Consider the following 65,000-nt stretch of genomic DNA (forward strand, 5'->3'; position numbering starts at 1 on the left):
TTTCTTTGGAGTGTGGGCAGTACAAATTACAGTTTCTCTGTCCCCACACCACAGCCAGGCAGGAGCCACAAACCACACGCACGCACGCACGCAGGCACACACGCACGCACACTGCAGACCTTTACATGCAAATCACCTGGCGTGGGCGGGTTGTCTCGTGCTGTTTGGCAGACTTGTCGATGTGCTCGACTGAGGGGAGCTGCAGACAAACAGGGCAACCGAGATATGGGTGGAGGAGGAGGAGGAGGAGGAGGAGGAGGAGGAAGAGGAGGAGGAGGAGGAGGAGGAAGGCGACTAGTATTAGCAGAGAGGAAGTACGAGATGAAATCTGGCAGTCAAGAAAAGCCCCCTTGAATAAACATAAAGAAATAAAAAAAACAATGAATGAAATAAGTAATGAAATAATGAAATAAATAAATGCAAAATAGACCAACAGGATGTGAGTTGATGGAGGAAAAGACAAGGTGATGGCAAGTCTCTTTCTCTCTCTCTCTCTCTCTCTCTCTCTCTCTCTCTCTCTCTCTCTCTCTCTCTCTCATATTCTCTCTCAGGCCCCTCAGCACCTGCCAATTAGGGGCCCGGGCTAATGACAGGTTAGCAGCATCCATGCGGGAGGCTGAGGGGGCTTGCTGAAAATGAGAGGGCTCCTTTTTGGCGGGGGGTGGGGGGTTGTGTGGGGGTGAGTGAGTGAACAAGTAGTATAGGAGGAGGCGAAGGAGAAGAAGAAAGAAGGGAGAGTTTTGTTGTTTGTTCCTGTCCTGGCAGAGCCATTTCGTCCCACTCACTCAGTGCTGCTGCTACCGCCCCCCCGCCAAAGTCAGCCCCCCCCACCCCCAACACCAGTTCCATCCCATATGGCCATTCCAGGTGTGCTGGAGGCGAGGGAGGGGCACTTCTCCTGGAGGTGGTGGTGGTGGTGTGTGTGTGTGTGTGTGTGTGTGTGTGTGTGTGTGTGTGTGTGTGTGTGTGTGGAGATGGATGGCTGCGGGATGAGAGGTGGGCCGAGAGAGGAAGGACAGTGGGGAAAGTTTTCTCCCGTCACCTCGTATAAACTTCACAGAGCTTTGGCCCTAAGTAATGGGACCTCGGCGTACCACCCCTCACCCCCCCTTCCCCCCAAGCTCTCTCTGCTTTCTGCCTTTACAGATCGCCATGCTCCGATCGACAGCGCTCGCCTGAGACAGCAGACACGCACTAACAGACAGAGTGGGAGAGAACGAGAGAAAGAAAGGACCAAATGAAGTGAGAGAGACGGAAGTGGGAGAAAGCGTGCGAGAAAGTAAAGGCAAGACAGACAGCCGCAGAGAGAGAGAGAGAGAGAGAGAGAGAGAGAGAGAGAGAGAGAGAGAGAGAGAGAGAGAGAGAGAGAGAGAGAGAGAGAGAGAGAAAGAAAGAAAGAGAAAAAAAAAGAATGAAAGGGGAGAGACACAGAGAACTGTGGAGGAGGAAGCAGAGCACAGTCAAAAGTGAACTCCTAGGCTTTTAATCATTAGATAAACTTCAAAGGAAGCAGACTAGTTACCCTACACATAATTCTCCCATTCACTGCCGCCATGTGCAAGGGGAAGGACAAGAAACAAGAAAAAACAAGGAACAGGGACAGGACCACTGCACGAAAATATTACAGGAGCGAGGGAGAGGAAGAGACGAGAGAGAGAGAGAGAGAGAGAGAGAGAGAGAGAGAGAGAGAGAGAGAGAGAGAGAGAGAGAGAGAGAGAGAGAGAGAGAGAGAGAGAGAGAGAGAGAGGGGGGGGGGGGACAAGAATAAAGAGTTTGTGTGTGTATTTGTGTGAGTGAGTGAAAGAGAGAGGAGGGGGGCAAGAGTAAGTAGAATGAGAGAGAGAGAGAGAGAGAGAGAGAGAGAGGTGAGGAGGAGGAGGAGGAGGCTGGCCTCTCTGATCTTTGCTTCATGACGGTTTTACTGGAATCAGAGTCCGGGGCCAGGATGGCTCTTTATTTAATGAACTCACGGAGCTCGCTGGCTCTCTGGCTTTGATGTCCACTCTGCCACACCGGGGAACACGCCTCCACGGCTCCTTGCTCTCTCTCTTTCTCTCTCACTCACTCCCTCCCTCTCTCCTCATCTCTTTCTCATGTCCTCCTCTCCTGCTCCTTCTTTGTCTTCATCCTCCTCTCTCTTACTTTCTCCCGCTCCTCTCTTTTCCCTCCTCTCATACTGTCCTCCTTCCTCTTTTGCCCCCTCTCCTCTCCTCTCCTCTCTTCTTCTCTCTCTCGCCTGCTTCAGGGCCAGAAGGGAGGAGTGAAGTGGCGGCAGACATATTGTCTCTCAGGATGAGGCCACACATTAGCCACCAGACATGTTCTTCATTTTAAAAAAAGTCATATTAAATTATATACGGTATAATAGACATAAACTAGCACCATGTACTCATGTTGGAAATGAAGTACAGCAGTAATGATAATACAGGGTAGGATTGAAAAGTTTACTACAACTACCAAAAATATTAAAATATTTATTAAACCATCTACACAATATAGTGCTGGTGTAGTGGGGCATTTACAACCTAACAAAAACACTGAATTACTGAATTCCGTCAAATAGGTTAGTTAGGTTTGAAATTTGTTTGTTTCATCTGTGTGTCTACTGTGTTAACTAGGGGAGTAACTTTATAGATACCCAGGGGGAAAATAAGGAATATGTTTACCATTATGTTTACCTCTATTTTTTATCATTATATAAAAAAAGATTTAAAAAATTCACAGGAAGGCAGAAATGTCCCCAATCTACGAGAAAGAACGATATTTGTGACATTGTGAAGTCGCAAATTTGTGAGAATTTTATCTTGCATGGGCGTTTGTGTGTAATATCTGTGTGCGTTTCAGGATGACAGTGCTGATGTGATGAAAAAGTTATCAAGTAAGTATTGTCTACTTCACAAAAAAGCTGTTTTCAGTTAGTTATGTCAGGCTGCACTGCTCCTCCCTCAGCTGGAGTCCCCGGTGTATGCTCTGAATGTCTGAAAAATGAGACTTTCATGCACGCTTCTAATTTACAAACGCTATTCCCAGCCAGTCATTTGCATCTCTCCTGTGTATGGTTAGACTAACGTAGCTAATTTTCCTACACATCATACCAAGATACAGTATATCATTTATGCAAAATGGTGAAAACGCATAATTTCTCTTCATGTCCGGAAGATTTTCCCTGCATTTCAATTTTCTATATCAGTCAGATTTTACTTAGTACTCAGGGCAGATTCAAATGTAGTAAAGTAAACTACTTTGGCCATTATGTCCTCGAGTATAAGTACTCATATTAAAAACTACTTGAAAAATTACAAAGTACTCATGAAAAGTACTCAATTAAAGTACTTTGAGTAAATGTAATTAGTTTACACCTCTGGTATCTGCGATAGTACTGTTTGAGTGATGCCTGCAGTTAGACAGAGAAAGCCATAAGCCAAACACAAATGTTTCCTTTAATGGCTCAATTTGAATGGTAAATGGCAGATCTCTGACATTTTGCAACAATGTCACAAATATCTAAATTTGTTTCTCATACATTTCTGACTTTTGTTGTAGCAAATTTGCGGATTAACGTCAAACATTTCTGAGTTTTTCTTGTGGATTTCTGCCGCCTTACTCATCATATCGACCTAATGAAAACACTTAAATGCTAACATAAAAAACTAGGCATACAAGTAATTAGAAAATACAATTGTTTTATTTTAAATGTTAATGTTACAGAAAAAAAGTTTTACAGCTTTTTCATATAAGTAGCAAAATCAAGAAAAAAGCAAGCCACACACACACACACACACACACACACACACACACACACACACACACACACACACACACACACGCGCGCGCACGCACGCGCGCACGCACGCACGCACGCACGCACGCACGCACGCACAAGCACACCCACGCACAAGCACGGACACACACATGCGCACACACAAAAGAACCAAATAAATCATCCAAAAAAACATAATTCTTATGTACAAAAGGAAACAATCACACGTGTGAACAACAATCATACAAGTCCACACTATTCTATTTTTGTTAAGATCCGGAGTGAATGGTCTTGTGTAAGAAGACAGTCTCTTCAGCCCCTCTCTCTCAGGTAAACAAACATGCGAGTTAGCAGAGAGAGACAGACAAAAAGACAGAGGCAGACAAGCCAAAAATGAAGGGAAAAGCAAAAAAAAAAAAAAAAGTTTAAAAAAAGAACCTCCTGACACACATTTTCCACTTTGCCCAAACTGCTTTCCTTAGAAAAAAAATGTTGGGATGGACGTCGTGTTTGTAAACAATCTGAGATGCACAGTTTTATGCCTGAATTACAGTTGGGACAGACACACAAACACACACACACACACGGGACACATAAATGGCCCTGCTGGGAAAGACTGTTGATAGCAGTCTCCGTCAGACCCCATCACTTCCGTTTTTAACCCACCCCAACCCCCCCATCATACCCTCCACCCCACTCTGTGTTGAAGCTCAAGTCCCCAGGGGAAACACTCACTGATTCCTATTAGTAAATAATCTGTCTCCAGCCGCCCCCACCCCCCCACACACCCTATTCCTTTGACGTCTGCACCCCCCACCCCCACCCCCTCCGTCTCATCTGGCCCTCCTTGCATCCGTGTCCACTAAACACAAACAAATGTTTGTCCCACAACCAGCAACTCCACTCCAGCTGCTGCAAAGACGCCCGGTGCAATGGAACCGGAAATGCATCGTTACACGACTCTTTTCTTTAACGCGAAGAAAGAGAAGAGGAAAGACAGAGAGAGAGAGAGAGGGAGAGAGCGAGACACAGAAAGAAGGAAAGAAAAAGGAAGAGGTGATATCTCAAGCTGCTTTACCGTGGCTGAGAGAGTGATGGATGCTGTTTGTGTGTGTGCGACCTCTTGCCCCTAAACCGCCACGTCTGTCTTGGGATGGAGTGGAGTTTTTAAAAGGAGGAGCTGGGGCTGTTTCACTGATGGAGATGAATCAGCCAACCATAAAAATGAAAGAAAACAAAACAAAAACAAAAAACAAAACAAAAACAGAGCAGACGTTCAGAAGTTAAGAGCAGTGGTGAGGATGGGGTCTGAATGGTGTAGGGGGAGGAGAGAGGGTTGGGGATGGCATCTCTACATAGAGTAAACAAATGGAAATAAGAGCGGGAGGGGGTGGGAGGGGTGTGGGTGTGGGTGTGTGTGTGTGTGCATGCATGTTCAAAATTATGAATGTGTGCGTGTGTGTGTGTGTGTGTGTGTGTGTGTGTGTGTGTGTGTGTGCGTGTGCGTGTGCGTGTGCGTGTGCGTGTGCGTGTGTGTGTGTGCATGTGCGTAAAGTTAGTTGGGGATGTGACCTGCGTGTTCACCTCTGGAGAAGGGGTTCTTACTGGGGCAGCAGTCACTGGGCAAATATACAGGTGTCACAAGCAGCTCTGCACATCACTAGCCCCCCATCCCCCCCGCTACCCAGCTCTACAAGGTCAGTGGGTCAGCACTTGTGCGTAGCGCAGCCTGGTTTGGCTCAAGCCCAGCTAGTGTGAGCTGGGTGGGGTGGATCGGAGGAGGGCGGTTAACAGTGTTAAAAGTGTTCCTGTCCTCACCCAAGTTCTTGAGAAACGGCTGGGTGGCTGACCACTTTCTGGAAATGATCATCGGCAAGAACAAAAAACCCGGATTAAAACATGCGTTAGGAAGAATTAGAGGAATGCGGCAGCAACACACGACAAAGACTACACGCACTAACGAAGAAGGAGAGGAATGGAGTATGGACACATGACAAATACTACACTAACGAAGAAGGAATAAGCCCCCACCCCCGCCGCCGCCCAGCCAGAGTGGGCCAGCGGACAAGCAGACGACAGCTTTACTCCTCGGAGTGTCATCATTCCCGCACGCCAGGAATAAAACTTCATTCCCAGAAAAGCCTTCGATGCACCCAAATAACCCCCACCCCCCCAAACACCCCTTGCTCCAGTCGCCACGCCCCTCCCGTCGAAGGACCTCCTGACTCACACGCCGAGGCACAGGAAGTCATGTGTGGCATGTGGAGATGGTCGTGACATCATCTGCCCAGCTCAAGGGCTCCTAAAAATAAAACAAGAAAGGAAAAGGAAGGGGGGAAAAAACTATCAAAAAAGAGAAAAAATCCCCTCGATTCTAATTTTCAGGGAATCTGTGTTTGTGTGTCTGTCCGCGCGCAAAACATGAGAGGCGCCGACGCAGACGCGGACAAATTCCATTCTGTCTTTTCACACCTCTCTGGACCCCCCTCCCGACACCACCACTGCACACAGATATACACAACACCAGCACTGGCAGCAGCCCCCCAAGACCCTCTTACCCCCACTGAGGCAGGACTATGAGTGATGTCTCTGATCCACCAACCCCCCCTCAGGACTTGGCAACCATCGTGGCAGTTTAGCGGTCGCGTTTAACGACAAACAGGATTCCGGCGGATAATTAAGAGCGATCCGAGAGGGAAGATCTGAGGCGAGCGCGGAGTAAATTACGCACAAATTAGAGAGCGAGGACTTAGAAGAACAGAGAAGAGAGAAGAAGAGAGGAGAGAGAGAATGCGAACGAATGAGAGAGGGAGACGGGAACAGAAAAGAGAGTGTGAGTGAGCGTGCTGGAGTGGCAGATTAGTGAGATAACTTCTCTTTGCTGTGGGCAAGAGAGAGAAAGAGAAGGAGAGCAAAAAAAAAGCAAAAGAAGGGAAAAAAAGAAGACAAGTGTGACCGCTCTCTTGCAGCTGAGAGAAAAGCTTTGTGTTACTCTCTGTTGGTCTTTATCTGTAAGTGAAGTGAGAGAGAGAGCGAGCCAGTGTGTTTGTGTCAGTGAAAGGGAGAGAGAGAGAGAGAGAGAGAGAGAGAGAGAGAGAGAGAGAGAGAGAGAGAGAGAGAGAGAGAGAGAGAGAGAGAGAGAGAGAGAGAGAGAGAAATGGAGACACTAAGGCAACAATATAGGGGAATCCCATTCATTTCAGGCTGTCTGTGCATCTTGTCAGGAGTGAGACTGGGACGAAGAAAATAAAAAAAGGGGCGGGGGTGAGAGAGAGGTTAGGCAGCACAACAGAACTGCAAGCAGTTTGGTAAATTGTTTTTTTTTTTTCTTCTAAAAAGTCTTTCCACAATTCTACCGCTTTTCCAAGCCTGTCCCTTTAAACTGAGCTGACCCCAGAGAAGAGGAGAAGAGGGAAGGAGGGAGGACAGGAGGAAAAGAGAGGGAAATGAGATAATAGGAGAAGAGGGAAGGAGAGGAGGAGAGGAGGAAAAGAGGAGAGTGGAGGAGAAAAAAGTGACCTGCATACAGCTGCAGGGAGCTGGTGACTTATTGTCATGGAACAACCTTGGTCTCTTCTGCCAACATGAAGACCAGAGTCTGTGTGTGTGTGTGTCCTCGCTCTGGTTGGACAGAGAAGGCAAAGTGTGGGGACGCGTATGATGGGAAGACATGATACCGCAAAGTGACAGATGGGAGACCAAGAGGGACCGTGGAAGAGAGTGAGAAAGAGAAAGAGAGCGAGTCAAGCTGCTCTGAGATGAAAAACAAGTGAGCGGGTGATCCTCACTCCAAGTTCTCATTCGTGCTGACGTCTCCCCCTCGTCGCTGTGCATACTGGCGATTGTGTTTGTGGCCCTCTGTCTCTCATCTCTCTCAGAGAGAGACCATACCGCAGAAACATCGCCATGGTCAAGAGGCGATGAGGCAGTACGCACACACACACACACACACACACACACACACACACACACACACACACACACACACACACACACACACACACACACACACACACACACACACACACACACACACACACACACACACACACACACACACACACACACGCACACACACACACACACACACACACACACACACACACACACACAGTCACTCTCTATCTTTCTCTTTCTCTCTCTCCCTCTTTTCTTTCTTCCCGCCCTTCTCTGTGTCTCTGCTATCCATCTCCTCTTTTGCTCCGCGTGTCCCGGGTCTCTCTCCTCCCTCGCTCCTCTTGTGTCCCGGGTCTCAGTCGCTGGGCGTGGGGAGGATGCTGATGTGGAGGAAGTTGTCCGGGTGGCTCAGGTGCTCGCTCAGCCACTGCACCGGCGTCTCCAGCATGGGCTCAATGCCATGGATCACCACCTGGTACCGCTTTGGCTCATCTGGGGAGGGGGAAGAAGAAGGAGAAGGAGGGAGGAGATGGAGAGAGAGAGAGAGAGAGAGAGAGAGAGAGAGAGAGAGAGAGAGAGAGAGAGAGAGAGAGAGAGAGAGAGAGAGAGAGAGAGAGAGAGAGAGAGAGAGAGAGAGAGAGAGAGAGAGAGAGAGAGAGAGAGAGAGAGAGAGAGAGAGAGAGAGAATATATTTTTAAAACACACACACACACACACACACAGGGAGGCAGAGGGGCATACACACACAGACACAGACACAGACACAGACACAGAAACACACACACACACGCACACAGAGCTGGAAGAGGGAAGATCAATATGTAAAAATCACAGAGGTTAAAAAAAGACACAAGTCAGTCAACAAAAGGAAAATGCACAGAGACAAAGTCATGAGAGAAAGGCTGCATAATAAAGGTATAAAACTGAGCGAGAAAGAGGGAGAGACAGACACAGGGAATTTAAGGAGAGAGGGCGAGCTGGAGAAAGACAGATAGAGATGAAGGAAGCACAGACACTCCACGAGCGAGTAGGCAGACGAGTGGTGAAAACAAAGCGAGGGCACTTCAGTAGAGCGCTGGGTCGGCTGCTGCTGAATCGGGTCCTATCTGCTGTGGAGAGGGCAATGTCTGGGGGCGGGTGTAATTGGCGACAGTGTGGGGGTCAGCTGGACCCCTCACCCCTGCCTGACCAGGGTTCAGTGACCATATCCACACACGCGCGCACGCACGCACACATACACACACGCACGCACAGACGCACAGACAGACAGACATACAGACACATCCATCACACCAAGCAGCCCTCGTTGCCGGGGCAGCTAAGGGTGCAGAGGTCAAAGTGTCATAGACATAGACAAATTGACCCGTCTCTTTTTCTGCTGTGCATGCATAGGTCTGAGACAATATGTGCGTGGGAAATGCATTGCACATAATGTCTTGTAATATGTGTGTACTGGAGTGTACTGCTTCTCTGGTATGCTCTCAGCGTCCTCCGGCCATAACACGCGTACATACATTTTACATATGAAGCTCATGAGTAAAGTCAGTGTTTCCTGTAACCAGTTTGTCACACCACTCCCTTCTTGAACTGAATCCGAGCTAATATCTCTAGTAAGGAGGAGGGGGCCAAGAGGAGGTGAGAGGAGATGGGGCCTGTCAAGACACATGCCGGGGGCTTGAGCGGGAAAGGTCATGGCCTTCCGGGGTGCTTGTGACGTCTTCAACGGTGATAATGCACACAGTGACCCCCCCCCCCCTTTGTTAATGTAAACACCCACCTTGTGAATAGTGTGCAGATCTTCATTTCAGAATAAATAAAATGCAATAAAATAATAGAAAGGTTGGCCACCCCCTCAGAACCTGACTCTCCCTCAGGTTTGCCACCCACTCAAAAGCCAAACGTTTGCGTAACAAGTCATTGCATACAGCTCCTTAAAAAAAAACCTTTAAAAAAAAAACCCGCACAACTGCACAAACGCAAAGCGAAACTACAGAAATGGAATTGGTCAATAACTGCCTTAGGGCTCTCTGCGCCCCTCCTTGTCATACAGTGTGGATGATCTCACCATTTTTGTTTTTGCATGAGGATGATCACCACTGGCTTTCAATCTCAGTGTGGGAGGTGTGTGTAGCTGGGAAAGGCAGGGCCTGGGGTGGCAAAAGTTGTGCCGAAGATTGCAACGATCATCAGGCATGTGAACCTTTGACCCCCAAAGGCCGGGTTGAAGCAACATAAGAACAAAGACAATATGCACATCCGTCTCAATTGGGTACTGTCCTGTATGGGCATACATTGTGAACTGGAGGAAGAAAAAAGCATGATGATGATGATGATGATGGTCATATTGAAATGAACTTTCAGCTTCGTAATTCTACCAATAAACAAAGTAACAAATTGGGTACTGGAAACCGATAGCAAAGTAAACCGAAACACAAATAAACAAGTTTTGGGCAGATCATCTGATCAAGGACATGCTGCCCGAAACGTGACATTAAAAAAGGGAAACAGTAGCCTGGTGTTGCAGACTCATGCCAGATTGTCAGATTGATGCAACATGCCATGACCAGGCAAGGCTTCTCTCCGCTCTCTGACCCCCCCTCTGCTTCCTCCACTCTACCGTGACCCCTCTTTCAACCCGACACACCCCCAAACCCTCTGCTTACAACACAGCTTAGGTGTGATCGGATATATGCACGAGGCAAAAAGAGGGTGGAGTCCACTGTGAAGACTACTAGATGAGTAATCGCCAACGGACGTTTCAAACCACCCTGCACAACATGGCAGAGAGAGAGAGAGAGAGAGAGAGAGAGAGAGAGAGAGAGAGAGAGAGAGAGAGGGGCGATGAGAGTGTGAGAATGAAAGAAGGAGTCGGAGATAGGAAATAAGCGAGAGAAGGAGATGGTGTATGTATAGATGAAAAGCAGCAACTCGAAAAGCGTGTGCAAATCTCCACCACGTCATAACGGGATGACCGTTAGAACGGTGGGCTGTGCCGATACATCTCGATAGGTTATGTGAGCACACATAACCACACATGAGCACACATAACCATGACATTTTTTCTGCACGTGTGTGTGCGAGTGTGTGTGCGAGTGTGTGTGTGTGTGTGTGTGTGTGTGTGCGAGTGTGTGTGCGAGTGTGTGTGTGTGTGTGTGTGTACAATTTGCTCAGTTTCGGCCATCATAGGTAGCATGCAGGAAGTTCTTTTTTTCCCATCACCAGCCAAAATGGCTTGCAGATGTCAATCTTATTAGCCAAACACACACTCACTAATGGGTCAAGTGTGGCTAGTAATTTGGTCTTCTCTACTAACAAAACTAATTTAGAGCCCTGCATGCAAATATGAATATGAAGGCATTTTGTTTACCCTTGACTATTGATAGATTTACTAACAACATTACTGATATAAAAAGTGTGTAAGTCATTAAGACCTGTAATCCTGTCAATAACCTCTTTCAAAATATTTGTATCTTGCAAGTTGCAACTAGATCCAAATAAAAGCAATGATATGTTAGTGTGTGTGAGTGTGAGTGTGAGTGTGAGTGTTTTTGTGTGTGTGTGTGTGTGTGTGTGTGTGTGTGTGTGTGTGTGTGTGTGTGTGTGTGTGTGTGTGTGTGTGTGTGTGTGTGTGTGTGTGTGTATACCAGAAAGAAATGCATGCAAAAAAGTGTTGACGCAGCTGGAAGTGTGGCAGCCCTTTTCTAGGGAACTTTGGCCAACAAGTCCAGACATGCATGGACAAACAACACAGCAGACGCCACTGGCCAATAGTATTGCACAGCAGACGCCACTGGCCAATAGTATTGCACAGCAGACACCACTGGCCAATAGTATTGCACAGCAGAGCAGACACCACTGGCCCATAGTATTTTGAAAGAATGGGAGGGGGAGGGATGAGGACACGTATGGGGTACCTAAGAGTGCGTTGCAATATGCGACCTTGCCTCCTCCACTTGCTTCTCTCTTCATACCAGGAACTAATATGTCATGATGACATCACTGACAACAGCATTATATTTCAATATCTTGCAAAAGCTCAATTGTAGAGTCTTTTTCTCATTTGCAATTGAGATGGTGAATGAAAAACAGTCCCTCAAAAGTTGTTGTGGCTAGACTGACAGCTTCTCCACAGAGGAGGGGCCAGGAGGCGGGACGAGGAGACAAGCGCAAGTGGAGGAGGCAAGGTCGCATATTGCAACGCACTCTAAGTCTCCACCCCTTCCTGTCGGCTCAAGGGGCATGGAAGGTGGTCTTACCTAAACGACGCCAATCCAAATCTTTAACATTCTCTACCATCATACTGTATGTGGAATCCAGAACACGTGTCAAAACGGAACCAGGATTTCACTTTACTCGCCCATTGACTATAATTCAACAATTTAGTGAGTGAAGGCCCCATGGACTGGAAGTAAAAGGGCATGACTTAGGTGCCCCATTCCTTGAACCCTCATCGCACTTTTCCTCTGTTCCTCAAAAACACACAAACAGAGAGAGAGTGAGAGAGAGAGAGAGAGAGAGAGAGAGAGAGAGAGAGAGAGAGAGAGAGAGAGAGAGAGAGAGAGAGAGAGAGAGAGAGAAAGAGAGAGATAGATGAAGGGAGGGAGAGAGAGTGAGGGCGTGGGGTGGGTGCCTCTCCTCTCACTCTCACTATGAGAAGCAAGGGGGAATTCACCTTCTCGCACAAAAACATGAACACACACGGCCGTATCATACAGCTTATCACACCGCCCTACTGTACTTTTACAACAAACACCCACGAGACCGCCTACGCTGGCAGCATATTGAATGTACCACATCTGCTACACAAAACTCACACGCACGCACGAACGCGCACACACACGCAAACCAAGAAACTCACACTTTCACATCATGCAGACATTCCGAGAAACTGCAATACTCTGATTACCAGGCTAATAAGCCACCCACCTAGACGCACAAGGGGTGTCGGTCTCAATAGCCTGTCAGATGCTGAAACAGAAGCCCGCGGCATTTCAGAGACTGCTTTACGATGGGGGTTTGTACTGTAGCTAGAGACTGCTGAGATGTGTGTGATATATTTCGTTTTCGGACACAACTCAACCAGCCACCTCCTTGTGTGTGTGTGTGTGTGTGTGTGTGTGTGTGTGTGCGCGCGTGTCTGTGTGTGCGGGATTCTCAGTCTCCCAGGTCACATTATCCAAAAGGTTTTCGCTGTAAGCGACTGACATTTTGTTGCTCCTCCATCAGTTCTGGTTGAAGTATGTGGTGTGTCCGTATGTGTATGCGTGTGTCTGTCTGTGTGCATGTGTGCTTCTTGTGTGTGTGCGTGTGTGTGTGTGTGTGTGTGTGTGTGTGTGTGTGTGTGTGTGTGTGTGTGTGTGTGTGTGTGTGTAAAAAGCTGTGGTAGAATTGGTTAATGGCCATCGTGAGTGGGAGCAGACTGAGCTGTCTACCTACCTTGTATGGTGGTTTCAGCAGACTGTGCTTGCAGACTGCGGGGGCTGTTGTGGTTTGTGACGAGCCCAAACAAGCCCAAGTAGTGCTGGTTACCAACACTGTCGACCGGTACTGGTCTCTTCTATTCAAACCAATACCTCCTGCCATGGCACAAGGGCCATCATGCATGTGCTATGACTTTAAGCATTGAGAATGCATTTAGTTAATTTTTCATGTCTGCTGGTTCACTGTTTATTCATAGTCTATAACCATTATTTAGAGAATCACTTCAGGTGAGTGTGTGTGTCTGTATGAAGTGTGTGTGTGTGTGTGTGTGTGTGTGTGTGTGTGTGTGTGTGTGTGTGTGTGTGTGTGTGTGTGTGTGTGTGTGTGTGTGTGTGTGTGTGTGTGTGTGTGTGTGTGTGTACCTTTCCACAGGAGTAAGAATTATGTGGAGAGACCACCAGTGATTGCGAAAGAGAGAGACCACTGGTGACTGAGACAGAGGCCACCGGTGATGCGTTGCCAAGGGTGATGCGTTGCCAAGACCTCAGGAAATGCAGGTGCTCCCAGATGGGAAATGGGTTTGCAAAGAGAGAGAGAAAAAAATATAACAACAACGAAGAAAAAATCTACAACATCAACAGGAAACTGATTGAGTGGAAAAATCCATTCGCCACACCACTCGGCGGCCTAAAGGCCTAGGGCTTGCTATTCTTCGGAAGTTTCCAGAGCGGGATGCCACAGCCTCCAGGCCGCAAGTCGACCGCCGTCCGCATATAAAACGCTTAAAAAACTGTGGATGACCACACCGTTGGAGAGGGGCCAACGCAAACACTTATTACGCCGAGATGCGAGGCAGACAATAAGGTCATTGTGTGCTTTTTCGCCGGAGCTGTTGTCCGGTTGTGCACGGCACACATCCACACATTCAAAACGCTTTGACAGAGTTACACGCTCATTCATATTCTCACATTCGGTGCTACTGAGTTTCCATGGAAGGATGAAGACGTCAAATCACACGATTAATACACACAGATGCACGCACGCACACGCACACAAAAGAAAGAATATTCAATGGCTGCACTTAGAGAATTAAATAAAATGTCAGGAAATAAAATGCCACATGCCAATGGTAGTAATCGGCATGAAGACCGAGGCAATTACTTGGCTGCTGCCGATCAGTTTCTCCCAAACACGGCTACAGCTCCTCTCTTTTCCTGTCTGATGTGAATCAACCCTTGTTAAGGAACAACATGCAGGTAGAGAGAGGGAGAGAGAGAGGGGGCTGCTGGCCTGCAGAAAAGCAGGATGTGTTTTTTGGCGCACTCACTTTTTGCGGTTCCAGCTTATTTCTCGCTGCAAGTACACGCAACACAGCGCGATGCTGCCGTTTAGGCTTTTTTTTTGGGATGGGGGGTGATGTGGTGTAATGTAACTTAATGTAATTTGATGTGGGGTGGGGGTGGCTGTGTCCGCGTTCTCTGACAGGCACGGTGTGTGTGTGTGTGTGTGTATGTATGTGTGATGGGCACGGAGGCTGCTGAGGCCCTTGTGGTTTGAGCGCTGCGCTGCGCTGCTTAGCGGGGCTGGGCACCGAGCCTTTCCAGCTCAAGCGTGGCCAACCCATATTTATCCCCACCGCAAGACAATGTTTCTCCAACAGTCTGAGTCCAATTACACTGCCTGAGAGAGGGGCCAGGAGCCGGGCCGCGATCCCGAGCCGGAGCCGAGCCAGAGCCGCGGGGCCGCCCAGGAGGTATGGCAGACTCCCCAAATTCACGCAGGATCGCAGCCATCACAGCCTGTCAACACGGCAGGCGGATGATTAAGTGGCTAGAGAACTGAAATATACATACAGGCAGATACTGTAAATTAGTAGCCTGTCTGGCTGCCCACACACACACAATTATACAAGACTGATGAAGCTTAAATGATCTCCGTAGGTGTGTGCGCTGCAACTACTGCAAATTTGTAAATGGCTGATCCAGAGCTGAGATGATTTTTTTTTTTGGCAAAATGTGAACACTGGTTCGCTTTCCATCCTTACATGACAAATAAATCTCTTTAAATCCATGACAAATAAGTCCCGTCAGAGGTTATTAGATATTTCTCAGATATCCAGACCAAAAAACAAAACGTATTCACCAGTCATTTGACACTAGTTTCTTCTTATCATGCTTTTGCGCGTATTGTGCCTGAGGTCCACCAGCCAGCATACAGTCTAGCCACTTTCATATTACAGAATATAGCTGATGCCAATCTCCATCCTTGTTCAACTTCATCATTAAAGTCATTCACTACCTACCCCCACCCCTACACTACTTCACTAGTGGTGCTCAACCTTCTTTTGAATAAACGCCCCGTCTGCCAATGCCCACCTAAGTATAAAAAAGACAAAATATAGACTAAGCTCCCAATTTGCCACTGAGCACCCACCTCACAGCTGTCTCCCTCTCAACTCCCCCAAAAGGTCTTCCTAATACCACATGGGGGCTGTAGAGTCCCCGGTGAGAGACACTACACAATTTCAGTGCGTCTCACAGCCCTTTGACTGAGCTCTGGTCCTGATACCAAGAGTGGCGTGAGCGTGGGCGACCGTGCCCAAAGCCCTCTCAACCACTTGTTGCGTGGGCTGTGAGTGACCAACAGACAGACATTCTTTTTTTTCAAAGGTGGGGATTTTTCTGTGTGCGCCGTTTATTTGAAATAATACCACCGCAAATGTTTGTTTCTTCCTCTGCCCCTCTCTCGTTCTTCGTCTTGATAAATATAAAACATCTGACTGCCTCGGAATCATCACCAGGGGAATTTGCTTCGGCTTGGCCTCAGAGCAAGACAACACAAAACACACATCTCGGGAGATGGTTGCAGTCGTTCTTGTGGGCGAAGGGGTTCGTTTCAGCCACTCTTGATGGCGCATGCACGCACGCACACACACACACACGCACACGCACACGCACACACACACACACCGAATGACTGAATGGATATCTGAATGCTGATCGGATTTGAACTTCAGTCTTGGACGAGGCTCCTCGCGAGAGTGAAAGCGAAGAGAGAATGGGACATTCTGAGGCTTTTTTTGCTTTTGATGCCTGGCAGTAGGGCTGCTGACACAAAGCAGGGCCCTGTACAAGTCAAGCCCCCCTTCTCTCTGGGCCTGGGACAACAGATCCGTTTGTCCCCCGTCCCTGTCGGCACGCCTGCCTGGCAGTCTAATTGACATAAGATGTTGTTGACGACTGTTCTACTGCGGAGGACGAAGATGGTACAGAATTCTTGGTTACACATCTCGTCTTGCAGCGGGAATCCCCCTGTGTGAGACAGCACATCTTGCTATCATTTACAAAAATATTCTCTCCTTCTCTCTCTCTCTCTCTCTCTCTCTCTCTCTCTCTCTCTCTCTCTCTCTCTCTCTCTCTCTCTCTCTCTCTCTCTCTCTCTCTCTCTCTCTCTATCTCTCTCGTCACAGTGGACAGAAGCCATTATATTCAGGGGGAAATACAGTGAACTTTCGAACTGCATGACTGTTAATCAAACACAGCAACACCCACGTTAACACCCACTCACACACAGACAAACGCACACAGGCACACAAACAAATGCCTAAACCACGATTTCTCACTTAAGAGACACATCATATCCACACACATTTCGGGCATCACCAATACCCATGAGGAACAAAATTTCCCTTGGCATTTTTTTTTCATGTTTTTGCCTTTGTTTAAGCGGGACCATGGAGACGGAAGGACACAGGGGGAAAAAAAAAGAACGCTTTCATCCGCTCAGTCACAACATGGTTCTCGAGACTGCTGGTGTCTGAATAGGCCATACTATAGGACAGAGGGGGCGCCCACGTGCATTATAATCCAAACACAGATATACACCCTTTTTCTTTCCATCGCCCCTCATCTCCTCTCCCCCAGCCAGGGAAGGGGAAGTGAACACAACAAAATAAGCTTCAGAGACAATGGCCCACTTTCACCTTTATCACGCGACACGACACGCTCTTGTGGAGCCCTTACTCATTGAGGATGGAGGGGATGTGTGTGTGTATGTGTGTGCTCTCACTCATTGAGGATGGAGTGTGTGTGTGTGTGTGTGTGTGTGTGTGTGTGTGTGTGTGCCCTCACCCATTGCGACTGGAGAAGGAGAGTGAGGGTGAGGGGGGATTGTCTACGGGTCTTTCATGGCATCAAACTGTACCCCCCCCACACCCCATATGATGGTGTCTCCACTGTGGGTTCTCTGTCCCACTGTTTCCATTGTCTCCTTATCTACTTCCTCCCTGGAGGGGAGGGGAGGGCAGATGCTAGCCTCTGTTTGGGCTGCACCTCTCCTCCATTCCTCCACCACCAACACCAGCACCACCAACCCCGTGTTTGTCTTTCATTCTCTCTCCGTCTTTCACTCTCTTACTCTCTCTGTTTCTCTCTCTCTCCGTCTCCCTCTCTCCCCGTCTCCCTCTTTCACTCTCTTACTCTCTCTCTGCCACTTCCCCTCTTTGCTTCTCTCTATCCCTCCCTCTCTCCCTCTCTCTCTCTCTCTCTCTCTCTCTCTCTCTCTCTCTCTCTCTCTATCTGTCTATCTCTCTCTCTCTCTCTCTCTGAGGTTTCTCATCTCGGCACTTGCTCTTTTGCTCTGATCTCGGATGATTGTGCGGGAATGAGCACCCCTCCAAAAAAAAAAAGGAAAAAAGGAGAAAAAAAAACATACAATGGCATTTGCTCACTTTGAAGAAATTGGTTGGTGGTTTTCCAGCTTCCTGTATCAGCACTCCCACCCCCCATCATGCACCCACCAAAAGTAGTTCTCAAGTCCATGTGGGACAAGAAGGTGATCTACACACTGAGACTCTGTTTAACATTCCCAACTACACCACTTGTACGGTTTTGTAGTACAGTATTTGTGTAACTGGGAAGGTCAGGTTAGGTTTCTTTATTAGTTTCCAGATGGATTTCTCTCTGAGACAGGGAGGTTGCAGCACCATAAAACATAAAAGAGGACAACACCAACAAACAAAACAGACAACAGTAAAATGTATGGTACAGCCTCAGAAACATTGGATGCCCTAACTAACCTACTACCTGGAACCTACTAGATTACATTAATTCCATAAATGTGCTTGGTTGGTGTGCTTAGGAGAGCTGATGACTATTCATAGTTTACCTCCTTTTCCAGTATCTTGGTCAGCTGCCTGTGTTGTATTTAAAATAATACTGTACAGCAGTGGTTCTTAACCTGGGGTGCGGGCACCCTCCGGGGGTGCGCCAGAGATTTCAAGGGGTGCGTGGATTTTCTTTTGCAACCAAAATTCAGGTAAGGCCGGGGGTGCATTAAAGGAAAAAAGGTTAAGAACCGCTGATGTACAGCTTTGTACATAAACGTGCCTTGACTTGACTGTGCCACCCACCTTCATGGTGTACAGCTGACGGACACATCTCCCTCAGCAGGTCTCCCAGGGTGTGGGGCACACCTTCTGCTGAAACCGGCCGGAAGAGCTTCTGGATGAATGGCCGTTCATTCAAAGCCTACCATAGAAAGGGAAAGAATAATAATTTAAAAAGTTAAGTGTATACATTATACAGTATATGCATTAAATTGTAATCACATGTATATTAAATATCCATTACAATATGTATTAATTATTACGGTATTTAGAAAGGTATTATAATAAAGTCTAATTACTAACTTTTACATTTGGCTTCAATGAATTTCCATTTATTCAAGAATTCATCATGCATCGTATTGCATTGTTTTCAATGCCACAAGTAAGATTCAATCTTTTATGGTCATTGTACAGCTAAACCGAGTGTATTCGAGAATGGATTCAGTCTTAAATAAAAGGCCGATAATGCAAAGCAACTTCAGTTACTATAGTAACCAGAAACTCATTGTTCAATAGGAGAGCGATGAAATTTAAGTCTCGCAGATTTCAGTGCCACATGCAACCGGTGCATTGAGAGCAAGCAGAGAGAGCCAGAAATGTCCCAATTTAATTGTGTACCAGATATCTCTTGCACTATTCTGTTTCTAGCATGACACCTGCTATTATTTGTTGCTATACTGTATCTCTGGGCTCGGCCTGGCCACTTGTACGTGTCTGTGGCTATAGGCTATGCTTTGTTGGGAGATTCCACAAGCCAAGAACTGCCAGCCTCTCAGCTATAAAGAGCTGCTATGTGCACTCGAGACAACAGGAAAAGAAATATGGCTTGGATTCACTACTATTCTACGCACTGCACTCAGGCAGCCATGTGCACAGGACTACACACTGGCTTAAAGTGCTCAACAGCATAGCACACAGTGACACTAGTATGTGAAAAGAAAAGGTATGTGTAATGCTTGATGTTATTATGACTTTACTGCTATATCAAGTAATTAACTGCGGTCCGTTCCTGATAGGAGGTTGAATCAAACAATCAAAAATCGCAATGTTTTATTAATGACAGAGGATGTGTACACTTCTTCGGGACTTCACAGCTCACACAGACCAGCAACAGACAAAACCTTTTTAATGGGACAATTCAAATTAAAAAAGTCAAAGTCATGAAAAGGCCAGGTGAGCACAGCTACAGTACGTTTTCTGATAGCCCATGTTGCTCTGTGGTCTGTGTATAGATTACACCCAGAAATACAAGAATACCCTTTGTGGTACACTACAAAATGCCAACTACACTGCAGAATGACGTAATAGCTCAAGAAAGATTTTAGCAGACTGGGGTGAAGATTTGAATGGGCCATGGGATTCAGAGTTGTGACAACCGTGGTACAAGAAGTCGGTTGGTGACATGACTCAAGTAATTCTAGGTATTGAATGATGAAATGAATGAATGAAAAAATGAACTACATTTACCTTAACTGCACTTTCTGTGTTCGACGCTCATTTCCTGGAACTATTTTGGAACTATATCAATGACAATCTGTGTTTCAAAGGCTCTATGAACCGCCATCTTTGTGTAAAATGGAACACGGGTCTGGTTGTAGCGAAATCACATGGGTAGAAAATGAGGGCAGCGTATGGGAAATGCCATGCATTGTGTAACTGATAAGCAATGTAGATAGTAAGTCTGAACATATGAATGGGATCCCTGCACATATTGGCAAGGCCTTTATGTTCTTACAATGAAAGAAAACAAACAAAAAACCTAAAAAAGCAAATAGTTGGAGGGGCTTTCTCCGGTGATACAAAGTTAGTTCTCAAACAATGTCCAAATCTGCTCTGAGAGAAAACCTTCATTACACACAACCATCAATTACCACTTCTGAAGACAAGGTAACAATTAGAAAATTCATAATTGAACAAGGGCAATCTTAAATTTCAACGCACAGACATACCCCACCACCCCCTGAGCCTATGCACAGAAACTTGATGAACTGCAATGAAACGCAATAGTGTTCCATGTCACCACACATATGAAAAAAAAATGCAGTCAGACGATGAAGGTAAAGAGGTAAAGCCTGGGTCCAGAGCTAAAGAGGTCAACCGCTCTGCCATCCAGATCTGTTAATCTGAGTAGATCGGAGATCGGGGGAGAGAGAGGGGAGAGGGACAGAGAAAGAGAGAGAGAGAGGTGTTTGGGCTTGGTCCTGCTCCAGGTGTCTTTGTCAGTGTCAGGGCTCCACACATGCCACACACGCGCGCGCCCTGGCCTGGCGCTGCTGTCACTGAAGCTGTCTGCGCTGACAAACGGTAGAGCGGCAGACAATAGGCGTCCTGGCCAGGAGCCGTGAAAAGGAAACCGCGGGCCGCTCGGCTCGAGTGTTGCCGCTGCGTAACCAACACCGGGCCTGGGTCATGGGCAACGGGAGCGCTCAACAGCCCCTGCCCGCCTGGACCACGATCCGGTTTCCAGAAACTGTGACTCACTGCCAGGAAGCTTCACTTCGGCCTACGTCCCTCCCTCTCCTCCTCCTCCTCCTTCCCCCCTTCGGGATTTAACGCCGAGCTCCGGGGAGCAGGGAGAGAGTGTGAGAAGTGACAGCTATGTCGTTGCATTTTTAAAATGGACGGCGATTAATTATTGAGCGCGGCATCAAACAAAAGGCCCCATTAATACAGATGAGAGGCACAATGCACCGGGGCGCCGACACTTTTCTTTTCAGCTGGCCACCTGACACCCGGCCTGGCAGCACACCACATGCTGACGGCCCAAGAGATCATCCACCAGCCTTTCCCTGAACTCAAGTGATGCGGACAGAGAGAGAGAGAGAGAGAGAGAGAGAGGGAGAGGGAGAGAGAGAGAGAGAGAGAGAAAGAAAGAGATGCGGACAGAGATCAAGTAGAAGAGAGATCAAGTGGAAGAGAGAGAGAGACAGAGAGAGAGAGAGAGAGAGAGAGAGAGAGAGAGAGAGAGAGAGAGAGAGAGAGAGAGAGAGAGAGAGAGAGAGAGAGAGAGAGAGAGAGAGCAAGGAAAGGAGAAAGAGAGAAAATGACTGTACAGAATAAAGAGCTCAAGGCGGTACCAAGTCGATAATTGGCAGTCAATTCATTCCATGTAATTTATGTCAATAAGCTAGTTAGTTAAGGGGGATAAATGTCAATCAAAGTGAGTTTCCACTCATTGTATGAGTGTTTCCACAAATACGATACCCAGTCTCTGCACGAGCAATGAGCATCACGGCAACAGTTTTTATGCATCTTCAACAGAGACTCAATTTGTCTCGTCGCGTTTGACACTTCATTAGGAGTTCCTTTTGGGCAAGTGCTTTACAATCAGAAAGGGTAAGACGATAGGAAAACAAAACAGGGATCATCTTCCACATTTCTCATCTTTCGCTATATTCTTTGGGAGTCCCATGGCAGGTGCAAGCTACATGATTATTTGCAAATCTTACAAATATTCTTTGTCACTTCTTCAAAACACACTTGTACAAGTCCTTCGTTTTCAACCAGAAATAAGACATACTTTCCAATGTTAAGAGCCATGCCTTTTTGTTGCAATGTTGAGCAATGTAAGTACTGCAACATTCTGTGGTTAACATACTAAGTCAAGGTAATTGTTGGGTATCATTCACACGTGGGTCTGTGGCTTTTCAATCCCATCTATGACATTTTTTTTAAACAAAAAAGCAACTGAAGGACCATACACTATACTCACTATGTAAAACACACAGAATACAGTAGGTGTGTGTGTGTGTGTGTGTGTGTGTGTGTGTGTGTGTGTGTGTGTGTGTGTGTGTGTGTGTGTGTGTGTGTGTGTGTGTGTGTGTGTGTGTGTGCGTGTGTGTGTGGTAACTATTCCTAGATATTTCAACTGTACAAATGCTACAAGCTCATTTGGCAACAGGTGCCACAAAATTATGTAACTTTATCTTAAAGTGGAGAACACACAAAATTTAAAATGGAGGGAAGCGCAAATCTCGTGACTTAAACCTCATTTCGCCTGTAATGGAGCCGTTGCAGAAGGGTAATATAAAACTTGTTTCTGGGGCTGGTAAAGGAGATGTTGGCCGCACGGCTATGATTACCTGCAGCAGAGCAGTCCGATCACGGCCAATGCCGATGATATCCCGTACCCACTCTCACTCGTGTCTTATTGCTTAAGTATTGATGAATGTATTATGCCACCCTTACACAATATCCCTTCTTTTGCAGTAGCAGCAGGGAATTATACCTCGTGATTTCTAGGATTACCCCCAAGGTCAAGTCAACAGGTGCACTTGGCAATAAAGCAGTTCTCAGGACAGGTCTTCGTTAAATGTCTCTCGTTCTTAAAACATTCCACAATCACCTTACACGGAAATGTATCTACTGATCTCCAAACATGTACACGACTTAACATTGCTAATGTATCCTTGGCCGTGGCTAAGGCACCACACTGTTAAGCCGGGGACCTAGGTTCGATTCCAGCCTGAGGTCATTTTCTGACTCTTTAACAATTTCCTGTCCATCTCTTCCGCTGTTATATAATAATAAAGGCAAGAAGCCCAAAAAATATGTTAAAAAAATGCTAATGGTGTGCATGCTAATGATGCAACTCCTTGGAATGCTACAATAGTGGATCACATTTGCTCTTTTAGGAAAAATATATCCTGACCCATTGTCATGACAAAGATTTTGAAATGGTATGTATGTAAATGCACTGTTCTGAAATGAATAAAACTCAGCACTTTGCATCATCCCGAACAGCACTCATCTCTGAGCTCATTTACTTGACTGTCTCAAAATGAATAACACAGTGGATGCTCAAGGCAAACCATTGCAGTCTTCCTGTTACTCCTGCTGTGCTGTACTTCAGAAATGTGACTGCATTCAAGATCAATCTGTTCATTATTCACAAGCAGGAAAGTTCAGTTCAGTTTCTTCTTCCCCATCTGATTAGCTGTACCAAACACCATCTTGTCTTGTCTTGGTCTTTATGATGCACAACTATAATGGCCAACAGTACATTTACAATTACACAGCGGCCCTACCGTGACGCTAACGGTAGGGCACTTGTCTACTACGCGGCCGACCTCGGTTCGATTCCGACCCAGGCCCTTTGCTGACCCTTCCCCGTCTCTAAAGGCTTGAAAAGCTTGAAAGGCTTGAAAAGCCCCAAAAATATTTAATTAAAAAAACAATTACACAGCAATCAGATTGCATTTTGAAAAGCCCTGCTTGCTATCTCCACATTGTCAACAATATGTGTGTCTTCATATTTGACTTTATGAGACAGAGTTCATTATGCCTTCGGTTGTTTGGAATGTATCAGATGTGTTCTTGTCAATCAAAGCTTTAGCCAAACCTGCAATAAGAGAGATTGCAATCTCTGATGAAGAAATGTGACTTGTTAGACTTAACAAAACATTACGACACAACATAAGATACCCCCTGTACTTTACTTCATACGCTGTCTGCAGGATGTCAGCGAAGAAATTGAGAAATGGTCTGAAAAAATTCCATGTTTTAACCAAGACTTCCTGAGTACTTGGTGCTCAAATGCTGTATAGCAGAGGAGCAGGTCTCACTGAACTATTTGTCAAAACCACAAAGAAAACACTGTGGCTGTGGTAAATATGAAACAATTCGAACAAAATTTGAATTGTCAATGCATTGCTGACATCATCAACTATATCTGATGGTCTGTCATTCATAATAACGTCAGCATGCGGTGGTATGATAGCTTGAGGGCTCCCTTTCCTGAATCCACATGAGTAAATAAGGGAGACATCTTGGTGATGTGGTTTCCGATTAAGCTTCAATCATAGGAAAACACCTCCTTTCAGAACTTGGCTTTGCCTTTTTTGGGAAATAACTGTAATTTAAGGACATTGACCTGTGATTTTTTTCTAACGTATAAGTCAGTAAGTTAGAATGAATTCGATAGCGTTATTTCAGTTAAAAACATATTCCTGACCAGCAGAGGTAAATAATCACAATAAAACGCAAGCAATGCCAACTCTAACGGACAGCTTTGCAGTCAGACATGCTAAAACACCACCTTGATAATGGTTATAAAGCTTATACTTTGTTCTTTGTGGCAGTAACATGTTATTCACTGATAAGTAATCATACTTTGGGTGGCACAATGCGATAATAAACATGAGTCACTGGGGATTGATGATGTTGGTTGTGGCGTTATTTGCCTTTTACGCTTTGTTTTTCAGTATCCCATTTTTACACAAGAACTTTGTATCTGTATCTGTATGTGCTTTAAATATTACTGGGACTGATTTGTTTGTGTGTGTGTGTGTGTGTGTGTGTGTGTGCGTGTGTGCGTGTGTGTGTGTGTGTGTGTGTGTGTGTGTGTGTGTGTGTGTGTGTGTGTGTGTGTGTGTGTGTGTGTGTGCGTGTGTGTGTGCGTGTGTGAACTTTTTGCAGGATGTCGCAACAGCCAAATTCTGAAAACGAAACACAATACGTAATATACTTATAAATTTAACAGTCTGTTAAATTCTGAGGAAGAAGAAAGGGCATCCTAAAGCTGCCATCTGTACATTTTAATGTTGACACACAAAAAGGCCTTCATTTTTGGGATTTTGGGATATCAGAACACCTTAAGTTGAAAACCACTAAATTTGCTGTAATTAAATGCACACAATTCCCAATTCCCCGCTCTTGGTGATGGTGCTTAATAGCAGCAAATAGATAGCATGACGCGTTATCTGGGACCTGCATTACATGTACAGTACGCTATCATTCTGCAAATCGCTCCTACCATTTCTGACTGTCATCTCTGGTGAACTTCAAAGTCACTATTCAGTGAAACATCCTTTGATGTTTGAATGAATGTCCCACAAACTTTTCTGTGACAAAAGCTTAGTAGACTTAGTTTAGAAAAATAAACTGAAGTAAGTGCGTTTTTCCCAGATGAGATGGTTTTACAATTACCATACTTTGAATTTTGGTTGTTAAGTTGACTTATATCCTGATTTTCTTTTGCCAGCAATTTAGTTGCTGTAAAATATACTGGTCTATGTCTAAAAAAAAAATCATGGTAATACAAAAAAGAAAATATGAATTCAAAAGGTCTGGAACACTAGTGGAAACATTTTCAGGTTCATTCACAATTGTATATTAAAACTCATTCTCAAACACTTGTTTAATGCTGTATTATTAAATGTTAAAAATCTGGTTAATGAACTCTCACTAAAACGGTTATTCACACTTTCAAATGTATGCTCTGTGTACACTTGCACAGTTCATCTTAAACTTGCGCAGCTACGTAATCTCAACAACACTGATTAACCAAAACTGCTGCAACACCTAATTGGAAAGTGAAAAAGAGATGGAGGTAGCTGGAGCCAAGTCATATCTGATGACACTGCGTGCGTGCGTAATCTAGAAAGCCATCTTCATTTGTCTGCCAGTGCCAGCACCAAAACCTGAGAAGAACTATCCACCTAGTCATCTGTAGTTCTCATGGCACCCTCTGCTGGTAGAAGCTATATTTGCAAGCCCAAATAGTCTCACAGGCCCCAGTAGAGGCTTTGTCACTCCTCTTTAAAAAATACATAATATTCTATATCTGGGGTTTACAAAGAAATGTGTAGCTTTTTTAGAGGTCCAGAGCCTACCTTGACCTTAAGAATTCAATAGCAGGACTACTTAATTGGTTTTACCTGAACTGTCAAATTTCCACCAATTTCACATGGTCATACTGCGGCAACAGATAACACCTTATGGTGCTCCCTGAACCTTTTGCAATTTAGGCGAACTTGTGGCGTACCTGGTATATTCTAAAGGGGATGTAACGGAATCCTCCCTCCTCTGTCGGATATTCCATAAGCTTTCGATTCATTGCCCAGAACTGGTCGAATTTATCTGTAGAGAGAGAAAAGACAAAGAAAAGGTGATGGTGAAATAAGAAACAAAGCAGAGACACTCAAACAATTCATTTTTCACACTTCAAAAACATGTAACCATTAAATTTAAAAGTAACTGTGAAATCCTAATTTGCAATGGAATCTCAAACTGTAGCGAAAGGGAGGTCTAGGTGGGGCCTGTACACCGCTGAGATGGCAGGGTTTCCCAAAGTGGGGTGCGAGCACCCCTGGGGGTGCGCGAGCTGAATAGAGCAATGGTGGATAATATGTGTGTTTTTCACCAGCATTAATGAACATTAAGTAGTTTTTAATTGTATGGTGAATTGTATGCTGGAAGGGTCCATCTGAAGTGTAATTTAAAACTTCTAGACTTGTCATGCAACAAGTTCCATTGTAATGATGGCAGAAAAATCATCAGGTCTATTGGAAAAGAGGATTCCCCAAAATGCAGTGATTTGCAGTCCTTTAGCGCAGTGAAGCCATACTTACATGGCCATCAGCGCACACACCAAAACCGTTGCTTAGGGGGTGCGCGAACTACATTGAACTGTATAAGGGGGTGCGCAGTGGGAAAAAGTTTGGGGAACTTTAGAGCACAGGAAGTGGCCACTTCTCGACTGAACTCTTGGGCTGAACTCTCACTTAAGCGAAGGACAAGGAGCTGGCAGCTGCACTGAGGTGAGAGAAAGTGGATCAGCAGGGGACAGGCTAACACACAGCTTCTCCAGGGAGAACTGCTAAACGCCCGCATGTGTATACGTGTACGTTAAAAGGGTTCACCTCCACGCCAACACGCCTGACACATTAACACGCTGGCAGGTGAAGCTGACCCCTTGGGTTCACAGTCAGCATATGTGACTTTCACGCCTTACCACAGTAATCCCCCTCCCCCATACAATTCCACAAGCAGAGAGGGTGGTCAGGGCTTGCGGTGAAGGGGATGCTGCCAAATCCAGCATGGACTCAAAGACCCCTGTAACAGGAGGCGTCAGGGGGACTTCTCAAAGTCTTTTGTTACTAAAAATAAAAGTAGGTGGTGGGTTGTGGTGGAGTCTAGGGCAGTGTGTATGCCTTTTCCTCTTCATGCATGTGTGTGAATGTGTGTGCATGTATAGAGAGAGAGAGAGAGAGAGAGAGAGAGAGAGAGAGAGAGAGAGAGAGAGAGAGAGAGAGAGAGAGAGAGAGAGAGAGAGAGAGAGAGAGAGAGAGAGAGAGAGACAAAGAGAGAGAGAGAGAGTTTAGTGCAATTAAGAGAGAGAGAGAGAGAGAGAGAGAGAGAGAGAGAGAGAGAGAGAGAGAGAGAGAGAGAGATACAGAGAAGCAGGGAGAGCGAGAGTGAGAGCGAGCGAGAGAGCTGCAGCAGAGAGCACAATTATTTAATGCAAGTGACATGAAACATTTTCATACCATTCTGAAGGCCCATCCACAGCTGTTTGTGGTCTTTCCGCTGCATGTCGTTGATGACCTGACCCTTGTGCTTAAGTGCGTCCGCCTCCTTGATGCTGGACATAAAGTGAGCCTCGATCACAGAGTTTGTTGGGCAGTGGAGCAGGTCCTTCTCTGGGAAACTCTGAGAGAGCGAGAGCGAGAGCGAGAGAGACAGAGAGAGAGAGAGAGAGAGAGAGAGAGAGAGAGAGAGAGAGAGAGAGAGAGAGAGAGAGAGAGAGAAAGAAAGAGAGAAAGAAAAGGAGAGAGAGAGGTGGGGGTGGGAGTTAGTGTCTGTCCACACAAATCAACCAAGAGCAGTAAATGAGAAACGGCTGCTTGTCTTGCAACGGAACACCAGGCAAGTGGTGCAGCAGAAGTTTACAAAGAAACACGTTGGGTTGAGCAATATTGCTGTCAATGGATATAACATTTCATAAAATCGAGTTTGTGCGATAAATCGAGTATGTGCGGAGCTGTGCCCTGTGCACCCATCTGCACGTTCACAAATATTGAATGAAAATTGGATTCATTGGACACAGGGCTTTATGAATAATACAATTAATGACCAATCTATTGTGTGTGCGTGTGCGTGTGCGTGTGCGTGTGCGTGTGCGTGTGTGTGTGTGTGTGTGTGCGTGTGCGTGTGCGTGTGCGTGTGCGTGTGCGTGTGTCTGCCTGTCTATAAGGCAGAGTTGGCTTTATTGCACAGGTTATACAAGGAAATTGAAATAACGCTTCTTTCTACACCATGCGAAGACATACACATACACAGGACAGACATTTAAGGGAAAGACAAAACAGGACCAATAGCAGAGTGTAATCATGAATTAAGCAATAATAAAGTATGTAAGTAATAATTTAAGTACCTTAAAGTGCACAGTGACGCTCCAGGGTAGGGCAGAATTTGATGCGTGCAGATCAAACAACACTCCAATGGGGTAGTGCCTAAAAGAAAACATAGAAACATGAGAAGACAAAAGAATTACACTTTATTAAATTTCAAAACAAGTATTTGGCTTTTCACGCTCTATGATATATCACTATTTGAGAAATCTGACATCATGACGTCTATGCTACAGTCTAGTATTTGGCAAAAAAATCAACAACAATGTATTTGCATTCCTTTAAAGGGGTACAATGTAGGATGATGCAATCTGCGTGGTGCCTGTGGCATGCCTGTCTCAAAATCTACACTGTCATGAAAAAAATGCTGTTTAAATAAACTCGCTTTGAGACACAAATACAGTATGAGTACAGTATATAAAGCGATTTTTCGTATGAGAAGTGTTCCATAAACACTCGAAGCGGACCGCTCTGTCAAAAGTTGCATTTGGGATTTTCTGACAGCAGAGAGTGGAAGTAGTCGCGAGAGTCATCGTTCAGCTACTATTGACTCAAATAAGCAGCTGACTCGGGACAGAAATTAATTAAACTTCTATTCCCACCTAGAACCCCTTTAAATAGTTTATTGCAGTAACAGTACCTAGCAGTGTCTTGCCCCTCCTCATAACATCGTGTTTACAAACATTCAGAACCCATGTATATGCTGCTTTGTTTTTCAAAACAAAACATGCCTGCCCCCTGGTGTCAGTAAGGACATATAGCGCCTGCACTTCGCTAAATTTCATAAAGATGTGGGATCACATTATTTCAAATATTACAATAAGCATGTACTAAAACGAGCTCCTTTAGTTATTTTGTTTTTTAAAGTGCAATGTCTGAAATGCAAATTACATTTCCAACTCATATTATCATTTTATTTTATTTTTATTTTTTATGACCTTTTCCTCTCCCATCATCATATTTTGTCTAAATAACCAAACAGATAAACCTTTGTAGTTTTGTGTGAAACACATTCTTGCAAACCAAAGACTGTTGTGTTTCGCAGGCATTCATACATAAATTTGCTTGCATAAAAAAGTTACTGGGACCATTTTTGAAAGGAGAATAGCAGCAAGGTCTGGTAGAGGAAAGAGAACAACTCGTGAACTATTCCAGGAAGCCGGGAACTATTTTCCGTGCATTACTGCCTGCGTGACAAGAGGCATCATGCCTGACAAAGGTCTTCCCTGTTCACTGTGTGGGCTAGTCTATTTTCACTGCAGCATAGTGTGCATGTCTGACTTCCACCCTTCCCATTTCGCTGATCCATTGTTCCCTCTCAGGTGATGATGAATTAGAGAGCTGCACAATATATGGAAAATGTATCGTTATCGCGATATCATGGCTTGCAATACATGTATCGCAAAAGTTGGTTAAATTGCGACACCTAGTTTTTAAATTTTAATAACAGCAAATTTGGTGAAAAGATTTTAAAAAGGTATTATAAAGGCTGACATTTTAAGTTGATGCTGCATATTAGCCATGTTTTTTCCTAATAAAAATAATGTTGGAAATAAAACATTACAGCTGTTTTATACATGAGAAAGTGTAGAATGGCAAGTTGAGAGGAGAAAATATATGTATATATTAAATATCGAGAGTAATATTGATATCGCGGTATACAGTCATGTTATCATGTATCACATATTTTTCAAATATTATGCAGCCCTATGATGAATATTATTGGATCCATTGGGAATGTGAAGGTGTACAAAGCACACTCACTAACCATTTCAAAGGGGTTCCTTCATATTCCAACCACATCTCCTCCACATCTTCTTGCTTCATAACCTTTAGAAAGTGTTTCTTCACCTTATCGGTCACGAGTGTTAAGTAGCTGACCCTTGGCAGAAGAAGCTGCAAAAGAGAAATTACAATGGTGTATGTCATCACATTATCGCATGCTTGCTACATTGTTGAAATACTAAAGGAAATGCTTGCCCAACACAAAGACTACTGCTGTAGCCGTGGGACACTGCTCAGCAGTGAACTACGGTAAAATACGGCCTTAAAAGAGGAGTTGAAATACTCCAAGTATTTAGCATTTTGAGCACAATTCCTAGAATGCTGATATCAATCACTTCTTTACCTTAACAGAGAAGTGGTCTAATGAGTTGATTGGGTTATCTGTAAACTGATCACTTGTGCATGACAACGGAGACATCTCGTTTGACTCCAGCAACCATACTAGCAAAGGAGTTGTTTCATTAAACAAAAACTAACAGCACCACCAGGACCAGCACCAACAGCAACTAAGTGACTAGGATGTTAGTGTAAGTAGTACTCACATAAAATGGTTCAGGCTCTCTCTCGGTAACCTCGTCTTGGTTTAGAGTAAAACACGTTGGAATCCTCCCGAACCACACATCACGCAACACATCCTTGTCATCTGCCATTCTCAGGGTTCTCCGGTACACACATAAATGAGATGCTCGCTGTCAAAACTGCAAGACACCTAAAATACAGGGTATGACATAGAGAGATATCAACAAGCATTGTGACTTCAAGTTAGTTAGCTCAACAATGTCTTTCCCGGTAAACCGTGTTGTCCAATACATGGTGTTGAGCGGTGAAGGGTTTAGCAAATTCTAACTGAAGTATGCACTCAGAATTGATGTTACTTGAAGGAACGTAGTTCTATTGCTTAGGATAGTAAAAGTGGACACCTTGCTGAAGTTAGCGACCTGTCACAGCTAATGGAAGGTCTATTTGCCATAAGGCCACGGCTAACGGGGTAACCGACAGTGGGTAGTTACACAAGTAATGTGCTGCTGTATAAATTAAGTAACATCAGTTGTCATTCGCTGACAGTTCGGTTTCAAAATAATTGATGACATAGCATAATAAGAAGGGATGGTTAACTGTCAACTAGCTAGCTGTCAACTTGTTAGCAAGCTATGAGAGCAACTAGCTCAGTAACTACCACGACATGTCATAAAACCTAAACCTGATCACTACTTCAAATTATTACCCAACATTTTACCCATCTACATATAATTAATTCTAAAACTATGCTAGATATAAAATCCTACAGAGTCATCTTACTTTCCACTGCGTTCTCCTGTCCTACTCCAAGGAAGTCTTGTGTGTACAACAAGGTTCCAAAACCGGATATACGTCATCATTCCTGTGACACGCCTCAACATCTTGCTGTTGTTCAGTACCACTGATTTTGCAGTTTTCATGGCTTAAAACACATTAGAATACAAAGCCTACTCAGTGAACAGCCTGGATGCATTAACAGGAAGTCAACGTTTGTATAAGTTATTAGTCCACAGAAGGCATGCATTATATACTTGTATACCCAGTCATTTAGTCATGGCAAAACAACTTGGCATAACATCTAGACATAATCATTGTTTTGTGGAATAAAGCTGTTCAATTAAGATAAAACTAAAATGCAGAGCCCGTCTCTAACATGTCGCTGCATGAAAATTGCACATTTACATACATTACACATATTAGTTTAATTAATGGGTGCTGCCAGTGCAGAAAGTTTTGATGCTGGAAGTAAACTTCCGCCCAGACTTCGGGCGCCATATTTGATCAACTGCCCCGTATTTGTATTCTTTTTTTTCTAACCCAGAAAGTTCAGAGAACTACGACCAGAAACAAACAGAAAGTCCCAATAAGTTACTGTAGCAACGCCGTAAGCTTTCATGTGACATTCGAGGACATACTTAGGACTCATAAGGATATCCAAAGATATTCTGAAACGGTAAATCTAACAAGGGAATGTTTGCTATACAGCTTTTAGTAAAAGGTTAGCAAGTCGCTAACTTGGTGTACTTGTTGTCTTATTGTTGTTGAACGCAACGTGATATGTTGGCATAGCGTGCAAAGTCAACATTACCAAAGTGAAACACCAAACAAGTTTGTTGTAAGAATGGGGCAACTTAATCGGAGACCTTAAGTATTTGTTACGCTGGCACCTAGTCTACCCAAACATGAAGCGCCAAAACTGGCTAACTTGCGCAAGTTGAAACACTGCGTTCTGCTAGCAGCAGCGACGCTTCTTCACAAGCTAACAGTATGTGTTTAGCTAGGTGACCTACGTATTCTGTCATCTGCTGTTTACAAAACAAATAAGAAAAGGCTTGTATTAACTAATTATTGCATTGAGTAGTCCTTTCGCGTTGTCGCATGCTGAACTTGCCTGGTTGTTTGAATGGGAGAATCAACTTCCCCCGGAACATCCACTGTAAACTACGTTAATCGACTTCCTATCTGACATCGCTACTAGTTAGAACTAGCTACGTTGTAGTTCTGCAGCAATGTTGTTCTAAAACATTTTATTGATTAGTATTTAAAATAAATAACTTAACAATGCGACAATATATCTTCCACGAACGTGATGTAAATGAATAAACCAATATACTGCTGTGCAATTGCAGACACTGGTGGTGGAGTTCTGAATACAGTAATGAGTTTCTGCTGAAGGCAGGCAGACTTTCCTTATGATTTTTAGAACTAACGTATTTTGGCTCCATATCAGATGTCTCTCGTGGACCTGGGCAAGCGATTACTTGACGCAGCACGTAAAGGCCAGGATGATGATGTCAGGACACTCATGGCCAATGGAGCCCCTTTCACTACAGACTGGGTGAGCATATTGCAATCTGAGGGAGCACACATTTCTTGACAGCAGTCAGGGATGTGTACCAGTAGCATTGCCTATTTCTGGTCAAGGGTATTCTATTTCATGTGCGACCCATACACCATTTAAATATATTGTGTGTAAATGTGTAGTATTGCGCTTCTGTATTAATAACAATCCACATTCCTTGCCTGCCTGATGTCATTCACTCTTGTATAGCTTGGGACGTCACCTCTGCACCTGGCCGCCCAGTATGGGCACTTCTCTACTGCGGAGGTGCTCCTCAGAGCAGGCGTCAGCAGGGACGCTCGCACCAAGGTGGACAGGACGCCGCTTCACATGGCCGCCGCAGAGGGCCACACCACCATTGTGGAGCTACTCGTCAAGGTGAAAAGCAGTTTCAGATTTAGCAATACGATTGAGGTCGTGTGGAGGGAATTGGAGTGTGAAGCATGTTCCATCTTGCTTTGAACCAAGAATGCTCTCCCTATGTAACCTGAAGTTTTCTCCGAGTTCTAGATAGTAGGTCATGTGCAGAGGTGTCAAAGTAAAAGTGAGAAAGGAACACAGTTTCCTTTCAAGACCGATAACTGATCTGAGTAACCAGTAGATCTGTGTGATTGTATTACGATCAGCTGACTGCACTGGTTGGATCAAGTTTGTGATGGGCCCATGTTAGGTGTGTTTTTCAATAACAACGCAGTCTATCTCATTAGGTACAATGGAATAAATGGTGTAACAGCTATGTAATATCATGCACTTGTGTTGTACGAATGCCATGACTATAGTTTTACTTTTGACTGGTTATGAATTGCAAATGTATAGCTGGTAGCAGGCAGGCTTCATTCATGTTTATCAGATTATGAGGGTGCTGGCCCAAATGGTACAGTCAAATTTGCAACAAAAAAGAGGCAGCATAAAGTGTTTTTTTTATTATTATTGCATAGGCTTTTTTCATCATGTGTCTTCTCCAGTAATTTGTACATGTACTGTATTGTGCTAAGTGAAGTTGAGCACCCCAGGCTGACAGGGGTCTGTTGCTGCCTGATGTTGTTGTCCAGAGTGGTGCGGATGTGAACGCCAAGGACATGCTGAAGATGACAGCGCTCCACTGGGCCACGGAGCACGGCCACCGGGGGGTGGCGGAGCTGCTGGTCAAGTACGGAGCAGACACCCACGCCATGAGCAAGTTCGACAAGACCCCCTTCCACATCGCCGTGGACAAAGGCAACACTGAGCTCATGCTTCTGCTGCAGGTACTGCACATTACTTCAATGAATGGTGACGTTTTCAGCTTGGGTGTCTTATCTCCTGAAAAGATCAGAGAGGTCTCTGAACATTGAGAATTATCCAAACATGTACTGAATCAGCTAGGCACTAATAGTGTGGCAAATACATTGGGGAAATATTGTCTTTTTAACAACTTGCACAATGTGTTTTGAATTGCAATATTCTTTACCATGTCCAAGTTAAAGGGGATTGTGCAGGTTAACTACAACTGATGATTATAGGTACTTAAAGCACTGAAGATATGCATACCATTTGAAAAATTCTCTGAAATGTTGTTTTAGTCCATGTATTAATGTTTATTTTTTTAACAGAATGTATTGATGATGTCATATTGGGGACTCCCCCTCACTACAGAGGCAATAGAATCATGCACTGTATTATGGGGAAAGAATAACTGCCACTTTTTCATTTGATATTAGGTTTTGTTGTAGTAGCCAACCAAATCAAATATACTAGATAATAGTTTAACTGTGTACAACTAACAAGAAAGTGGTGAAAATTCTTTTAAATCTTAACCTGCACAATCACCTTTAAGACATGCACGTTTAGAGTAGACATGCATGCATATCGGGATTATTTTGTTCTCTTGATATTGCTGTTGTGTGTCATGTAATGGTAGTGTAAAATGCATTGTGTGTGTGTTGGCGTTTCAGGAGGGTATGCAGAACCAGGTGAATATGAACCCCCTGAGCAGCTCCGCATCCTCCATCGCCAACCCCCAGTTCCTCATCTCCTCCTCTGGGGAAGTCATGAACCTCTCTGACCTCGTCCTCACAGCTGCAAAGCCTAATTCAGGTAGGTGAACATCACAGTTTGATATCATTTTATTTCTTAATTTATTCAAACCGGCTGTCACAACCAGAGATGAGTTCTAACCCTGTGTGTTGTTCCCTGTGGTCAAATCTGTCTTTAATGGTGCAGGGCACACTTCAAGTGCTGCTCATACTTTGGCATTAGCCTTGGTGCCCACTGCTATTTTCTTAAGACCCCAAAAATACAGGCAGTGCAGTAAAATTGTTGTTGTTTTTGTTATTTGCGTATATTCTTCATGCATATCCCTTCTTCCTTGTTCTCTTTTTTGTACATAACCTACATAACCATAACCTTAAATCTTCGTGGACTTGTTTAATTTCTTTGTACAGGCACTCTATTCAATACACAGTATCACAACTATGAAGGTGAACTCAAAATGTTTTCAAAATACACATACACAAATACACATTCCCACATTCACACACCAGCTCTAGAGGCTGTCGCATGGCTCCAATTGTCCGGGGTTCACGTAAGAGTGCACACACGCACATACACAAACAAAGACAATGATGACAATACCAGTCTTGAACTCCATCTTATTTTTATCTTTTGTGTAAGCAGTTGGCACTGAAGAAGTGATTGCCGCCAACTCTGTGGACTCGGCGATCCAGCAGGTGGTTGGGGAAGGAGGTCAAAGGGTCATCACCATAGTTACGGACCAACAGGGCAACCTGCAGCCTGCTTCTCTGGGTCAGAAGTTCTTTGTCACCATGCAAGGCCAGCAAAGTGAGTTCTAGAATTCATACAAGTTCTACAGTACACAGCTGTGGAATATCGCTCCTGGAAGTTGTTAAATATAAATATGCCTTTAAAAACCTAGCTATATTGGTTGTGTTTTGTGTGCGTGTGCGTGCGTGCGTGCATGCCTAGAGTTATTGTTTTTGTGTTTGCATTGTCAAGTGAGGCTTTTGATTGACCTTTCCTCTTGTATTGTTAACATTTTGGTTACTTTTTTACAAATGTATTTTTTCACCAAGCATTTGAAAAATGCTGGACAGGGAGACGCTCTTAACTGACTGAGCATTTTGCCAACAGTAAGGCCCTCGATACGCTTGCTGCAGGATATGCGTGCGCGGGCACGTTTTGTGCATGAACGTGTTAACATGCGTTTTTCGTGTCAATTTTGTGTGTGCTAGATGCTGCATCCATAAGCGTGCGTTCCGTGCGATATCTTCAAAAAACTGGGGGCAATCATATAAATAGCTGTACAGTTCCGCTCAAGTGTTTCCGGAGAAAACGATGATGGCTGCAGCTTTTCAAGAGCGTCTCATTGAGCTTGTTCGAAATGATAAACATTTGTGCAATCATTTCCCTGTTGCACTTTGATAAAGCAGCGTGCAAATGTTGAAGCTGTTGCAGTATTGTCTCCTTTGTCCGGGGAGTCCTTCTTTTTGTTTTGCTTTCCTTACAGTCTGTGTTTCCAATTTCCGGATCGCAATGCTGCTTTCTCTCTCTGCCCTGTAGATGATACCGCCAATATTGTACGTGTTGGTCCTCTGCGTTTAAAGCAAGCATGTGCAGTCGGTCGCACACAGTGTCGTGCGTAATTTAAGGCTTGCGGCAAGCGTATCATGGGCTTAAAACTTGTCGAGCTCAGGCAGCATTGGAGAGGTAGCAGAGTTGGTGTAAATACTAGGCTGAGAAGAGAACCATCTACAGGAGAAACGAGCCAATTAAGACACGACCTCAAGTTGAAAAGTGTCACCATACAAAATCCCTCCCTTGCACCCGCAAGAGTTTATAGCGCCTTTCAAGATAAGTAAAACTACTACTCCACTGCGCCATGTACTCAATTCCCAAGTCCAAGAGTTTGCTCATACTGTAGTTTTATGTTTGGATCTCACTTTGTTCTCTTGTTACAAACACTGTGGCAATGTCTTGTTGAGCGAGCTGTGACTGATGTGCTTGGTTTTGTTCTCTGATGTGTTTTGCTCTCTGATGTGCTTGTTTTCTGACCAGTGTGCTTGTTGTTCCCTGCATGCAGTGGTAGCAGTTCCGGCAGGACAGATCACAGAGGAGGTGGTGGTGGAGGAGTCCAAGCCTCCCACGCCTCGCAAGAGGAAGCTGGAGCAAGTGGCCGCCCATGTGGAGCCCAAAGTGAAGGTCTGTCCACCATGCTTTATGTCAAGGACTTGATATTAGAGCAGTAGGAACATTTGCTGCTTGCTTTTTTCCTTTCAACTGATTTGAAGTTCTGAAACAGGCAACAACATGGTAAAAGAAAAAAAAACTATTTCTTAACACTTATTTTGTCAAATGATGTGTTTTTGCAGTTGAGTGTGTGTGCGTGTGTGCGTGCTACTTGCAAGACGCATTGCTGATGTACTGTGGGAGTTGGCAGCATGATGTGGGTGGCTGGGATGAGACAGCAGCACTTTGGGATGAGTTGTTGAGGAAAGTATGGTGCTTTAAGGTTGTGACAAAAGCCCCCTAGAATACCTCTGCTTTCTCCCTGCAGCGCCTCAGGCTGTTGCAAGGCAGTTATAATTATAGCTATACGAAAAGCCTAGCTCTCTCACTTTTACCTGGCTGCTAACATTATTGATGCCTCTGCTGTTTCTCCTCGCCATTCACATTCATTGGGTTTCTGGCCAGGGATATTAACAGGGGTCTGCATCCTGTTTGGATCTGAAGGCTACCTGAAGGAGGAGACAACGTACTAGGGCTAAAGTAATACACTACATTAGCGTCTGGACGTCCCTTTTATATTTAACACGGATTGTATGGGTGCGTCACATTATTTAACATGTAAGAAATAATCTTGTATTTAATACATTTAAAGAAAGATCATTTAAAATATGCTGTAATCACTATGGCACATTTCCATTGTGCGCTTGTCAGGGGCTCTGGAAGTGCAGCCTGGTCCTGATGCTTGCGGGCCACCACGCTGCTGGTTTGTGACTCCTGGTTTATACGTTTCTCTTTCTCTCTCTTGTTCTCCTTGTATAGAGAGCAGGGAGTGTATTTCACCCTTCAGCAGGAGAAGGCCAGTGAGAAAGACTTGAATTAATATTATATCCATGTCTCTCTCTCTCTCTCTCTCTCTCTCTCTCTCTCTCTTTTTCTCTTTCTCTTTCTCTTTCTCTCTCTCTCTCTCTCTCTCTCTCTCTTCCTCTCTCCTCTCCTCTCTCTCTCTCCTCTCCTCTCCTCTCCTCTCCTCTCTCTCTCTCTCTCTCTCTCTCTATCTCCCTCTCTCCTCTCCTCTCCTCCTCTCTCCTCTCTCCTCTCCTCTCCCCTCTCTCCTCTCCTCTCCTCTCTCCTCTCCTCTCCTCTCCTCTCCTCTCCTCTCCTCACTCTCTCTCTCTCTCCCCCCACAGCAGGAGAAGGTGGATGATAAGGACAGCAGCCGTCAGCAGCTGGAGCTTCAGCTGCTGGAGGCCAACAGGCGAGCTCAGGAGTACCGCCAGCAGCTGCTGCAGAAGGAAGAGGAGGCCGAGAGCTACCGCCTCAAGCTGGAGGCCATGACCAACGGCCAGCCCAACGGCACCGAGCACGGGGAGGGAGATGGGGATGAAGGAGACGCAGGAGGCCAGGAGGAGGTGGTGCTGCAGGAGGATGAGGACGAGGAGCAGGAGGTGGAGCAGGAAGGGGAGGTGGTGATGCTGTCAGAAGGCACCATCATTATCAAGCCGGGGGAGCTGGACGCAGAGGGTGGGGAGGGGGAGGGGGAAGAGGTGACGCTGGTGGACGCGGCCACAGGGGAGAGCACGGCCGTGCTGCAGACACCCGTGTCCACGTAACACACACACACACGCATGCACGCAAGCACACACACAAACCCTCATTTCTGAACCCCAAAAGCTCCTGTCCCTCCCCCCTCCACACTCAGGACTCTGGATACTTTAGACACCCTCTTTCAACGCCTGTAGTGTGTTGCTTGGTTTTTAATTTATTTATAATGATCATGATCACAATGACGACACTAGACACAATTCATTTTGTGTGCATGACATCACAATGCATTGTGTTATTTGCTTTTCTACAAAGAGGGTTTATTGGTGCCAGGAGACCTCAGTTGTGACTCCATTGCGTTGAGAAGTAAAACAAGGCCCATCACAGTCACACTCACAGTCATGCGAGGCTGGCTGGCTGGCTCTGGACATGGACTCCTTCTACCTGACTGATTCGAGATTTTTTCGAGAATTTTATCTGGCCCGACCCAGCTTTCATTTTATAGCTGACCTGGACCGTACCTTCCTCTCCTTTAACCACAGTTGCCTTAATATCTTCCAATCCTAAACACAGACACACACAGGCGCACATACACCATGTACCTCTGTTTTTTCAGTACAAGGCCAGAGTTATCCACATCTTTTAAAGGTTTCTCACATGCAACATTTGTTTTAATCATTTGTTTTAGTCATTTGTCCCCAATTTTACAAAGGAATTATTTTTCCATAATCCTCTTGATGAATGCCCCCTTACAAAACAGTTTTGTAGTTTTTTTCTCAAGGATTTTGTAGCTTTTAACATGTACAGTAACTTGGCCTGGTCTTATACAGTGTGCTTGCTTTGCTTCTAATGATCAGCTTTTGCAAAGTTTTAGCTTTTGTTTGCAGACTTTAGAAATGCAGAACAGGGAAGCATTATGATGAATATTCAGATCAGGAGAAGTGCACATCTGTTTTATTATTATTATTATTATTATTATTATTATTATTCCACTATTACTGATCCTTATGTAATCGATTGGGAGATTCTCTTCATTCATTCAGCTGTCTACCCATATGCATTTAGGAAGTAAGGTACGAAAGAAGAAATGTGTAGAGATTGTAAACCTTGTAGCATGTCACTGCCCACCCAACCTTTTCTTGTTTACACGTACAGTATGCAGTTCTGATTTTATTAGTTTAATGTGTTACACTTACCTGACCTGTTGAAAGAATCACACTACTTAGTTTTGGACACAACCCTGACTCATATGCAACACAGAATAAATTATACTTTTGTTTAAATTTGTTGTGGTAATATGGTGCACAATATAACACCAGGGACAATGTTTAAAACTCTCGACTAATCTGGTAACAGTGGACTTGCAAGTGACTGTGACTGCAAGTGACTGTGAATCGAGGGCTGCCATAATTTCATCAAAATTGGATGAGCAAAAAGGGATACGGATATTTGGATGGAGGCAGCACTATTTGTTCAATTATTTAATTTGCATTCAGTTCCATCACGGAATAAGTGAGCAATTCAAAATGAGTGCTACAAATTGGTAACTGGTGTGAATGTCAGTTATGTGTATGATTTAGCTCAAAAATCCTTTAGGAAGAGTGTAATAACACCAATGAATTGACACGCTGCAGAGCTTTACTGACCATGTCACAGAATATCATTGGTTCCCTGTTTTGTTTTAATTTTGAATGGGCTTTTAAATTGTCTTTCTCGGATAGGACAGTGAAGTGACACAAAGCTAGTGGAAGAGAGAGAGAATAGGGTAGGGTTGGGTAATGACCCAGGCCAGATTCGAACCTGTGTTTCCACTGCCTTGAGCCTGTTAATGTACGGGTGCTTTCATGCACTTGCGCCACAGCACCCCTGGTTCTTCCTGATTTTTTTTAGCATTTTCTTCTTCCAGGTAATTAGTGGTTTTGTATGAAGATACTATACTTTCAACCAAACACTATCAGGTCATTTTGATACTGCAAAGCATTGTTTTGTATTTTTGCTTTCCTTTTTTGTAAATACTGTAGATGTTTTAGCAACAAATATAATAATGTTTGTCATGTACCTTGTTTTGTAAAGAAATATACCAGACAATGTAGATTTCAATAAATTCTACAAAAACATACCTGACTATGCTAGTCTCTCTCATTCTCTGTCTCTCTCTCTCTCTCTCTATCTCTCTCTCTCTCTCTCTCTCTCTCTCTCTCTCTCTCTCTCTCTCTCTCTCTCTCTCTCTCTCTCTCTCTCTCTCTCACAAACACACACACACACACACACACACAATAGGTGACAGATATCAAATGACCAGAATAATATCTGGAAGCTGAAAGAACACACACTGAGGTTGGGTTATTTCCACTCAGCTCTTTAAAACATCTTAAAAATATCTTTGAAATTTGTAGCTTTAAAAGACACCTGTCGCCCATTGGTGGGTCTTCACACACGCCTGCTATTCTAAAATACTGCATGTTTTACCATGACGAAATGGATTTGTTTATCCCTGGATGTTGACATTGTAGGCTACTTCAAGCATTGCGGCAATCGCTTTGGCAGGCAGGTAGCTGCAATCGGCCCTCTGCCCTCTCCTGATGTCGTCATGACACTTGCTTCCCCCCATCATCTCATCTCATCTGTCTCTCTCTCGCTCTCTCCATATGTCAGTTCTTTTCCTCTGTTGATGTCTCTGACTGCCAGTTGACTGATGTCTCTGACTGCATTAATCTTATGGATTTGATTGATATGAGAGAGAGCCTCTGAGCAAATCTGCTTGATAACATTTTGAAAATTTCATCTCCTCCCTACTGATATTGAGGTGAGATACGTGCACAAGTTAATGTGTGATTTGTGTCACAATCCACATGATTGCAACAGGAAATAAGCAAACCAATTGGAGATTGTTCACATCATAGATTGGGGTGTATAGGAGAAAGAAAGATTCAGGATTTTGAGTGAGGCGTCCACACACTCAAAGTCCTTTTTTGTGTTTTACAATTCTGAAGACCTCGTTTTTCGTAATTCTGTCTCTGTCTCTGTCTGTCTGTCTGCCTCGTTTCTCGTAATTCTGTCATGGAATACAACACACACACACACACACACCCTGTGCAGACATTACTCTCAAAAAATATAAATATAGAACCAAATCCTTTAAGAGGGAAATAGAAAAGCTTCTAAAGGTAAATTATGCATTAGAATTCAAGGATTATGTATGTATCTGCAAAGAGTGGCTATAGGCATTCATTGAATATTGTCCGTAGACTGTTGGTGCCTACTTTTCTTGTCAAGAGTTAACATTATTGGCGTCTTGATTGTCCTAATTATTTTTCACAGGCTCCATTGTGGACATGGAGGAGCTGTGTAAAAATGGGCTGTCAACTCATGACGAAAGTAGAATGAGGGCTGATTTGATTTCAGCGAGGTAACAGGGATGGATAAAGATGGACGATGTGGAGGTTCCAGCCACTCTGACACACACACACACACACACACACACACACACACACACACACACACACACACACACACACACACACACAGACACGTGTGTGCAATGAAGCTGGAGGAGGTGAACATGCATCTCTGAGATGTGAAGTGGTCACAAGGGGAGGTGCTGAATGCTGGATTTCACACTGAGCAGAGCAGTGTAGCCTACTGCTGCTGGAGAAAACACACTTGGCAAAGCAGGCTATAAATAGACGTGGGAAAGAAGCCTGTGTTTCTCTCCTCAGCAGCGCATCATGTGGAATAGTTGAGTGAGAATGAGACATTTTCTTGCATTTAACTCAGACTCCTGACAAAGGTTTTTTTTGTGCTTCAGGTGCTTTTTCATTTTTTATTACATCAAGAAATCTGAATCTCACTCTTGCCTTCAAATATCTATTCAGCTTTGTTTTCACAGGAGAAATTGAAGACATCTTTCTCCAAGAAGCACTACACACACAAAAAAAGAAACGACAGCATTTTTGTGCGACTGTGATGCGTGACTAGGTGGTTTTTTACAAATACTTTTGCCAGAGAACAGTTACGCCAAGCCACCTGCTGTGGAGAACAGTTGAAAGTTGTAAACAGTTGAAAGGCACAAGTTATTAACATTTTTTTTTTCAAAGAACATCGCCAAAAAACATTTCAACCATTAATTACAGAAACAGGATCAGTTAGGTCCAGACTCACCAATAATTGACGTTAGGTATAGGCACAGAATGTTGAAAAGTCATCAGGTGTCTACTGAAGCTGCACAGAATTCACTAATGTTGACTCTGTATCCATCCTTGACACAAATGGAATCACTCTTAAGGAAGCTATGGCTGCAATGCAAGCACTTTTACGTGACCAAACGTCATTGAAAATAGTCATTTAAACACAGAATTGTTTCTTTCTTCTCCTCAGATAAATTGTTTACCACATTTCCATACGGAGGCATATAATTACACTGTGTGTTTAACCCTGTGCAACATGGCATGACATCAGCAAAAAGCAGAAAGTGAAACGGCTTGCCACACCCAGACCACAGCTGACAGAAAATACAAGAGTGCAATATCAAAAAGGAAAATAATAATTTAAGGGGAGAGCGAGGAAAGAGTTTAAAGGACAACATTTGTAGTTTGTTTATCATCTCCCAGGAATAAAAGGAAGCAGCACTGGGATGAGTAAGCAAACCAAAAGGTACACCCAATGCTTGCAAAATATTCCCCTCCAATGCCTTATCAAAGGAGGGCTCTAATGACATCATTTTAGCTCATATCAAAGAACTAGAGACAAAAAAGAACAGAACAAGAGAAAATAAAATAAAAAATACAGTTTATCTTTCACTGAGGTGTATTAAACTGATTTGTAGTGTTATTGTGTCTGATGTTGCACCTAGTGAATAATATTCTGGTATAGGCAGCCTATTCACAAACCCAGAATGGCATTAAAACCTTTTTGTGATGATGGGATTCCCGGTGATCCTATTCAATGTTTGCTAACTACATCATAACAACATTGCTATGATATTGGGGAGAGTCTTATGTAGCAGAATAAGACACCGTCATTATCAGTCAGAATTGAATCTAAGAGGAGAATCTTGTGAGTTAAATCCCTTACTTAGTAAAACAAAACCATAGTGTTTCTAATCAGAGGTTCATCATTTGCTCTGAGTCAGTTTACTTTTGAGATCCAAACTGCCTACACCTACAGCATACTCTGTAATTAAGCCATGATTTTTGGCAAAGACCAGCCCCTCACCCCACCCCCATACAACAATATGTGCTCAGTCCACTGTATATTAAGGATGCCCTGATGGGCAACCCTATCCAAATTATGGGCCGCTTACTAGGGGAACATTTGAGACAAAAAAACAACAACAAAAAAACATTGGCCCCGATCACTGTCGGCCCAGTTCAGCCCTGAATGTGGCCATTGTTTTTGTAAACTAACCTGCTTGTAAAAGTGTCACTTCAAAACAAAGTGTACACTTGTACCTTGTTGCCTCATAAGTGTGTAGTGTTAAGAGGTTGTGGATAATGGAGACATGGTTAGTGTGTCCCAGAACAGGTGCCAGCAGCACTGTACTACCTGCCATAGCTGGAGCCCAGTGGCTGGTACAGGGGCTGGTTGGTGCGTGTTTAGGTTAAAGAGTAGTTTGGATCATGGGGGCCAAGGGAGATGTAGTCAGGAGATGGGGTGGGATGGTTTGGTGCCCAGCAATGAGGTACAGGGGTCGGGTAGTTGTTTGAGTGTTGGCAGTGCTGGAGATCCTAGGGAGGGCAGACCATGTGGCAGTCAAAGGTGTCCTTCTCTGCGGTTGGTTGATGATCGTGGAGAGGTCAGACAATGCAATACTTAAAGGTGTCTCTAGTAGTATGTTCATGGTATCCAGTAGCTGGGGTTGGTTGTTGGGAAGGTGGGTTTAAGGTTGGTGGTGGTTGGGTTTGAGGTTGTTGATGGTGGTGGTACTGATCCTGTCAGATGCCGTCAGGCGGTGCGGTAGTCCACGGTGTCCTCCATTGAGTCCAATGGCAGGTGTGTGGAGGTTATTTGGTGGGTTGAAATTGAAATTGGAAGGTGGATTTAAAAAAGGAGGGTTTACGGTTGGGGGGTGGTGTGGGTTTAGATTGTTGGGAATGTGGGTTTAGGTTTAATTAAGGTTGCTGGTGGTTAGGTTGGAGATTGTTGATGTCATGGTGGTGGTGGTGATCACATCACACACTGTCCGACAATACGCTTATCAATGTTGTCTTGTCCAATGGCAGGTGCAGGGTTTGGTTGGTCGGTGGTTGGGTTTGAGATTGCTGATGGTGGCGGTGGTGGTGGTGATCAAGGCAGCCGCTGTCAGACGATGCGGTAGTCGAAGGTGTCCTTCTCCATGTAGTCGGTCCAGGTGGAGGAGGGCATGCTGCTGTAGGGGTCCAGCAGGATGCGGAAGCAGCGCACGATGAGCAGGCCGAGGAAGATGAAGAGCAGCAGGACGAAGATGAAGCCGGCGCGCTGCTCCAGCGTGATGAAGGTGGACATGTGATGGCTGCCGGCCCCCGATGCCGACCCCAGGGTGCTGCTGCTGCTGCCGCCGTGGTGAAGGCTCTCAGCCATTTTGGGGTGAGCCGCGTCTGTGCCTCTCTCTGTCTCTCTTTCTTTCTCTCTCTCTCTCTCTCTCTCTCTCTCTCTCTCTCTCTCTCTCTCTCTCTCTCTCTCTCTCTCTGTCTATCTCTGTGTGTGTCTGTTTGTCCCTCTCCCTCAAGCTGATTTCGAGGGCCACAAGGTGGTCAGTGCTGCCATCTCAGCTCTGTGTTCTCAACCCCCCACTGGTAACGTGATATTATTATATATAGGGTGCCAATGTACACAAGGAGGCGGGCAGCACGGGCTTCGCATCACACACACATGGACGCGTCGTTCATCTAGTGCCGTCTGAGCTCCGCCATGTGTTTTTCATTGAAGGCAAGCAGCAAATAAGCACACTTCTGCCGACTCTAGAGGGGAAAAGACAGTGACATCAGGGTCTGCTATTGCTATAGATAGCAGATATACTGTATATTCCATCTAGTTTTGAAAAAAAAGAAAGACTGCTGGGTTTACTTAAAAACACTTAACTTCACCACACACACGCACGCACGCACGCACACACACACACACACACACACGCACACGCACACGCACACGCACACGCACACACGCACACGCACACACACGCACATACACACAGACACGTACACCTACTGTAGGTACACGTGTCATTGCGAAACATGTACAATCACAGTTATTTAAGTTGAAAATGTGGCTTTCACTCTCCTTACGAACAGCGAGGCATGTCATGTCATTTCATTGACAGGCTGAGTCTGCCCACTTACTAAGATCCAGCAATCATCGATCAATACTCAAGAGACATTTTTAGATCAAGGCGTTCCCCCCACCACGTCAAAATCACCCAGCCTTCGCACTCATCCATGTCACCAACACCATGTTATTGACAAAATCATCATTCGGAAAAAAACGAAACCCTTCTATAACTGGGCACAGATCGCAATCCTAAAATCGTCAAGTGTTTGGCATGCCTGACATCAAGAGTGCGAAGATGTCGCCACACACTTACCTGTTGTGCCCGTCGCAACAACTCGAAGAGAGAGAGAGGTAGAGAGGGAGAGATGGAGAAGGAGAGAGAGAAGGATGCTGTGAAAGGCTGCCTGGTGGTGGACACTAAAGATGCGTCGTGCTGCTCAGCCTCTTGCCCACGGTGGTCACTCGGCAGCAGGAAGACGTCAGTTCAACTTTTCCCCTCGTTTGGCTCAGTCATCTGGCAATCAAAGGCGATTCCTCATAGCCACCCTTCCATCCCCTTGCTTTTGTTGTCCAACTCCCTCTCTCTTCTCTTCGCCCCTCCAGATGAGGATGTAGTGGTGTCTCGTCACCCATAGCAACCAGTTGCCATAGCAATTTCCCCCAAGTATGATCACTGAATGTTCAGCAAGTGTGAGGTGTGTGTGTGTGTGTGTGTGTGTGTGTGTGTGTGTGTGTGTGCGTGCCTGCCTGCCTGCCTGCCTGCCTGCCTGCCTGCCTGCCTGCCTGCCTGCCTGCCTGCCTGCGTGCGTGCGTGCGTGTGCGTGTGCGTGTGTGTGTGCGCGTGTGTGCGCGTGCGTGCCTATGTTAAGGGAAATAGAGCAAAATAGTGAGACAGAAAAAAACAGAAAAGGCTGTATAATGTGTCTGACAAAGATGTACACAGTGAGAGCAATTTCAGAAGAATGAGAGCACCTGCCAAACCCACAAAAATGACGTGTCTTTTTTTAGCTTCCAATAAATGATTGCTTCGCTTCAGGGTAATGGGAGGGCGATCAGGATCAGGAGCGACATATGGGTGGTGGAAGTGGATCGTCCAAAAAAGAAAAAAAGAGAGAGAGTGACAGAAAAAGGCAAGAGTCAATAATGAAAATAGATCCTCTCTCTTTCTGCAAATGTGCAGCACCGGTAACCTACTGTAGTAGAGAGCTGGGTGTTTGCCACTGTGTAGTCCTTTATGCTAATCAAATTGCTGCTGTTCAAAGAGTGGGGGCTTATGATGCTCTGTGCAGCTCATCAACCGTAGGAAGGCAGGGCTGAGGCTGCGGTGGACAGAAAGGCCCTTCCTATTTGCCTACCTAGCCATTTATAACCATCATATAACGTCTTCCACATTTTCATGTTTTTAATAACACTAATGTGACATTACACATATGCATGTACATACACACACACACACACACACGCGCGCGCACACGCACACGCACACGCACACGCACACGCACACGCACACGCACACGCACACGCACACACCTTTTAAAACATGAAATAATTTGCATTTAGATCATGTTCCTGGTATATTCCATCTTCATTTCCATCTTGCTCCATACATCTCCCCTGCATACTCAGCAGATGTATTGAAAGCTGTAATATGCTTTTCTTTATACAAGACTTGAATACTGGCACTTAGAGACACAGAGAGAGAGAGAGAGAGCCTTGCATAATGCTAATGTCTATGCCAAAGAAATTACCACAGCTTGCAGCATGAGCTTGATGGCTTCACAAATGGCGTTTCTAAATGACAATTGGATGTGCTGATCATCTCCCCTCTACACATGAACTCTGATTTGAATTAACTGGCACATTGTGTGTGAATGGCAAACAGGCACTGTGAGCATTCAGCCCCCCTAGACTGTGTTGCACTGATTTTTTGGGTCCTGCAGGCTCTCCTGGGAGGTCTCTCTCTCTCTCTCTCTCTCTCTGTCTCTCTCTCTCTCTCTCTCTCTTTCTCTCTCTCTCTCTCTCTCTCTCTCTCTCTCTCTCTCTCTCTCTCTCTCTCTCTCTCTCTCTCTCTCTCTCTCTCTCTCTCTCTCTCTCTCTCACGCTGCACGGGGATAGATAGACTGTCAGTGAAATGCACATGCACACACACACACAAGCACGCACGCACACACGCACGCACACACACACACACACACACACACACACACACACACACACACACACACACACACACACACACACACACACACACACACACACACACACACACACACACACACACACACACACACACACACACACGCACACACACGTTAATGCAATCTCTTTTCCAAAAGAGTGTGGCTGCCTGCATGGTATACATTTACAGTCTGTAGTCGTGGGCCCTGGCTGTGCAGGAGCTGGGTGGGTAGGTGGCAGGGGGTATTTGTTGCAGGAGTGCTAAATTATACAACCTGTTCTCAAGCAGATGCACAAATGACTAGAATCAGCTGGGCAGCTGACCCAGTGCACAAGCCGCACATGCCAATTTGCTTGTGGGATGAGAAATAATTCTACCTGCAATATAGTGTAGGCCTACTTGTACCCATGCAGAATACTAAAGGACTACAGTCCATAGACCTATATCAATTACTGTATACAGAAAATACCATTAAAGTATGTGTGTGTATGTATACTGAAAATAAGTTATAAGCCCCATTAAAAAGGAGAAAAGACAGAAAATAGACAGATATGTAATCTTACAAAAGACAGCAATGATGGATTCACCTAAAAGACAGCTATAAATTTCATTATTGAATTGATTTGATTAAATTAAATGGCAATGACCAAATAGAGTATTACTAAAACCTAATGTCATTGTGCAGTACTATGGTTGTAAAGTCTTTTCAATGGAAGGTTTCCACTCGTGGTACGGTGTGCATTATGAGGCTATGGTAATGTCTTGTCTTTGTTAGACTATATTAGCTATATCCTCAATAGGGCCTAAGTGACTAATATTGCGGATTATCCTGAAGCAATATCTGTGTAAGACTGTGATTCAAACCTTATGTAATTTCAGCTTTATGTTTTTTTTTTCATTGAGACACTAAAATATGGTTTTGGCTTCAGTTTTGGAGCACACACCGAGGTGAACCATCTGCTTTGGTTATTTCTTTTTCACCAAATCTGGCTCAGTTACAGCATGTGCGCTTCTTTTTCTTCCCAGCATTCGTTCCTCTTGTCAGTATTACCAAGACGCCTAACCCTGCCTGTGAAGAGTGCCAAGTCAGTGTAGAGAGCTGATGCCACCCCCGTATAGCCTACAGTACTTTCAGTGCAGCGATGCAGCAGCTTCTTAAGGCATGAGGGAGCAGCAGCAGTTCTAGCTTAGTGAAGACAGAGATTTTCATGGTGTGCTGCTAGGCTATTTCCTGGGGTGTGAACTAACTTACAACCTTAGCAGAGCGGGCATCTCAGCCAGGGCGCTGTGTGCTATGCTCAGCCAAGTGAGCAACAGGATACAAGGCACCGTTAAATTCACCCCAAAATGCCAGCTCCACCTACTTTGGTTCTTTTTTAAAGCGATTAGGTTTACAGTGTGCGTGCGCTCAAAGATTGAGCTCCACAGTAAAACAAATGGTGGCTTTTTCCAGGCTGCTGTACACATTCTGAAAGGTCACAGGGAAATGTTCCCTCACATTCCCATAAATATGCAACCTGTGGGTTTCCATTTGTTAATTTGCCATTTTGTTGTGTCCTGAGCTGATATTGTGGAGGGTATACTATCCATGTGGTGGGAGGTATTTGTAGTCTCCTGCTGAGCTGTGTCTACCAGGCCAGGAGCCATTGCAGATTGGTTTGGTTTGGTCTAGCATCATGAATCCACCTATGCTGTAGCTCTTGCTGGAGTTTGCCCCCAGTCATCTCCCATTTAAATTCACATCCTCATTGATTGACTATACTTAGGCCTACCTGATCCCTGGTGTTTTTATGGCATTTTGTGGTGTGATGATGTTCCTTATTTTATTCATTTAAGATGTGTAGAGTAGAGTAGAGTAGAGTAGAGTAGAGTAGAGTAGAGTAGAGTAGAGAGTAGAGTAGAGTAGAGTAGAGTAGAGTAGAGTAGAGTAGAGTAGAGTAGAGTAGAGTAGAGTATCAATTATTGATCCTGAGGGAAATTAAGATGTCCAGTAGCATACATAGTACATAGAAAAAAGAATACACAAGACATTACATTACAAGAATAAAAAACCTAGAATAAACAAGACACACACACATTATTGTCCATATTTTATCTTGTTTTATAACCATATTTATGGACATTTTAACCTTTTATTGTCCATTTCCCTTCTGTGGTAGGCCTATATGTTGTTGCTGTTGTCTATAGCCTATGTCCTCATGTCTTGGTGCACACTTAATCGTCCCTTTTGGGGACAATACATTTGAAAGTTGAAGTGGAAGTTTAAAGCCACCTGACAGCTTTGGCCAGGTCTGGGACAAAGTCAGTAGGCCCCTCCTCACCCAATTCATACAATGAATCACGAGGACCTAATTATGCCCTCCCTCTCACACACAATGCACAGTCCACAATCTGCCTATTGTCTGGGTGTGATTTGTCAAAAAACAGAAGGGGGGGTATATGTCAGATTTAAGATCAAAGTTAAATTTAACTGAGAAAAAAAATAATGTAGAAGAAGCTGAAATATCAAAACCAAAATAATAATAATAATAATAATAATAATAATAATAATATCAACAACAACAACAACAACAACAACAACAACAACAACAACAACAACAACAACAACAACAACAACAATAATAATAATAATAACAATAACTATAACAATATTAATAATAATATGAATAATAATAATAATACAAAGGTCTGAGCTTTTCATGGCACTCAAAGTTGCTTTACAGATGCCTGAAGAAGATCTATGATCGAAACGTTGCTCCTAATAAATTAAGTCTTTTGCCAGCAGTGTGCAGATCCTTTCCCGCTCCTACATATGACAGTTTTTTGATTTGGCACCAGCTGATGCTTTTTTGCTGGATGTGTGCACTTTCCACTACACATCATAACTCAAAGTTGCTTTACAAATGAGAAAAAACCTGTAGACAATACAGCCATACAGGGGGAAACTACAGGACAGTGAGAGACAACATGCAACAACAATATTAGATCTGGGAGGAGGGCAGCGGTGGTGGTTGGAGGAACTGGATAAGCATAGGTGTTGTATGGTGCTCTGGAAGAGATGGGTCTTGAGATGTGGACACTCCTACTGCCCCGCATTACAAAACCCACTCTTGTGAATGTTGATAGTTACCGCCAAAACATTAATCACTATAGCCTCATGTCATTAATATTCAACTCCCTTTTTGCATAATCTGCAGTAGCCTATTTCAAAGCATGCAACACATTATACAATACTTAAATTGTATGAGGACAAAAACAAAACACTCCATCTCACGGGGCTGTGTGCTCTAAACCAAATTTAAATAAAACACAGTTGTTCATAGCCATAGTTATTTGGTGCTAAAGTATTTCTAATTTTACCCCTGGAGATGATTAGGGCTGAGTTTCCCAAAAGCAAGTCTAAGTTGAAGGTGCACTGTGTAGGATGGTGGCCAGAGTAGGCTATTGCAACTATGTTGCTCAATGAAACTGTGCTGCCTATAATTACAGTAGTTTTTTCAGCTAAATATGTCTAATTTGGACATGCAAAATAGCAGACATGGAGAAGATCCACCTTTTCATGTATGAGCCCAGTCATTGGAATCTTAAAGGAATTGGACCTGCACTTCTCCCTCAAATGTTGTAGTTAAGTTGAGGGTGGAAAGTGCACTGCATCTCAGTACACAGTGCACAATGTGGAGAATGGAACAGGTCACCAGTCATGATGAATACCTAAAATTTGATGGTGGTGGTAAGTATTCATGAAAAGGCTAACATTTGTTAATGGGCAGCATGAATTCTGGAAATTAACTACTAAAAATATATTACACGGTGCACCTTGAAGACACACAGTGAGTGCGTTTTAATATGCGACCTTGCCTCCTCCACTTGCGCTTGTCTCCTCGTCCCGCCTCCTGGCCCCTCCTCCGTGGAGAAAACGATAAAGTTTCCCAGCTGTCAGCCTAGCCACAACAACTTTTGAGGGACTGTTTTTCATTCACCATCCCAATTGCAAATGAGAAAAAGACTCTACAATTGAGCTTTTGCAAGATATTGAAATATAATGCTGTTGTCAGTGATGTCATCATGACGAGAAGCAAGTGAGATGCAAGTGGAGGAGGCAAGTGGAGGAGGCAAGGTCGTATATTGCAACGCACTCAGTGCACCTTGTGGAAATAGTCACGGAAATAAGGGTGTACTTGTATTTCTGAACTCTAGATGGCGCATCAGCACTTACAGTTTGGACAGCTGAAAGGGTTGAAAATTGAAGTACTACAATAAAGCCACAGTGTGGCAGTGTTGATCCACAAATACAATGAGCCCTTTTCACAGGGACTGAGTAACTGAGCTGTGTGTTATTATTCAAAAACACATGGGACATCCAAGACTGACATTACTCACAGACCATTTCAGATATCAACAAAGCACTGACATCAGCTAAGAGACATATTGGCCAACTTAGCACATGCCTGTAAATTCTGCCATTGTTGCAACTATGCAGGAAATTTGACATGTGGTTAATATCCTGAGGACACTTGCTGTGATAACATCCGGACACGGCATTAGCATATGGGGACTCACACCCGCGTCCACACTCTTGTGCTCTGCTTGTGATTATTGACTTCAATTATAATTATAGAAACAAAAAAACAAGCCACATATGGCACTGGTCTTTCTTAAGGGATAGAAGACAAAGGCATGGAATCACAAACAGAAGAGCTCTGGGGTAGCTGTATAACGCCTGTTCCAAAAGTAAAACTTTATTGTTGGAAGGTGGCCAGCTAGAAAGAAAAAAAGGAAGCGACCGGAGTGGTTAATATCATTAAAATAGATAAAGGGGAGGTAACGTCATCCAGACAAATCAGAGGGGAAGGGCTGGACTTGGTATGGGAAGAGTGGGTTGCAAAATCATTTTTGTTAAGAGGTCCCCGTGATGTCTAGTGCAGAGGTGTCAAACATAAGGCCCGGGGGCTGGATGTGGCCCACCAGATGATTCAATCCGGCCCCAGACTTGCAGGGACGGATCATGACTCCATTGGCCCCTGGGCCAGACAACAAGAAAGGGCCCCCTCCAGATGTTAGAGACCCTATATTGTTGGGCATTCAGGTGTTTTCCCCCTGAAAATATGTGAAAATAGAGTTGTTAAAAGTGTGATTTTACACAACATGAGAATGGAAATTTAGAGGATTGGGCTTCAGGGCCCATCGGACTCTTGGGCCCCTGGGCCTGGGCCCGGTAGGCCCTTGCAGTAATCCATCCTTGCAGACTTGTGAAGAAAAATAAACTAAGCATGTCAAAGAAGAAAAAAAATCTGTAGCCCATTGCAAAGTTGCTGCAGGTGTACTTACCTTCAATACTTGTGAACAAATTTGTCTTTGTCTTTGCTTGCCATTTTCAGCCAATGCTCCTGATATAACCACTGTGATCCACCTCAAATGATTGACTAGAAATGTGATTCTGATATGAAGCTAAAATTTGCATTATTTTGCAATTATGTTACTGGTCTGGCCCACTTGAGATGAAATTGGCTGTATGTGGCCCCTGAACCGAAATCAGTTTGACATATCTGGTCTAGTGCTTAGATCATCTCTGGTGCTATACCTTGGTACGCCTCTTAACATTGCATTCTGACGTTAGATTTACTGTATGCTTGCACTGTCATCTATCAGACCACGTAGTAACACCACAGAAGTATAACCCTCTTTCTATTCTTGTAGCATAATACACTTTCATGATGTCTAAGTCAATATGGTTTTGTATCAGAGGCAAATTATGTATTTTATGTCGGCGTATTGGGCAGCTTCCCCCCATATGGCGATTATGATCTTTGCTGTGAGAAGTATGTATAGACCTACATCTACATCAGTGAGACATATGTTGTTCATAAGTTGTGGTCTTGGAAGATACCACACAGTCTTCCTACAGTCTATAGAGTGTGTCTGATTATTGTGTATGCGTAGGCCTATACCCTTTAATTACTAGTACTGCTTTGTGAGAAATAAAAGCTTGGTGGAGAGGGCTTGCATAGGGAGAGGCGGGTGAGAGGGGCTCGCGAATAATTTTGTGGAAGGATGTTGAATAGCTTTAAAACTGTCAACTCTTCACACTCTTGCAGACAATAATGACTCCTGGTCTCTAAACCCTGTTACAGTTTGTGATGAGCAATTTGAGGTAAGAGAGCGAGTGTGCAGTGCCGAGAGGGAGAGGGAGCGGGAGGGAAAAAAGCAGAGGGAAATAATTTCTCTGCAAAAGAGGTTCTGAATCATTAGGTACAGAGGAAGTGCTTCTGTTAAGGGACTAATTGAATGTCAACGTGAGGCATCGTCCACAACCTGAAAGCACGGCATCAGCATTACCAGGTGGGTGGCTGAAAAGCACAAAGTTGGGGAAAATGGAGCACTAACCTCGGCGGTGAGTAATCAACTCTGCTTAATAAGGACTGAAGTGGACGCTCAGAACGGGGAGGTGGGCGTCACAGGAGGGCAATGCAAGGGGTTGGATATGGGGGGAGAGAGAGAGAGAGAGAGAGAGAGAGAGAGAGAGAGAGAGAGAGAGAGAGAGAGAGAGAGAGAGAGAGAGAGAGAGAGAGAGAGAGAGGGAGAGGGAGAGGGAGAAGGTGGGGGGGGGGGCGCAGGGAGGTCTCGCTAGGGTTACACACACTCTCTGGCAGTGCAGTTAAGCGACTCAATTAAAACAAATAAAGATACGAGCTAAACCATAGCAGCACTGCGCCTCCTTAACAGCCTTGTTTAAATCCCAGCTCTCCATTCACGAGTGCAGTAAAAGCCAGTGCAGGAAAAAAAACCTCAACACAAACCGCAATGAATAAAAATAAGCAATTATCCAAGATGGCAAAAAATGGTGAGATACCCTCTCAAGGGTTTTCACCTTTTTGTCATTTCTGGCTTTAGAAATTTTATTGCAGAATGTGACTAATGATCAGCATTCAGTGTAACTCTCTCTTTCACCCACAGTTAGTATAGTCTAAAAGCATATTTAGCTTCCACTACTGAGGGCAGTGAACTGTTGATGTCCATCCAAGGAAGTTTGTTTTTAAGAGTTTAACATAAAATGATAAAACACATCTCTATTTCACACACTTGGGAGAATGGCTATGGCGATCATTCTTACTATTTTTCTCATTCTATTCTCTGTGTTTGCATAGTGGCAGAGAGGTGTCCGGGGGAGTTTGTGGAGACCAGCTGCAGTGACAGTTACTAACAGCCCATGATAACAGTGTGTGTGTGTGTGTGTGTGTGTGTGTGTGTGTGTGTGTGTGTGTGTGTGTGTGTGTGTGTGTGTGTGTGTGTGTGTGTGTGTGTGTGTGTGTGTGTGTGTGTGTGTGTGTGTGTGTGTGTGTGTGTGTGTGTGTGTGTGTGTGTGTGTGTGTGTGTGTGTGTGTGTGTGTGACAGTCACTAACAGCTCATGATGGGACCTCTCAAGCTGCCAACTAGCGTTGCTGCAGTCCGGATCCTTGTCCATGTTCAACTCACTAGGACACGACTTTAATGGGCTATGGGAGAAAAACAAACCCATGGCTGAAAAAGAAATAAAAGCATTACGGCACAGATGAGGTTTTGGGCACCAAAACCTGTTGCTCCTGCATGTCTGGCTAGAGAGAAAACAAGACCTCTCCCAAGCAGATACGCACAATCAAAACGTTTAATTTGCATGAAAAAAAGCACACACTCGACAGCTGCAATCAAGATCGGGAAGTTGTACGAATCTTAATATAGTCACTGAGGTGAAAGTCACAGATGATTCGTTGCATACTGTACTGCGTGGCTGGTATCTTTCGAGGGCCGGCTGAAGGCGGTTTGATCCGGCCGGTCCGGAGGCTGGGCACGCTCCAACTGGCTAACGGGTCGCTACTGGCAACAAACCGCGGCCCGGGGCCTGGCAGGTTAATTGGGGCCTTATATGTGCTAATGCCAGCCAGGACAGGTGCGGGACGAACAGGCTGGGACAGGCAGGCCCTTTGGCTGCCAGATGGGCGGAGAGAGAGATGAGGAGGGGGGCGTACATTGGGGGAGGTGGTGGGTGGTGGTGTTTGGGTGGGGCCCATGTTGTGGGGTGGAGAGGGTTGCGAGGGTGGAGCACAATAAAAGGGCCAAAGGGAGGTGGTGGCGTTTGGGTGGAGGGTACGCATAAGGAGGTGGTGATTGGGGTGTGGGGTGAAGGGTGAAGGGCGGGGATAAGGGTGCATGGGGTAGTGGTGGGTGATGATTCGGAGATGGGTGGAGGGGTTGCATGGAGGACATGTGTGGGTTGGGGGTAATGTGGGGAGGGGGAACTGTTGTAAAGGCTGAGCAAGAGAGTGGGGCAGTGGAGTGGGTTGGGGCAGTGTGGGGTGGAGGGGGTTGGGAGGGTGGAGGACGAAGGGCCAGGGAGGCGGGCAGACAGGGAGACGGGCATCAGCAGGTGCCTCCTTGTCTCCGGGTGAAAGTGTCAAAACTGCTGAGTAAAGAGCCTCTGCTGGTCTGTATTGCAGCCACCCCTCGTAACCCCACCTCATGTCCTCTCATCGCACAAAAAAAAGAAACTGGACAGAACCAGTCAGCCGTCCCGCCTGTTGACCCTACCTCCCACCCCCAACACCCGCTCAACCACCCCGCCCCTCTATGGGGGGTTTTGGTGGGAGGCGTACACAGAGCCGCTGAGAGGTTTGGCCGGACCCAGGACAAAGTCATCTGAAGGGCCCCCCTCCAAAGACATACAGTACAATGAGGCAATTATCAGGCCCCCCCCCCCCCCCCTTGTATCTCTGCCCCCCTTCAATGCCACCCATCCCCCACCCCACTCTCAGCTTCCCTGGGTGTGCGCCGCGTTCCATGGATGCCACACATAGTGGAGATGCCAGGCGTGCTGCATAGCTCCCCACTGACCCCAGAGAAAGCCTACGGAAGCACGGCGGGAGGGCAAGGACTGGTATAACGCAACGCAACGCAACGCAACGCAACGCAACGCAACGCAACGCAACGCAACGCAACGCAACGCAACGCAACGCAACGCAACGCAACGCAACGCAACGCAACCAACCAACCAGCCCACTGTTAGAAGCAGGCATGGGAAGAAGCTTCACTCTCTCCATGTAGTAAGGAGTGGTAAAACACGTCAAGTACTATACACCAGAGTCTCACCCATTCACCCCAACACAGCTAAATCTAACTGCTTTCATACTGTTATTGAAAAAATCCATTCATACTTTATTCTTAATTCTGTCTGGATGGAATACTAAGGGATGTGAATTATTCATGCATCCATCCATCCATCCATTCATTATCACAGTAGCGGTAGTAATAGTAGTACGTATAGTAATAGTAGTAGTAATGTAGTGGTGCAGTTGTAATATCATATAGCAGTAGTATTGCTGGTAGTAATGCCAAATGCTGCACGCCAGAGAGAGACAGATGAGTGTGTGTGTGTGTGTGTGTGTGTGTGTGTGTGTGTGTGTGTGTGTGTGTGTGTGTGTGTGTGTGTGTGTGTGTGTGTGTGTGTGTGTGTGTGTGTGTGTGTGTGTGTGTGTGTGTGTGTGTGTGTGTGTGTGTGTGTGTGTGTGTGTGTGTGTGTGTGTGTGTGTGTGTGTGTGTGTGTGTGTGTGTTCCTTCTCTGTGCACCCCATTCAGTAAATGCTGACCAGTGTTCCAGCGAGTGAGGAGACAGAAGGCAGAACAGATAGAAGGGAGTGGCTGAGCGAGTGGCCGTGAGTATTAGTTGGTTCCAGGAACACTTAAATTGCAATTTGGCACTTGTTAGGGCCCTTTAATGTGGGAGGAATGATACATTAGGAGCATCAGGGAAAGGTCAGAGTGAGTGTTGAGATCCATCCAACCGCGCTCAGCACGGAATAGATCAAAGCCTGAAAATACCACATTAAATTCGTATTAGCAAGCCTGCTACCATCATTTTTTTTTTACAAATAAATTAATGAAGACATTAAAATGGGGGCACACACAGTTGTTCTCATCGCTGCAGCGGCGATTCGGGAGTGACACTGTAAGACGACACTTGAAGTAGTACGGGAGAGCTGCACGCTCGTCGCGGAGAGAAGGAGGTCAACACACCACTTGTGTCTTATATTAGTGGAGCCATGTGTTTCCTTTGAGGTTTATTGGCCATTTAAAGGCTGCATCCATCCAAGCGCTATGTGGTGTGCGGTTTGTGGCCTAGTGGCCTGCAAAGTTTTCAAGTTTTGGGCGTGCAGCCAATGAAGCATACTGGGCAGATTGTCAATATATATTTCTCTCCAATAATGATGATGGGCCCACTCAGTTATGGTTCTAGGTTTACCTAAAACACACACACACACGCGCAAGCACACAGGCACACATGCACACTTACATGCACGCACACTTGCATGCACACATGCATCAACGCACACACACGCACACACATACAGACAACACGTCCTGGAAGGTCATTTTGTGGGAGTCTTTTTGGAGGCCTCCCACATTCACAAATGATAGCCCTGCAATTTTGTGATGACCAAAATATAGAAATGCTGATTTTGTGTAATTGAGGCCAAAGAAAAAGAGGAAAAAGGAAACCAAATTTTAAAACCAGAAACAATGAACAAACAATAGTGTATTCATTATAAGCCTGCTATGGGAAAAAAACACCAGAGACATGATGCCAGAGGCCAGATGAGGATGCGTTTCTGCCAATGTTGTTATTTTGTATATCCCTAAGTACCTATTAACATCATATGTCATGATACAAACACACAAATACATTAAGTTGAAGCTGGTTGGGGGTGGGGGGTGGACAAGGAAAGGAGGGGGCCCAGGCTTGGTATTGAGGAGGTGTCCCGAGCCCGTCAAACGTTTCTAACATACCCTGTAGGCAGGGGCAGAAAACAAAGGCCTGGCTGTTCCGTTGCCTAGCCAGTAAATTCATTGTGTGATATTTACTAATGACGATGTTCTTTTTTTTTTTTTTTTACAAAGATAGGGTCACATCTGTGGAGTCCAGTCAGAACACACTAGGCTAGTGCTGGAAAATATTCTAGCAATATGAAAAGTGGCAGTTTTTATTAGATCATTACAAACAGGAATACTGTACATAAAAAAGAAATACAATTATTTCAAAGCGCACAAAGACGCACGCACGCACGCACGCACGCACGCACGCACGCACGCACGGATGCACGCACGCACGCACGCACACACAAATTACCTATGGTTTCCAGAACTCATCCCTTCAGAAGTGATATGATAGAAGTGCGAAAAAAAATCAACATCATGAATGTGTGCAAATCTGTCAGGTGACTGGGAAGCTGGCAGGAGACTTGTCAAAGATGAAGGCGCTGTGGGAGCCTTCATCAAGGGAAGCCGACAGGGAGGGGCAAACAGATCACGTGTCCCGGGCCCAGAAAGAGAGAGGGGCACCAGAACTGGGTCCTCATTACAGTCTATGCATTGGGTGGGGAGCCCTGTTAGATGTTTTCTTGTCCTGGGCCCATCTAAAGATAGTAGTGGCCCTGCGTAAACGCATCATGAAACAATCATGTGCTAGTGTGTGACAATAAAACATTGATGCACTATTTATAAACAGTTGTAGATTGCTCACATTTTTCTTTTCCAAAACCAAAAAAAAACATCTGTCACACAATCCCACAAAAATCTAGGCTGTCACTAAATTCTGAATGAGAAGAGAAGTACGAGTTAAAAAGAAAACAAAATATGTGAATGTGTGGAAGTGTGAAAAACACTACACTAATCTGGCTGGGACAAAAATACATTTTATTATATTCTCCTTGATATGACTTGCGTTGAAAGAGAAGTGGCTGATGAGTCAAATCTTCCCCTTAAGGTCTGGATAGAACGTATGGAGATAATGTTGTCAGTAGCCATGCTGGCACAGGTGATAAAAGGAAGAGGGTCTGGCTGGTGTGAGCGTGTGCTACCAGGCCCACTGACAGCTTTGCCTCGGCCCAGGACAAACTGATCTCAGGGGCTCCCTCACCCATTATTGCAATGTACTGAGGACCCAAATCTGACAGCCCCCCTTTCGGGTCTGGGACAACAGACCCCTTTGCCCTGTTGGTTTTGTCCTGTTGGCTTCCCCGCTGGGCATGGGTAGAGGATCACTGTGACAGTGGAGGACAGTGAGCGGCTGACGGAGGGAAATAAACCCTGTTTAGGCAGGTGATTCATGCTCTCTGCGGCCTGGTCAGAAAGGATTATGGGAGATGCAAGAGCAAACAAAGTAATTGGACAATATATTTCCTGTCAATCACCGGCAGAGCACCAGAGACCTACTCTCTCTCTCTCCCTTTCTCTCTCCCTTTCTCGCTCTCTCTCTCTCTCACACACACACACACACACACACTCATATGTGCATCTGTGATGCATTTGCCCTGGGTCTTGTGTGGGGGTCATGTCCTGAATAGTAAAGATAATAATACAGAATAACACATTTTAGATAAATTAGGGTGAATGGAAATCCTTGCACACATGCGCGTGCGCACGCACGCACGCACACACACACAGTGCTTTTCTGCCACTCGGATGTTTAAATTCAATTCAAAACTGAGTAAGATATTCTATTCTAGTCCATCCTCATTGAGGTCACACACACACGTACATGGAGTGAGAGAAAAATATACTGTAATCATATGTAATCATGCATATAGAATTGTTTTATTTGTAGAAAATCACTGTTGCCATATACAGCAAAACAGTAATTTAAACTGAGTATGTCATATTTGACATGTTTTGAACACATTTGAATCCCTAAGTGAATTAAATACACTGTCAAATTTCCGTTTAATTTAGCATTTTAACATGTGTAGGCGTGAATGTAATGCAATACAACAGTTGAGAGTGAAAGAATAAGTATTGACATGTCACGGCGACAGCATTTGAATAGAACCCTACAGGGAAAATATTAAAGAACACATTACAATGAATCCCAACATTTAACCAGCCGGAAGCTATCTGGAAAGCTATGTGCCTGTTTTAGACATTTTTTTAAAAAATGGATTGAAATGTGTTAATGCCAAGTGAGCTACATCAGGCATTTCAGTCCCATTGGATTGGCAGTAGTTATTGGAACAGATGCTTGTAAAATGGCTGTGTGAGTGTTCGGCAGCACCCCTTGCAAAATGAAATTGTGTGTGTGATCACACTGGTGAAATACAGTTCACCATCTGATAAACCTCAAACCAAACTTGAAATGAGCAGCATGAGAATCGTAATAATCGATGCATCAAAGTGGGGAGGCCATGTAACTGAAACGCAACATTCATCAGCAGCACAAACAAACACAAAGGCAGCTGCAACAAAATTAACAAACAAATAAACATGTAAGGAAATACAAGAAATCTCAGATCAATACTGCAAAAATACACCCAGACACAGGGAAAGCTCCAAATGACATTTTTATTTACACTGTGCAATAACAAGAGACCTCAATGGTTATACCAATTAAAGTGGACAAAGACTATTCCCTTTCCTTCATTGACCCCTATCTATGTTCAAAGAAGCTACTCATCATATCTGCATCTACACAGGCAAAGCCCTCTGTCTTAATATACTGTATACTGTCTTATTGACATGAATACTGTCAGAGAATGAGTGTGTGTTTTTTGATTTTGATATACTGTATAGTCTTTCACAATTTGTTTCCCCAAATTGGTTATTCCTAGCTCTGTACAGACTGATCTTCCAAAATGATGTGAAATTGACATGAACCCTTGGGGCACAAAATATGTGGCACTTTCACAAATTGTGCCAAATTTCCGTGCTATGGCCACTGAAGTGTTTTCTGTGATGGACTCACTGATGTGTTCTCTATATGTTCCCACAGCAGTATGTTCAGTCTGTCGTTAGAAAACTGGAAAACCGGCCTGCCTTGACCATTTGGTCAATAGGACTTCCTAATTCTATTACTAAACAAAATAATGCTTTAGTAATGTATTTAAGATGTGCTCATACCAAAACAATCCCTATCCCTAACCTGTCAGTAAAGAAACATTTTTGAGAAACACCTTTTCCACTTAGTTGATAGGCTACCACTTGTACTAAAACGAAAGAACGCTAGCAGTATAAGCTGTGCCCAGACCAAAACAATCCCTAATCCTTATCTGTCAGTAAGAAATGTTTTTGAGAAAAAAAAATCTTTGAAATGAGAAAAATCCTGATAACATAAGTTTCATCATAAGACTGTGGGAACATAGAGCTGTGAGAATATAAAACACTTCCATGGGCCCATCATGTAAAGCACTTCTGTAACCACATAGGGAATTTTTGGCAAGATTTGTGAAACTGCCATAGATTTTGTGTCCCAATTGCCTGTGTTCATTTCACAGAATTCTGTGAGATCATCTTGCTCTGTATGCACATGTGTTATGACTGGCCATCTACAAGCCTGATGACAATACAGATGAAAAGCCGGCTTGTGGTGAATTCAAATGCAGGCCGACGGCAGCAATCCAAGCAGTTAACAAACACACCATGTTCACATTTCATAACGATCTTGAGAACGTTTCTTTTTTTTAGTAAAAAGCACAATTCAGAGCAATATTCAGAAGTTGGTCAGAAAGTGCAATAGTGGAGCACCATATCAACAAGTTTTCTTAAGAGGAGACAACCAAAAGACACTTTTGTGTCGAGAGAGAGAGAGAGAGAGAGAGAGAGAGAGAGAGAGAGAGAGCGAGAGAGAGAGAGAGAGAGAGAGAGAGAGAGAGAGAGAGAGCGAGAGAGAGAGAGAGAGAGAGAGAGAAAGAAGAATCCTATAGAGCTCCACTGCAGGCAGTGTTAAAAACCAGATGCATCGAAACATCTTGGATCAAAATTGGTTCCCCTATCAATAGTCTCAGCTGTTATCAGAGCAGTGTAATGAAAAAAGGAAACACAAACAAACACAACCCTCTGAGATGACTGCTGAGGAGTGCAGAAACGGTGCTCTCCCATAGGTCATGTAAAAATCGCTACCTTAACGAAATTGACTGGTTTTGCAATCTGGTGAACACAATGTGAAAGCGTGCAAAGGCAATCACCAACCCACTAAGCAAGGAGAGTAGAGTAAAAGCATAGAAGTGGAGCAAAGTGGATTCTGACAGATCCTGCATTCTTAAGCTGGTAGTTGTTTAAACCTATTCACACAGTCAGGGGATATCAAAAAGGTCTAGATAGAAATATAAACCTATGATACATGTGGCATACAGTATACAGACATCAAAATTGAAAAAAAGGAAAAAAAAAGATAAAACAGAAATTGTAGCATCTTTGCTTTCATTGTCACCCTACCATACCCCAAAGCACATACCATATTAAATAAGGCACAATTTACACAATTAAACAATTAAATTTCGGCTAGTTATTATTCCTATATTTACAACCAATAACTACAAAGGTAATTGCAAGTGATGCAGTTTTTTTCACTAAATGAAAACAAAGAGGGTAATACTTGAGGGTATGATCTCCACTGAATTCCTTGACAATATGCTTGCATCTGGAAAGCTTCTGCCTGAATACCCAGCATGTAGCTCACTCACACCAAGCACACCTGGCACAGGGATATTTTATAATACTGCATATGGCCACTGACATGTTCTTCACTTGCCTACCTATTTGGTCACTGCCTAAATGCTATGGAAAATTCAGAATGCGACGTCCTAAAATTATGTAATGCGTCACATAATTTTATTCCCATCTTTTTTCATGCCATGACAAGGGAGTTTTTAGTATGGTTATTGCTCATAAATCTCTTGTATGGCCTTTTCTTTTTTGACTGGTGTAATACTGACAAGGTTTTGGAGGGGTGATGAACGGGTAGTAAAATAAAATAAAAATTAGATGTATTTGTTCTGATATAAGGCAAATTAAGTGTTTCTTTTTTTTTGAGAAGCTGTAACCCTGCATACACAAAAAAAATATTGTGTATGAATGGTATAGTATGTACTGTATACATATACTGTGTAAATATGAACACACATACACACACACACACGCACACACACATGCATATATATGTACACATTATTATAGGAAACAATCACTGATCATCGACTCTACGTCCAACAGAATAGTTAAGCGAAAGCCATAAGAGGAGCAGCACCACATCGCACGGCAAAAAGCCTTCAGTGTCCACATGGAGTTACTGCATGTGCCAACCTTCACTTGTTCACATAGTTGCATGTCAAGCCACAATGAAGACAGTGGCAGCCTAAAAAAACAAGGTGATGCCTTGACAGTTCTTTTGTTTTTTGTTTTTTTGTTCACCCTCTAGAAGCGAATAGCTGAGCAATACCAATATGGTACAAATATATTCAATGGACATAGAGAAGGAACAAAGTAGGTCAGGTTCAAAGTGTGTAGGCAGGCAGCGTCTGAGCGTCCCTGACTGTCAATTAAAATACTCCGCTCACTGGCTCACTTGGCTCACATTTGAGTGTGGTTTTGAGGTCCACTTCCAGTCATTGAACTACAGCAGTCGCTGGAGTGTAGTCACTTTGTTTATCAAAAAAAATAAAATCTGGCTGTTGACCTCAGTAGTACTTGCCCTGCTGGTTGACGGGCGAGGTGGCAGGGATGAAGAGAGGCTTGGGCGGCATGTCAGGCTTGAGGGACACCGTGCGGCGGA

At 44.5% G+C, this 65,000-nt stretch overlaps 3 protein-coding genes across 7 annotated transcripts in view; 1 reads left to right on the forward strand and 2 right to left on the reverse strand.

Annotated features, from left to right (window-relative positions):
* Positions 1 to 7,823: 7,823 nt before the first annotated feature.
* atg5 (ATG5 autophagy related 5 homolog (S. cerevisiae)) lies at positions 7,824 to 32,774 on the reverse strand. Of its 2 annotated transcripts, none has more exons than XM_063199710.1 (8): positions 32,744 to 32,774; positions 30,925 to 31,091; positions 30,366 to 30,493; positions 28,621 to 28,699; positions 27,734 to 27,896; positions 26,230 to 26,324; positions 18,489 to 18,606; positions 7,824 to 8,149 (listed from the first exon to the last, which is right to left on the reverse strand). In XM_063199710.1, exons 2-8 carry the CDS (start codon positions 31,030 to 31,032, stop codon positions 8,013 to 8,015), a joined length of 828 nt encoding a protein of 275 aa, XP_063055780.1. In that variant the 5' UTR covers positions 31,033 to 31,091; positions 32,744 to 32,774; the 3' UTR covers positions 7,824 to 8,012. The 2 variants fall into 2 exon arrangements, with proteins under 2 accessions (XP_063055780.1, XP_063055778.1); XM_063199708.1 differs by lacking the exon at positions 32,744 to 32,774 and adding an exon at positions 31,682 to 31,945.
* gabpb2b (GA binding protein transcription factor subunit beta 2b) lies at positions 31,956 to 40,291 on the forward strand. Of its 2 annotated transcripts, XM_063199706.1 has the most exons (9): positions 31,956 to 32,354; positions 33,132 to 33,239; positions 33,453 to 33,620; positions 34,295 to 34,489; positions 35,177 to 35,318; positions 35,666 to 35,701; positions 35,898 to 36,062; positions 37,321 to 37,439; positions 38,654 to 40,291. In XM_063199706.1, the coding sequence occupies exons 2-9, from the start codon at positions 33,132 to 33,134 to the stop codon at positions 39,074 to 39,076; spliced, it is 1,356 nt and encodes a 451-aa protein (XP_063055776.1). In that variant the 5' UTR covers positions 31,956 to 32,354; the 3' UTR covers positions 39,077 to 40,291. The 2 variants fall into 2 exon arrangements, with proteins under 2 accessions (XP_063055776.1, XP_063055777.1); XM_063199707.1 differs by lacking the exon at positions 35,666 to 35,701 and having other exon boundaries at positions 31,957 to 32,354.
* Positions 40,292 to 61,776: 21,485 nt separating this feature from the next.
* The window catches only part of sema6e (sema domain, transmembrane domain (TM), and cytoplasmic domain, (semaphorin) 6E), a 185,146-nt gene continuing 181,922 nt past the window's right edge, over positions 61,777 to 65,000 (reverse strand). For all 3 annotated transcript variants that reach the window (XM_063199712.1, XM_063199711.1, XM_063199713.1), the window contains one exon: positions 61,777 to 65,000. This exon is cut by the window's right edge and continues 727 nt beyond it. In XM_063199712.1, coding sequence (XP_063055782.1) covers positions 64,906 to 65,000 — 95 coding nt within the window. In that variant the 3' untranslated portion in view covers positions 61,777 to 64,905.

This window comes from Engraulis encrasicolus, chromosome 5 (assembly GCF_034702125.1).
Source record: "Engraulis encrasicolus isolate BLACKSEA-1 chromosome 5, IST_EnEncr_1.0, whole genome shotgun sequence".
Taxonomy (NCBI): Eukaryota; Metazoa; Chordata; class Actinopteri; order Clupeiformes; family Engraulidae; genus Engraulis; species Engraulis encrasicolus.

Excerpts from the sequence above, each read along its gene's own strand:
- gabpb2b (XM_063199706.1), top strand. The coding sequence starts at position 33,132 with ATGTCTCTCGTGGACCTGGGCAAGCGATTACTTGACGCAGCACGTAAA. Across the intron at positions 33,240-33,452 it reads CCCCTTTCACTACAGACTGG|CTTGGGACGTCACCTCTGCA; the intron begins GTGAGCATATTG and ends ACTCTTGTATAG. Across the intron at positions 35,702-35,897 it reads ACAGTATCACAACTATGAAG|TTGGCACTGAAGAAGTGATT; the intron begins GTGAACTCAAAA and ends TTGTGTAAGCAG.
- atg5 (XM_063199710.1), bottom strand. The coding sequence starts at position 31,032 with ATGGCAGATGACAAGGATGTGTTGCGTGATGTGTGGTTCGGGAGGATT. Across the intron at positions 27,897-28,620 it reads GCGTCACTGTGCACTTTAAG|AGTTTCCCAGAGAAGGACCT; the intron begins GTACTTAAATTA and ends TCGCTCTCTCAG. Across the intron at positions 18,607-26,229 it reads TCCCCTTTAGAATATACCAG|GCTTTGAATGAACGGCCATT; the intron begins GTACGCCACAAG and ends TTTCTATGGTAG.